The sequence below is a fragment of the Chenopodium album genome, chromosome 13 (assembly GCF_948465745.1).
Source record: "Chenopodium album chromosome 13, dcCheAlbu1.1, whole genome shotgun sequence".
NCBI classification, from domain to species: domain Eukaryota; kingdom Viridiplantae; phylum Streptophyta; class Magnoliopsida; order Caryophyllales; family Amaranthaceae; genus Chenopodium; species Chenopodium album.
In genome coordinates, this window is record NC_137846.1 from 54,285,379 (window position 1) to 54,357,467 (window position 72,089).

Sequence of the window (72,089 nt, forward strand, 5' to 3'; positions counted from 1 at the left end):
TTTTTTTTTTTCTAAGATAATTATTATTCATGTATTTGGGTTGCCATATTTTCAGATATTCTTGCCTTGTGATATCACGAGTTCAACAAGTTGAGTTTTTCTCTGTTATAAGCTCCATTTTTAATTTGGTAAGTCCTACTTTCTCGTTTCTCTTTGCTAGTTTATGTTTTCCTGTTATATTATCAGCTAGACCGTTTTCTATAAGCTCTTGTTTGTGGAGGTTTTTGTAAAGAGTTCATTAATATTGGCAAGGGGTTAGATCTATAAATAATTGATTCACCTATTTTGTGGGAACAGGATCCTTATGGCGTAGTTGTCGTCGCTGTAAAGATGCATAATGAATTAATGATGATGAATCTATCTTAGATATGGGCCATTGTCAAGGGTTTAATTATATCATACACATACATAAATATAACACACTAAAATTAAATGATTTTGACATTTTTTTCAAATCTGAGACAGGGTTATCATGATTGTTATCTGACTTCTGATCTTGTAATTTTGTAACTACACTTGGTTGCTATGATTTTAACCCATAGGAATGGAAAGAAGGGTTGAGAGCGTTGGGGAAGGTGGGTTAATATGACTTTAGGCTAGAAACGGAACTCGTTTAGAATTGCAATTCTTCCCTGGAAGGGACTACTTAAGCTTCTGGTGTTTTGCAGGTGATATATTGGTATATGATGGCCAGTAAAAACTTAAAGGAAGTTGCATTATCAGGATCTTTTGATTTTAGAAAAGAATCCCGTCTTCAGAAGGATGGTGCCAAGAAAAGGAGATTTCGCCGTGCAAGGAGTGCTCCTGTCAGGGAGTTTTCTGAAAAAGTAAGTAGTGATGCAGCTGATAATGCTTCTACAAAAACTCCAGAAAATCTATTGAAGAGTATTCACCCAAGCCTTAGAAAAGTAGCTGCGGCCTTGATTATATACCTGAGTGTTGGTGTTCTCTGCTTCTACCTGATCAGAAACCAGATCAGTGGTAAAAAGACAAATGCTGTACTTGATTCTCTTTACTTTTGTGTGATCACAATGACTGCGGCTGGATATGGGGACCTAGCTCCAAATACCGACCTTGCAAAGCTCTTTGCTGCTGCTTATGTCTTCGTAGGGCTGGCTTTGATTGGATTGATCCTTAGCAAGGCGGCAGATTACCTTGTTGAGAAGCAGGAGGCACTGCTTGTTAGAGCATTGAGTATGAGTCATGAATTTATTGGTCCTAGTGACATTATGAAGAAAATTAAAAGAAACAAAGCAAAGCATAAAGTTGTCTTGATTTTTGTATTTCTCTTGTTTCTCATGCTAAGTGGAACACTCTTTCTCAAGTTTGTTGAGAAGATGAGATTTTTTGAGGCATTTTATTGTGTGTGTGCTACTGTTTCTACCCTGGGATATGGATACCCAAGTTTCAGTTCAATGGGAGGTCGTGTTTTTGCAATCTTGTGGATTTTGATCGGAACTATATGTGTAGCACAGTTTTTCCTTTATCTTGCAGAGTTACATGCTGAAAGGAGACAGAATCATCTGGTTGAGCGTGTTCTTACCCGGTGCATGACTGATTTTGATATAGAGGTAGCTGATCTAGACGATGATGGAGTTATTGAGTATGTGAAATTTAAGATACTCCTATCCAATACCACATTTATATATTTCTTACTTCTTAGCTTTCAGCATATAATATTCCATCTATAATATTGTTTGTTCTGATTTTCGGATTGTTTTCATCTGCAGTGCTGCTGAGTTTGCTTTATATAAGCTGAAAGAGATGGGAAAAATTACACAGGAAGATATATCACTTGTAATGGTAGAATTTGAAGAACTTGATGTTGATCAGTCAGGGGCTATATCTACAGCTGATATAACATTAGCACAATCATCTCCGCAAGCAGCAAAATTGCCTTCTGAGAGGAAGACTCCTTAACATACTGAAGTCTGAAGATATTTTGCAAGTTTGATCTTTGAATATTCAATATCATACCAAATATGTACATTGTTGTCTGATCACTATTCTTTTAATACTTTGTATGGGTTCTAAATTCTTGAATCCTGCTATATTACCCTGAAACCGTATCTTCTGATACACTAATATACTTCTAACACACTCAAATATACAATATAGTATAGGTATGTGTACTAAAGTACATTTTTTGTCCAATTGTTTGGAATTAATTGTTACGTTGTTAAATTAGTTTGAACTAGTAGTATATAATGTATTATTTTAACTTTCGTTGAGCCGCCTTAACTTGAAATAGTTGAAAATGAACTTTAAGTCGACTTTACATGAAATTAAAGTTGAGGCAAATTTAAGTTTTAATTACTAATTATTGGCTTAAAAATTGTGGGCTTAAGTTGATTTAGAGTATAAATGTTACGAGATGAGCAACCTCGAGCTTGGCTTGGATGTGCAACACCCCAATGATCATGTCCATCAAAGATTCAAAGTCACATTTTCTAGGGTAAAAATTAGGAATTCCTCAAGCCTTTTTTTTTTTTTTTGATACACAAAAATTCCTCAAGTCTTACATAGACAAATGGTGAGCATATAATATATATGTTGCTTGCAATTGGGTCACATGTTATATCAAATCTTTCATATTCCCTTTTTTATGGATTTTGGATTGAATAAATGAATCAGAATTATGTAGAGGCAGAGCTAGAGGGGGACATGGTTTAAAAAAAAAATAGTTTAAATACATAATGTTGTGCAAATTGTTCAATATTAAATAAGATGGTGTAGTGGTTAATGTCTTCCTTGTAAATGCTGTGTTCACAGGTCCAAGCTCTAGTGGCTACATTCAATTTTTTTTTTTTTCTTTTTTTGAATAAGTGCAAAACGGTCATTACTTATAAAATTTAAACTTGTTATTTTATTATAACTTTCAATTTCTAATTTCTTGGTGAATGAGGTGAGTATGACTTCAAGAGACCAAAAGATCAATCATTGATATAAGCATTTTACTATTATTATATTTTAATGTATAAGATAATATTCCTTCCTTTTTAATTTTTCTTAATAATTACTCCATATGTTCATATATTTATTTGAATAATTGTAATTGTTGATTTGCATTTTATTATGATAAGTGCATTCAATTATTTAATGTTCAACTTCTTCAATAATTCTAAACCCATAAGCCAAGAAAGGGTAACATGATGCTGGTATTTTTTTACTAAGTAAATCCGTGTGTTTGGATTTTTTTTTTTTTTTTAAAGTTGTAACACTTAGGGCCTGTTCACATTTACTGAACTGAACTGATTGGAGCTGAACTGAACTGATTGGAACTGAACTGAACTGAGCTGAAATGAATATTTTATGAGAGAGGGAAATTAAGAGCTGAACTGAACTAATTGGAGCTGAACTGAACTGAACTGAAATTAAGTAAATGTGAACAGGCCCTTAAGCTATTTAAATATTTGTGTGTTACACCATTTTTCTTAAATCAAGTGATGTACATTTGTCCCCCTAGTGGGAAATTCCTGGCTCCGTCACTGGCATGTTGAGTCATATATTTTTTCTTAATAATTACTCCATATATTCATATATTTATTTGAATAATTGGAATTGTTGATTTGCATTTTATTATGATAAGTGCATTCAATTATTTAATGTTCAACTTCTTCAATAATTCTAAACCCATAAGCCAAGAAATGGTAACATGATGTTGGTATTTTTTTACTAAGTAAATCCGTGTTTTGGATTTTATTTATTTATTTATTTTTAAGTTGTAACACTTAGGGCATGTTCACATTTATTGAACTGAATTGAACTGAACTGATTGGAGCTGAACTGAACTGAACTGAGCTGAAATGAATATTTTATGAGAGAGGGAAATTAAGAGCTGAACTGAACTGATTGGAACTGAATTGAACTGAACTGATTGGAGCTGAACTGAATTGAAATTAAGTAAATGTGAACAGGCCCTTAAGCTATTTAAATATTTGTGTTACACCATTTTTCTTAAATCAAGTGATGTACATTTGTCCCCCTAGTGGGAAATTCCTGGCTCCGCCACTGGCTTGTTGAGTCATTAAGCTTTAGGGCATCTTCTACATAATGATGTTATTCATTTAATACCTCCTTAGTTTCTTTGTATTGTTTTTTTAGTTTTTGGGGCTTTGCCCCTCCTGTGCACAAAAAAGAAAAAAGAAAAAAAAGCTTATTAATCTTGCCACGTCATTTTAGCGGAGAATTTTTAATAGTTGTACACTTTTACTACCAATCAATTACATAATACTAAAAGCGAATCTGACATGACACTTGTCATGTTCTGATTAAAAATTTTCCCGCCACTTTTTTCTTTCCCTTTTTTTTTTCCCTTTTTGTACAAAATCTTCATTAATATCAATTTATATAACCTATAATATTTAATCTTCAATTTGGCAATTATATTTGAAATATATTCTATATGCATATTTTTTATAATTATTTATAATTGGTATTTTTCTATAATAAACAAACATATAAGGTAATATATTAAATTAGAATAATGTACTAATCCCGTACTTCGTATTATTCTACAATGTATTTTTTCTTTGAAAGTTTTTTTTTTTTTTTTTGCTCCAACCAGGATTAGACACTTTAGCTTTTACTATAAATTTTTTGATTTATTAATAATAATAACACTACAATTCAATAACTATAAACATAAATATAAAACAAAAATTAAAAAACCTTAGGGATTGTTTGGCATTGTTTTTTGTTTTCAGTTTTCAGTTTTTTTGAAAATAAAAAACCAAAAACAGGAAACAAGAAAAAGGTGTTTCCACTTTTCTGTTGTCAGTTTTCAAAATTATCATAATTTTAATAAATTTGACTAATTTTTATTCATTTTATGACTTATATTATATGATTGTAAAAAACAAAAAACCAAAAAACAGAAAACCACAATGATGCCAAACGAACCCTAATTATTAATTGTCATAAAAGTTAAGTCAATTAAATTTATATTAAACATTTTTCCAGTTATAGTATGCTATAAAATATTGTGCCCGTCAAAACATGCCAACAAAATTGGGAAATATGGGGTATATAATTACATTGCACGGGTTATAATTAACATAAATTTTATTCTCATATAAAACAGTATAACCATTAAATTTGAGTGTTTTTTTTTTAATGTTTAATAATCAATAACTTTTGATAACAATATAATATTAATTCAAGTTAATTTTTTTTTTTGAAAAGAAATTCAAGTATTTGTTTTAATTTTTTTTTTTTTGTATATATATATATATATATATATATATATATATATATATATATATATATATATATATATATATATATATATATATATATATATATATATATATATATATAAATATGTTTATGTTATATTAACATTGTAATTCATAATTTGATTAAGTAAAACCGTGCATTGCACGGGACCTTAAACTAGTTCATATCTAAAATAAAGGAAAATGATCCGTTACTCAATCTTTTAAGAAATCTATGGTTTACAGTTTTACATAGATATTTGTAAATAGTATACCATTTGCTTGTATAACAAACAATAATTTAGGTTGTTTCGGTTGAATTCTCTGTGTTTACAACAATAAAAAAGATATAAAATAAAATAAGTCACTAGCAATCTAGTGCTCTAGCATTTTCACCTCTGGTCCACACAAGTTGTAATCTAGCAAGTAATTTACACTTGATAAAGGTGGCAAATGAATTGTCCAAATTAGGTTTGAGTCAATTCAAGTCATCTCATATTTGAACAATGATCTAATTTGGGTCAAATTGTAGTCAAATAAGGTCAAATATATTTATTATGATTAATTAATAAATATTAGCCATATAACTATTCAAGCTAGATTATATAAAGTCAATTTTGATTTAGCTGAAAATTGTTTAGCGTAATCTATGGTACACATCATGTTATGGTGCTTTGACTAATTAATTAGTTCAATACAAATTTGATTATGCGAAATCAATGGCATACATGCACTTTATACCTCCACCTCATATTAAACGTTAATATAACACAAGATAATATGCCATCTAACTATGCAATCTAAGATACGTTAGATTTTCAACTAAGTTTTACTCCGTCCATGTTCACGAATATGAATATTCCAATTTGATGATAGTCCTTGCTTTTATTACCTACCAATTGTTTGAGGTCCACAATCTAGTGAATCTACCTTCTTTTCACTTTATGCTCTTGGCACCAAATGCCAATGAAAAGAACAGAGAAAACCCTCCCAAAAATAGAATGTTCATGTAACATTTCCACTTTAGTACTACCCACCAAGGGGTAATTTAGTCATTTCACTTCTCACCCCGTATCAGATTCGCCACATTTCTTGTCCATTTCTTTCCCATTCTCTCTCCTCTCAACTCATTTTCAGAGCTTTCTAGGGTTTTCTCTCTAAATAAATTGAGGAAATTAGGGATTTTCGCGCCAATTAATCCCTCATTTGTCGTCAAATTCGCTAATTAAAAGTAGAAATTTATATCAATTGATAAAGAAGTGCGTTGTGAATTGGGCTTAATCGCCCTTTAATTGCGCAAATCGATGATCGTCATTGTTCCATGGACCAATCTTCACTGCACCCCACTGCCCCTGTTGAAGAAGATGATGAGTGGGGTATGCCCCTTTTCTATATTTATGTTTTCCTGCTAATTTGAATTGATTTATTGTGTTTTTTACTTGTTTTTTTAGCAAATTGTTGAACTTGCTATGTATGGTTTTGCTTGTTACTGGTTTGATGATTATGTTATTTTTGAAGTTTATGAATTTCAAGGATTCATGTAAGGGTAATGATTTTTCCAATTTGGTTATTAATTACACCCTATGAAATGAATTTTTAGGTAGTTTTTAAATTTATAATTATTGACATGTACTTGTCACTAGAACTAGAGCAATGCTAAGTTGCCAACTTTTTGATTGATTATACTTCGAAAAAGAGGGCGATTGGGTGATTTAGATGGATTTCGAGGTTTGAAAATATTGGCTTATTAAGGCAGGCTTTCACTTATGCTTAGGTTAAGTAGTGGATAGGTTTTCTTTTGATGATTTTGAGTTCATTTTTGTGTTTTTACTAATACTAGAATTGGGTATTTTTTTGAACAATGGAAGAACTTGATATGATTCTTGTCGAGGTAGGGTCTAAGGAAGTCAATATATACGCAAGTACGCAACCATAGTCCGTAAAGAGTCAAGGATTATTGATATTGCTTTCACTGATTGTAGTTCGTGCTGTTTCTTATATTCTTATGTTTGATTGTCTTAATCAAATAAATTATGACATTGAACTGGTTAGATTGAATGTCCTATAGTCTATGGTCTCTTAGTCTTGATCTTTGACAATTTGACATTTTGACTGTATGTATTAGTTTATTGATTAATATAAGTTTTGTTGGATAGGAAAAGACTAATAGAGCAATCAAGTCTATGCATCCCTCTAAACTGTGAATTACTCCAACCAACATGTTAGATGTGTCTTTGACTAAATGAGATGTTGTAGACACCAATTCCTGAAGTAGTAGTTTGTAATGAGGGTTTTACATTTCTCAGATCGAACATAATTTTTTTGCTCTTCAGTATTAAAAGATGATGGGAAGACAGTAATGACATACTAGTTTCAGTTTTGTCTAGAATAACACAATATGTCATATTTGTAGGGTGGTTTCTCATCATGCATTGATTGCGTTCATTTTATAAGGATAACAACAGCTTTACATCATGGTTTCACCTTTCGTGTTACCTATTTCAAGATCTATGTATTTTGGTCAATGTAGAAGTGCGCTTTTACATAAAAAAAAGGAATCTCAGCTGGTGAACTATTTTGATGTGATGCTGATAGTCTCACAAGTGGAAACCTTGCTTGTTTGGTCGGCTTACATTTCCAGGTCCTGCAATTTGAGACTTGAAAATTGGAAACTGCTACTTGTATCCCACTAAGATAATGAGGATGAACTGTTTTACTTATTAGACTGACTCTTTTAACTGCACAGACATACATCCCCGTCACTTGCCATTATGCCTCATCATGTTGAAGCTGCTAGCGTGATATTATCCATTATTGATTGACCCTATGATTTGGCAACTTGTAAATGCGGTTTTTGTTACGAGTTTATATTGCAGATCTTATTCTTATTTTCTTGCGTTTAAAAATGATCCTTTTTCATTTTTGTCTATTTAAATACATTTACGTATTATGTGTAAACTAGTTGAGCTATTGCCTTTTGCTGTCAGCGGCATTGTTTTTACTTCGTGTTTTTTTTTTAATTCATTTTCATGCTGCCTCCAGACACTGATGGATTTGTAATTCCAAGCTTGGGAATAGAAAACCCTGACCAAATTGAATCAGATCCTCCGAAGGTAGATGTCTCCAAGTCTGCTCCTTTGAAGGTAAATGTTCAATTTTTTTTAATTCCTGTCCATATACACTGTAGCTTGGTAGGCTTTGATAGCTTGACAGATCAAACATACCGTTTCTGATCGATTGTAAAAACCCTTTTCTGGATGGTCAGGATAATAAGCTAGAAAAAATTTACTTGGGACCCCACGGAGCTCCACCTCAACAGAAGCAACAAGAGCAAAACCCCACCAATCGTAAGCAGCGTTTCAAACAGAAGCTCAAGGAAGCAGACAAGAAGATTGGCAGCACAGGGCGAGAGAATAGAGTCGAGAGCTTAAGAGAACTTGTTGGTGGCAGTGGTAAGATGAGTGGAAAGATGGCCAAAGGTTCGTCCAAGGATTGGCTTGACCCACACTGTGATGAGTCGCTGTTTGATGGAAGGAATCGTCAGTGAATGCTTTACAAGCTTGAGATTACTTTCATACTTTTACTGGTTTTATTTGTAGAACCTCTTTTTACATATCTGAGAGTTACAAGGAGCATAGGCATGGTGCACCTTGATTATGAACCTGTTTATAACATTTGTGTTGTTTCTTTTGGTTATCTGCATCTGTTTCTATTTATGCAATGGGTTTGGTTGCTTCTAAAACCGTTCTATTTTTGTAGTCCCTAATCCCGTAAACTATGTTGTGCAAGTCCAAAGCCTTCCTTCAAATTATACTGATTTGTAGTCTAGATTACTCATTCCCAGGCAAGCCTCCCTACCAGCAAACGGATGCTAAGTTGCAAAAAAAAAATTTGAGATAAAATAGAGTTTTTGTATTTCAGTACTACTCTTGAGTCTTGACAGCGAGTTTTTTGCCCATACTTTCATTCTAACTGAACTGGTTTCGTAGATCATGCTTGACATTTGAAATTCACAAAAACAAAATGGTAAATTGTTAACTGTTAAGGTATCTAATGTTTATTAAAAAGGTATTTTCTCAAAAAAAAAAATAAAATAAAATAAAAATATAAATGAATAAAAAAAAATAAAATAAATAAATAAATAAATAAAAAAGCCTTGTAAACTTGTAAAGTGGTGCATGTTGGTAGTTCCTCTGAATAGTTCTTGGCATGCACATTCTAATATCAATGGTTCAACAATTTTCATGAGTTTTCCAAATAGTAGAGATGCATTTAAATTATACGTTATATGCCTGTTCTTTTTTATTTGACTTGTTTCTTTTATCACACTTGTCAATGCAAAACTTTAACGATCAATAACTTTAATTCTCCATAAGTAAAAATTATAAAATTTATATATTATAATATTACTTATTGAGACGAATTGAAAATAATCCCACATAAATATGTTTTTCCATACATATTATTCACAAAAAATGGTCAAAGGAGGAGTGATGAATAATGTATAAGTCAGAGCGGGTCAAGTAAAAAAGAACGGAGAAAGTATGTTGATAAACAATACTCGTATAATAATAATCAAACAATTCATACAACATGTACTTCGTATATGCTCAATGATTAATTTGACTACCTCATACTAAAAAAAAAAAAAAAATGGTTGAGCTTAATTCCAGCATCTCTATCGGTCTAAACTTTCAGCAAACTGGATCTAGTATGTCATTTTCAATTTTCTCTGGGTGAGCTAAATTGCTGTCTACGTGTTTCTCTTCTCATGGAAGACCAAGAAATTCCAAACCAGTGGCAGATGGAGTCAAACCCAGCTGAGAGAGGTACTCGGCTTTGTAGAATCTACTCAGATGCCTCATCCCACTGTCGCACAGGATTGTAACAATGGTATGGCCAGGACCCAGCGCCTGAGCAACCCTAACAGCTCCAACACAATTCATGGCTGAAGAGCTACCTAAGAAAATCCCATCGTTCTTCAGGAGGAACCTGATGCAGTTTAAAAATTGGCTGATAAGCTTTGTTGAACCAAAAGGAAATCGGGAAACAAAAATAAGGGAAACGAAATAGTCAAATATGGAGAAAAAACTTCGGAATATAATCAAGAAAACAGTATCTTAGTGCATACATGGAGTTAAGTACAATATTTACTACTGGAGAACATATTCATGAAAGGGCAATATTTATAAAAGGGATCTAGGAGATGTTTTGCCAAAAGTTTTTTAAAGCTTAAGAAAAAAAGGGAAACATTTAGAAATGAGAGAAATGTGGCATGTTTCATCAAGTTTTCATGCAACTGCTGCTAACTTGCCAAGAGCCAACAGTTAAAAAAGTAAGGATCGATAACAAACATATGGTGTCAACAGCCTAGACATTAGAAAGATATGAAAGCATGGGCTTACCTAGACATCTCAACAGCCTCCTTGTCTGTGCCTCGGAAAGCGCCATCTAGCCTGGCCTTCATGAAATTATGAGTCAACCTATTTATTCCAATGCCCTCAGTTATAGTGTCAAAGGGGTTCTTTAGCCTCTTCCCTTCAGCCTCCTCCTTTGAATACATCACTCCCCTTGTTACTCTATTGAACAAGCCAGAACCAGGAGGGTCAATCAGGAAGCACTTGATATTATCGTTTTTCTCCTGTCAAGAAAGGAGGAATCATTTATTACTTTCCGACTTTCTGCAAATAAATGCATTACATATCAAAAGGCAGAACTCACCTTAAGGAAATGAGAAACACCTGCTAATGTGCCCCCAGTTCCAGCAGCCGCTACAAATGCATGCAGCTTTCCTTCAGTTTGCTCCCAAATTTCAGGCCCTGTGCCTTCACAATGGGCTCGAAAATTGGCCAAATTTTCAAACTGGTCAGCAAAGAAACCTCCAGTACAGTCCCTTGAAACTGTGTGATTTTTCTTCTGCTCTTCATATATTTCACCATTTGTTTGCTCTTGGTTTCTGTTAGGTGTTTGACTATTTTTACCATTTTTAGCTGCCTGCTCACTAGCTTCTGATGCCCGTCGTCTAGCTACATTTACAAAGTGGTCTTTGTGAGTGATTGACACTGGTCTGACCCGCTCAACTGTAGCACCAAGGGCTTCAATAATCTGAGACTGCTTGTTTTGGAGGCGGACAAGGGACAGTAAGAAACCAAAATAAAACTGCATAGAAAATTTAGAAGAAAAGAAGGTTCATGCTTTGGTGGAGTAGGCCAAAACATACCTTTTCTATAGCAACATCATCCGGAATCACAACATGACATTTACATCCGTAAGCAGGAGCAACTGTTGCGAGACTAATGGCAGTACTTCCAGCACTACCTTCAGTAACCACTCCACCAGGAGCTAGTTGACCAGATGCCAATGCCTGAGCATATGCCACATATTAGAGGAAACAGAAACATATGCAATCAATATGAACAAAAAATAAAAACCTTCCCTCGTATAGAGTACATCACATTAAAACCAAAGGGAGAACAGTTAGAACACTACATCTGAAGCAGGGTCAAAGACCAACAAAAAGGCAAGGCAGAAGCCTTGCATGTATACACAGCCACACAGGTATGTATACTCAACATTTAATGTGAATTTTGGATGACCTAGCCTACATGTGTTGTCTATGTCCATACCCGATTGAAATTATCGTGTATCCAGCAGAGTAATTAATGTGAAACGAAGCATCTAAATTACTACACACCTAAATTCCCTATATATATCTTTCTTGACTATGTCTAAGCACAAGAGGGTACCTTCAACTACTACCTCGCTAAGTTGCATGATACTCAAGAATAGTTGTGGCAATACAAGAGGGCTGTGTTATAAAATTATGTTGTATAAGCTACAGCATAATGTTCTAGAAGAATCCGAGTAAACTCTCTTTAGACACATCTACATACTGATAATCACTCATTCACTCCTCTTGGCTCATAAGGTGCCACAATATTAAACATTTAAACCTACAAACAAAGAAATTAACTGTAAAAAAAACAGGTAACCTGAGAGTGAGGGATAGCTCAAGTGGTTAGAGCTTCCTTCCCGATTCCAGGAGATCCGGGGATCGATTCTCATCACCCGCCCTTGTGGCTCTCCAAACACCAGGTAACCCTAGTATGAATAAATTGCAGCTAAGAGAGCTAGCTTTTTGAAGTCATTAATAAGGTGAAAACATGTGGATGGCTTAAAAAGAATATTTGTACAATGGCTAATCAAAGAAAGTCCTCTAAAATTTTCAACATAGTAGTATCACTTGGTCCTGAATTACTGTTACCTTAATTTAAAGCAGCCTTCAACATCTCCAATCCTAAACTAAGCCTCCCATACGGAACTAGAAATGCTTACAAATTTCTCATTCCTGAACTAAATCTCTAATTAACCCCATCAGGCATATTTCACATCACCTAGTCAACTGACAACATGAAGTGGGACATCCAGCCTTTTCTTTAATTATCAATGCATATGAACACATAACACTACCATCTTAAAACAGTTCAGAGCTCTATTTTCATCCTCCAAATCCTTATTTACTAAGTTCATTTCAATAAAATGTAATCACTCAGCAGTACTTCAAAATACCAGTATGAGTCCAGACGTTAATGACACTATTACCTCAATGCTTTTAAGTTTTAAGCAATCCTCCTGCTTCGAGCATGATAGAGGGGGGCCAAATATACTCAAATACTTACCCCAGCAATAGCAGAGTACAGTACGCATAGGTTATGAGATACTCAATTCCGCATGAAGCACAATCAATGACGCATAACAGCATAAAAACTCAGCTTAAAAGTACCTCTTCTATGATTTTAACAGCAATCCTGTCTTTGACACTTCCTCCTGGATTCAAGAACTCAGCTTTCCCAAGAATCTGCTCAAACAAAATTAATTAGGGCTTTGCTTTGCTAATAGTTATATACTAGTACAAAACATTCAGCTAGTATTGGAATGTGTTTAACAATAAGGTAAAACCCCAATAAAGAATCCTCAATTCTTGACAATTTATCATCAAAATTAGCAAATTAAGGACATGTTACCATAATTAACATTTAACAATCAATCATTCAAAACCCCAACAAAAAGAATCCTCATTTCTGGACAATTAGTGGCAATTCAATAAAAATAAAAATAAAAATAAAAATAGCAAAGTTACACACGATAGCAAAATTAACATCAAACAATCAATCAATCAACAACCCAACAGAAAAAATCCTCATTTCTGGACAATTAGTAGCAATTCAATCAAAAGAATTAGCAGTTTAAACACACATTAGCAAAATTTAACATTAAACAATACATCAATCAAAACCCCAACAACAAGAGTACTAATTTCTGGAAAATAACAATTCTATCAAATAAGCAAATTTAGCACACATTAGCAAAATTAACATTTAACAATCAATCAATCAGAACCCCAACAAAAAGAATCTTCATTTCCGGACAATTAGTAGCAATTCAATCGAAAAGCAGCACCTTAAACACATATAAGCAAATTTAACATTCAACAATCAATCCAATCCCCAACAAATAAGCAAATTTTTTTAATACCCAAGTCACAAAACTCCATAGAATAAAAAATCAAGCTAAGTACCTCGCAACCAGTGGCATCAGAAAGACTATTGATTCTAATCAAAGGGGTATTTCCAATTGCACCAACAATTCCATTTCCATACTTTTTAGTGCAACTGGGATTTTGAGGTTTTGATTTGGGATGCTTGAAAATCCGTTGTTGGTTGAAAAGGAAGTAAGAAAGGGTGGCTAAAGAGAGAGAAAGAACGGCTACACAACCAGCCATTGCCCCATTGGTGCAGCTTACCGGCGCCATGAGTGGCTTGATGGGTTGGACTGTATCTTCTCTTTCTAACCATTTTGGGTGCGGTTGATTTTGTGGGTTTTAAACCGCCTTAAGATTTGGAAATTCTAAGAATTAAACCGCCAACCAAAGTCAATTGGTATTACATACACCTTGGTGCACCTACAAATAGGTGCACCAAGCCCAAATAATAGCCCAGTAGCTATATTCACCTAAAAAACATGCCCAATACATACCAGCTCAATACTATTCAGATTTTTATTAAGAAAAAATTATTTCCTCCTCTCTCAACCCCCATATAAATTTTTTAATTTGTTTGAAAAATTATGTTTCATCTCATAATTTCAAAATCTTTTCTCATTTATTTATTTATTTTAATTTTCTCTCTCTAAAAAACTGTTTTACTGCCATGGATAAAAACAAATAACAGTTCTAAAAGGAGAACATTACTTAAATTTCTGTAAATTTGCTAATATAATTCAACAAATTTCAAAATTCATGAACATAATTGTCGTTTTAATTTTTTTTTCTTTCAATTTATTTTTTTGTAGAAAATCAAAACTATGTTCTCCTACTAATGAAGATGAAGAAGTGTACTTAATTTATTACTCAAAATCCCAATTTTATCTTAAATTTTCATTTTTGGAATTGAATACTAAATTAAACCCTAAATTTTTTTTAATAGTCCAATTAGTCAAATGTTCAACTCAGAACACCAAAAAAAGAAGAAGTTAGATGATATACCTAAAGGAAGTCCAATTGTTTGTCAAAAAATATTGGAAGAATTAGACAAAGAAATATCATAAAGTCCAATTAACAGGTATATTTATGTTCATATAGTTTCTGTTTGATGTTCATATACGTTGTGCTTTATGTCCATATATTATGTGCTTTATGAAGTAATAATTTGTTTAGAAATTCAATTAATTACGTTCGTATAATGTAATAATTTGTTTAGATATTATTTATTTGCTCACTTTGTTGTTTGTTTTTTAATTATCAGATCGACCAAGTACTGAACAACCACAAGAAACTTATGAACAACACACAATAACCACTGAACAACCCCCACAAACCACTTACTTGCCCTCACAAACCACTAATCAGCTCCCAGAAACATCTGATCTACCCCCATAAAATACTGATCAGCCCCAAAAAACACTAATCAGCCTGACAAAACATTGAATAGCCCCTACAGACATTTGAACTACCCCCCACAAAACACTTATCAGCCCCCAAAGATATCAGAACTACACCCACAAAATATTAAACAACCTTAATTAACTTCTGAAAAGCCCCTAGAAACCAATGAAAAGCCCTCTGAAATCATTGAAAAGCCACCAGAAAACACAGATAACCCACCAGAAATCCGCTGAAAAGCCCCAAGAAACAAGTGAAAAACACCTAGAAACCTTTGAATCCTCCACCAAAAACCTCCGAACCCCCTTCAAAAACCACTGAACCCCCCTTTAAAGACCACCTCTGAATGGCCTTTTAAAAAACCTAAAGGAAAAAATTCCTACAACAAGCAGAGTAATAAGAAGTAAAAGCTCCCAAGAAGCAGGTTAGATTGAAGAAGCACCAGAAGTTCAGGAATCAACAAACGTTCAAGAATGAACCCCTTACAAAAACTTCTGAACCCCCCTATAAAAACTTTTGAACCCCAACCACAAACCATTGAATACCCTATAAAAACTCCTAAACCCCAACCACGAACCATTAAACACCCTACAAAAACCTTTGAACCCCCTACAAAAACTTCTTAACCCCAACCACGAACCATTAAACACCCTACAAAAACCTCTGAACCACCTACAAAAACTTCTAAACCTCAACCACAAACCACTGAACACCCTACAAAAACATTTGAACCCTACAAAAACTTCTGAACCCCAACCACAAACCACTGAACACCCTACAAAAATTTCTAAACTCCCCTACAAAAACTTTTGAGCCCCAACTACAAACCACTAAACACCCTACAAAAACTTCTGAACCCGAACCACAAACCAATGAACACCCCACAAAAAATTCTAAACCCCCTACAAAAACTTCTGAACCCTAACCACAAACCACTAAACACCCTACAAAACTTCCGAACCCCAACCACAAACCACTTAACACCCTAAAAAACCTCTGAAACTAACCCCTACCAAATTATTACCCCAACCACAAACCACTGAACACCCTACATAAACTTCTGAACCCCAACCACAAACCACTAAAACACCCTTCCAAAACTTCTTGACCTGAAGACACTGCTCAGATGTTGCTCAGCCTTCATACTTTCCTTATAAACAACTTCACATGTTCTAACTGCAATAAACAAACATAGTTCATAATAATCATTATTGGAATTCAAAAATAAAACAACAAAGTTCAAATATTGGAAAAAAATGTTCATAATTACGTTTACAATTATTTTCTAAAAAGCATATATACATACTCAGAAAATTATGTAAAATGGAAGATTCATTATAGTAACCTAAATGTTCATAAAAATAGAAACAGTGTTCATAATATGATACTGCTAATAACAATTTTGATAATAAATACAATGGAAAGTGCGTTACTCAAATTATATGAAAAAAATATTCAAAAACATGGTATAAACAAATTATATTCATCAAATACAAATTAAAGTATCAATTCAACAATTAAATTATAAATGATACTGAAAATCATATAAAAAAAATTTAGCAATTAAAATCAAAAATCAAATTCAACACACTTTCAACAGCTTACATAACATTGAATATATGAATATCTTTCAAATAATCAATTTAAATCAGTTGTTCATAAAAAAAAAACATGCACATGTTCAAATATCTAACATAATAGGTTTATAATTACAAAACATAAAAAAGTTTTAAAAATTCATAAATCGAAAACATAATAAATTTTCATATGCAAAGAATCAAATGTTCAGATATATAGATTATAAAGTATAGAACACCAATTTTTTAAAAATGATTACAAAATACACAGATCTAAAAAAAGTTCATAAGAAATGTATCACATGTTCAAAATTATAATTAAGATGTTCATAAATCCAAAAATATTTGTCAGTAAAAATAAATCTTTATAGAAAACGTATCCTACGTTCAGATTTTTAACTTAAAATGTTCAAAAGACCAAAATGTAACAAAAAACAGATCTATTAATAATAGAATACACAAATGTCACTAACAAAAAAATTAAAATAATATGAAATCTACATATTTCGAAATTCAAACCTAGCCATAGTGATTTAGACAATGGAATTTCATTGGAAAATAATCTACTCCGTCGTCTTAAACACCTTCTCCTCGTCAAATCCGCCATTTTAAACTTCACTTCTCTGCAAAAACTCCATTAACAAAGCTTCAAATTGAAGGTTGAAGAAAACGAATTTTGAAATTATGGTGATCAACAATGGTGATGAAGAAATTAAATCAACAACAATAATGAATGAATTTAAGAAAAAGAAAAATAGAGGTGATAGAAATTAATTAGAAATTATGAATTGTAAGAGGAAAAGATGAAGGATCTCGATCTATGGTGATGAATGAATGAATTTAAGAGAGAGAAAAATAGAGGAGAGAGAAGATACACTAGTAGAAAAAACAAATTGGCAAGCGGTTCAAACCCCCCAATGGCAAGCGGTTTTGAACCGCTCCCTATTGGGGGGCTTGCCAATGGCCATTCAAATGGCAAGCGGTTCAGAACCGCTTGCCATTTGAAGAGAATGGGCAGCGGTTTTGGCGCCAAACCGCTGCCCATTTGGGCTATAAAAAATAATTTTTTTTTTCCTTTTTTTCACTGAAATTGATAAACAAACAATATATATATAAAAACAATAATATTTTTATTAATTAATTGATGTAAGTAGTACATTTTCATCAAAAACAAAAAAAAATAAAAATTAATACAAGTAATTACATTAATACAAGTTGTCTAAAAAAATTTATACGAGACAGCACTTGTTCTCCACCACCAGCATCACCGTTCACGTGCACCACCACCACCCTCACCGTTCACGCGCACCACGCACCGCGCACCAGCACCAGACCACGCACCAGCACCACCACTATCCACCAGATCCCATCCCTTTTCGCCACCACAATCGACGCAACCATCCAACCACCACCAACGCCACCACAATCGACGCAACCATCCCACCACCGCCACCACAATCGACGCCACCAGCCCACTACCGCCACCACAATCGACGCCACCTGTATCTGGAACAATTAAAGAAAAAAGCTCAAAAAATTTACTCATGCAATGATGCAAAGAGAACATAAAATTTGAAATTAAAACCCACAAAACCCATCAATACCACCACCAAACCCAATAAACTCCGTAATTAAACATTTAATATCAACTAAATTGAACAAATCTAGAAAAATTAAACCAATACCCAGAAAAATTAATGGAATAATACAAGTAATTAAATCAGAAATTTGAAAAAAAAAAAAAAAAAAACTAACTCTAAATTCTTACCTAAATTAAATTAGATCTGAAATTACACAACCTCATGAGTGTTGGTGTTGGTATTGCTCGAATTTGGTCGGATTTTTGCTTGAATTTGGTCGGATTTTCGCTAATTTTGGTCGGTTTTGCTTGAATTTTTTTTGCTTGGATTTTTACTCGACTATGCTCGGATTTGTGAGTTCGAAAAATCGGGGTTTTTTATGAGTTTTTTTGCTCGAAAAACTGGTGCTGCTTGAGAAGAGAGGAGAGAAGGAACGTGATAGATGGAGGAGAATGGAGAGAGGAAATCAGATGGAGGAGAATGGAGGAGGAGATGAGAGGAGAGAGAAGACGTGGGGAATGAGGTGAGGGAGGAGATAGAGGGACGTGAGAAATAAGGTGAGGAGAGGAGAGAGAAGGAGGCCGCGTGAGAAATAGGGTCTTTTAGCAAATGGCAAGCGGTTAATGGTTTGAACCGCTTGCCATTTACATTTTGGTAAGCGGTTCACCCAAAACCGCTTGCCATTTGTTTATATTAGTTTTTTTTTTTTTTGGGTGTTTTTGGAAGCGGAATTCAATAACCGCTTGCCATTTGGGGCTTCCCATTTAGTTTATTCTACTAGTGATAGAGGAGAGAGAAATCAGAAATTAAAAAAAGTGTGAGGGAGGAGAAGAGAGGAGAGAGAAAATACCGATATATAATAATGTTGGCAGTGATGATAAATTGTAAAAAAACGTGGCATCTTATTACTGGTGGTGCACACAGTTTAACATGCACCATGGTGCATGTTATAATTAACCAACCAAAGTTACAAATATTGGGTTTGGACTTGGGTTTGATTTTAGACCCAATTATAGATGGATCATGATATTGTAATTTTAAGGATTTTTTTACTGTTGCTACCTATCAAACACCTCAATTTCAATTTTGCTACCTATTAAAACTTTTATTTTATTTTACTACCTAACATATACACTTTTTTTAAGTTTTGCTACCTGTTAACGGAATCGGTTAGGATTCTGTTAAGGTTATTTATTTTATTTTTTTTTAAATAATAATAAATTAAAAAAAATAAAAACTAAAAAATAAAAAAAAACCTGCCACCCCTCCCCTCAACTGCCACCCCATCCCTCCCCCCTGCCGTCGGCCGGCGCCCAGACCTTCGGCCGTCGCCGGCGCGAACCCACCCCCCTCCCTTTCCCCCACCCTACGCAGCTCCCTATCCTTTCCCCGTTGTTTCGCTGCCACGACCCCCACCCGAACCAAATCCACCCCCCTTTTCCCTTCCCTCACCGGAATCCGCCCCTAGCCGCATTTCCCCCACCGAAATCGATAGCCCTCCCCTTCCCCTCATGTTTTCGGCCTTCCTTAACCCTAAACCACCACCCCAAAACCACCCAAGACGAAACCCTAAATTATGCAATTCGTTTAAAGTGGTTTTGGGGTGGTGGTTTTGGGTTAGGGAAGGCCGAAAACATGAGGGGAAGTGGAGGGCTATTGATTTCGGTGGGGGGAAACGCGGATAGGGGCGGTGGGGGAAGGGGAAAGGGGGGTGGATTTGGTTCGGGGTGGGGGTCGTGGTAGCGAAACGTTGGGGAAAGGGTATGGGGGCTGCGTATGGTGGGGAAAAGGGAAGGAAGGGGGGCTGCGTATGGGTGGGGGGAAGGGAGGGAGAGGGTGCGCGACGACGCCGACCGATTTTCTAGGCACCGACTGCCGGCAGGGGGGGAGGGAAGGGGTGGCAGGTTAGGGGAGGGGTGGGGGTGGCTGGTTTTCTTATTTTTTTTTTTTTTTTTTTTTTTTTTTTTTTTGGGTGGCTGACGGGGAGGCATTTAGGGTGGCTAAGGAGGGAGTGGTGGCCGGAAGGTGTTAATGAGGGTGGTTTCATCTCACTAACGGAATTATAAACGGATTCCGTTAACAGGTAGCGAAATTTAAAAAACGGGATTTGATAGGTAGTAAAATAAAATAAAAATTTTCATAGGTAACAAAAGTGAAATCGCGTTTTTAACAGGTAGCAAAAGTCAATTTTTCCTAATTTTAAACCAATTTAGATTATAACACCTTATTTCAAGTGAAATAATATAATCTACTCGTAAGTCGTAAGAGTTAATAATAGGCAGTAGCCAACATTATCCAATTTCATGAGAGATTAAGATAAGAGAAGAGCTCCTTCTCAATATGGGGATCAAATCCTCATTTCCTCCTCTCTTAGCAAGGCTATGAATAATAGCATGAAAAAATAAATAGATTGAACAATGAACAAATGGAGAAATTTTTTTAAAGGTGTTTAGTATTTTTGGTATTTCCTAACTACGGAGTAATTCTTGGGCATAATTTTATAATTAATGGTCAATTTTTTTTTATTTTTTTATATTACAACATTGTTCATTATTTTGATATTACAACATTGTTTGTTACACTTTTACATTAATAAAATTGACAAGCTAATTATTAAATAACTACAAATAAGTAGTTTATTATAATCACTCACCTTAATTAACATCACAAAAGCAGTAATATAGACAAGATTTGATCTAAATATTCGCACTAAGTACAATTATAATAACCTCCCGCCTCATGCCATCATAGATTCATAGACAAAAGGCAAAAGAAAATTTTAGAATATAGGTTAGCAAAGGATGGTAAAAAAGACAATCAATTATTAAATGGGCATTGACTCCTAAAGACTCCTAATAAGATGACTTGGTCAAGGCAATGCAAATGCCAAACATTAACTTAGATTTCACCAACCAAAAGATCCAACTTTTCAACAATGATGGTTGGCTCAAATTAAACTTCAAGCAATTAGAGAATCTAATTCGAGGGATGGAGAAAAAGTTATTCTTAAATTATTGAGATTTCTTTAATTCACAATCCAAGTTATTCCTTAGGTAGATTCTTAAATGTCACTTATAAAATGTTACAAAAAGAGAGAATTGAATCTCAAAACATACAAAAATTAAAACACTTTTTAAGTTTATTTTATTTTTATTTTATTTTTTTATTTTTTTTAACTTCATGCAAGAAAAAGCTATGACTTTTATGCAATTATGCTAACTAATGTAACTTTTGAGAGGAATTGGAACTAATATGTAACTTATACAAGTATATATTATCTAAACAATTATCTAAATTCTACTAAAGGGTAATAAAATAATTGATAATGCATGTTTTCCACAATAAAAATCATCTCCTTTATAAATGATGTCCTTGATAGGGGTATGGACATATAGTATGATTTCTTAATTAATTTTTGACCTGTGTGTTTTGACAAAATAAATTTAAATAATATAGAATTAAATAAAAAATATATTTTAATAATTAGATATATTAAAACTCACTAATTTAGACAAAAAATATTTAAATCAGATAAATAAATTAAAGAGAACACAATGAAAATATAATCAACAAGCTATTATATTTGCTTTTTTCTGATAATAATTCGTACTTCAAATATAAGAAGGTTATTTATTAACACCGACCTTGTGTTTTCTGGCCATGGTGGGGATCATTTGCAAAAGCTTTCGGTTGATAAACTGATTGATTTGATGCACATTACCAAAATAAGTACATCCAACATTATTGCTCATTTAATTAATTTGCTTGCCCATAAATTATAACAATAACATCTTTTTGCTCCACTAGCTATAATTTACATATATATGAATATAAATTTAAGTAGAAAAGCAAAGGGCCAATGAAAATTAGATTAAGTGGACCAACAACAATCTAATTATCTGGTTTGTTAAATGTTTTTCACTCTTGTAATAAGTCTTATATAAGATGGGCTAATATTAATTTAAGTCAATTAATTTAAGAATAACAACTTCAATAATTCTTATGTTACATTAATTCCTTTAAGGGTAACTTTATTTTAATTTGTAATGAGTTCGATTATATTTTAATGTGTAATTTTTAATAATTATATGTTGAAATATGATTAATCTTTTCCACCCACTTAGTCTTCCCCTCGGTTCTATACATTATAAGTGTTTTTTTATGGTAAAATTTATGTTAGACATGTTAGAGATATGACAATTTTTGTGATATACATTATACAGGGTAATTTTATATATTTTGAGCAACCTTAACTCATCTTATAATAACACTAGTTTTGTGTCCGTAAGATGCCCGGGTTGTTTATTAAATTTTAAGATAAATTTTTAATATATATGTCAAATTTTAAAATATATCATTGATATAAAATTAGTTAGCAATTGATGTGCTTTTGTGACAATTTGTTATCCAGTAGGCATGTAATGACTAATAATAATATTGGTGAAAAACTGAAAAATGTTCAATTAAATACATTTTTTTAAAAAAAAAATTAGCAAAAAATAAATTAAATAAAAAAAGTTCAAAGCCCGTTGGGTTGACCCGAACCCAAAACTCTAGGCAAGGGTTGAATATTTTTTGGCTTGTAACCTAAATCGACCCGATCCGAGAAAACTCATGACCCAACCCTGATTGATAGGTATACATAGTAATAAAATTATATTAGATTGTAAAGTATATTATTGTAAACTACTTCTTTTGCTCCAAAAGATATTATTATAAAATAAATTTGTATTTTTTTCTTAACAAAATTATAATTCAATATGTACATATGAATATTGGTATTTTATTAAAAATAAAACTATAAACTAACAATTTCATCCTAAAATTCTATCCAAATTTGATTGAAAATTGATTTCTAATTTTTTTTTTTTAATCCTATGAAGTCTATCTAATTATATCCAACGTGACGCGATACTTGGCGAAAAGTTGGAACACCAAGTGTCGTTGTTTCGTGACCTGACTAAAAGTTTAACTTTGTATATTAGTTATATGATAATAATGAAAGTCCGCCTTAGCTTAATCAAGAATTTGTGTTTCTATTTTCATCGTATTTAATAGTAACTTTTTTTTTTTGAAGCAGTGCTTAATAGTAACTTAAATGTGTGTCTTTATTTTGTATTGTACTTTTTAAGGGATGGAGGCAATAAAGCAAAGTCGTGATAATTGATAAATGCCACTATGGCAGTTTGTAAAGTATTGAATATTGATAATAATGAAGTGTACTTAGACAAAGATTTATGCTAATAATAATGCAAATCACTCTTTAATTGAGAATTTAGCTAGACATCAAGGTCAATTATCACGTCATAATAGATCCAATTTTCTCAAAAAGTAACAAAAACATTGGTAAAGTACTTGGAACAAACAACCGACACTGCAGTCCTGTAGACAAAATACATGTGTATGCAAAAGTTTCCTGCTTTTAATCTTGTTGAATTTACTTATCTACCACCAAATGGTAAAAGAAATGGGTATATTCTTCGTTGATTTAATCGTGTTTTTGATTGAATTTGGTTCATATTGTTGACTAGAGTCAGTAGATTGAAATGAAATCAATCATAGTACTTTTGACACTAAATCTAGGTGTACCTATCTATGATCCACTAGCTAAATAGGAAACTATGGTTAGCTTAGTTCCATTGATAGGTGGTACATTAAATCAAAGTAGGATTGGAAATTTGGAATAATCTAGTTTCTCTATTACGTGCAAAATGGGTCATTTTAACCCCTTTTTGAGTAGTGATAGATAAGATATATATCTATATGTATCGACCTGCGTCCTTGTTTAAACTAAAAAACATTGAAACAAAATTAGGGCTCACTAGTATAGTACGTGAGGTCGTGACTTATGCCGGCCTTTTGTGTCAGGTAGCGTTCTTGATTATGTTAGTTTGTCCGACACAAAATTATTGCAAATCATGGCTAATTTGCTATCTTGACTTAAACCTGTCATAGTTAAATTAATTGATCGATAAAGTATAAACTAATTAATTTAATCATGCTATCATACCCTTGTACCTTTTGTGGCGAAACAATACCTTTATATTACATGTATATATTTTTTGTAAACGTAAATCCAATTTAAATTTGAATTTGGAATTGGCTATGAAAGAATTGTTAGATAAATTTGGATTATTGATGAATGAATAAGATTGTCAATTTGGTATAGGTCATTTCCTATATATCAAAAAAGACTAACTCATCTGTATTTATTATTAAAATTTAAAGGGATAACATGATCAAATTGACAAACTAAACATTCAATATTAAATTTTAAAATAACTATAATTAAAATAAAAGTAATGACTAATGATTCATGCTATCGTCCGGGCTAAAAACTAGTTCAAAATCAATTACAAATTATCATATTCGGTTAACTTTCTATTAATTTATTGATCTGTTTTATTTTCCTATGTTATGGCACAAATAATTATTTAGATTGCTTTCTTTTTATTTTCCAATCAACTTTACTTTGTGTTTGAAATACATAATCCAAAACCAAACTATTAAAGCAACTTAACAAAAGTTAGACTAAAATCAAAATGGGCTCAACCGATAGGCTAATTTTCATTGATTTTTCATTATAATGAAACTATATATCAAAAACAAAATGATGAGTTACTCAATCATGACCTAAACCAAATGATTTCGAACCAAACATGATTCAAGCCACTCACTTACCAGTTACCATCTTATTGTAGATAAACTTAACTAACCCGACCCGAAACAAATTATCAGCCTAATTTACTAGGGACAGCTAAAAGGAGCAAAGGTGGAAAACAAACAAAGCATCAACACTATAGCACCATAAAAAGCCACTTGGAAAAAAACAGGATCAAATTACACAGAGCATAAGTCTAATCTCAAGAAACCCCAAATAAACAAAAACTAAAAAATTTACAGCCCCCAATATTTTTCTCAGAGAATCTCTGCATAGCTCAGTTCATCTCTTTCCTCTTTCTCTCTCCTCTTTTTCCTCTCATTCATTCATTCATATTCTCTCTCTAAATACCCAGAAAACCCTTCATCTGGGTTTTTTCTCTTTCATTCAAACCCCCCCCCCCCCCCCCAAAAAAAAAAAAAACCCAAATAAACTAGAAAAAATGGAGATCCCAGAACAGCTGATGAAGTTCAAATTCCATTTAATTGCTGGGATTTTATTATCTGGTTCAATTGTTACTATAATAAGTGTTGCTCCTAGATTTGTTGATCTTTTGGCTTATTTTTGGCCACTTTTAGCTTCAACGGCTCTATTTTTGGCGGTGGTTGTTGTGTTCAGCCGTGTATCGCCGCCGTCTGCCGACGCTCCCGGCGAGAAAGCCGCCGAGGGTCTCCTGGATTACGTCGCCGGACAACCGGAAGCATTTGTTGATACTTCAACCTTTAATGAGTGAGCAACAGTGACAAAATATAATGTAAAACTTTTTTATTTTTACTTCGTAATTTTTAATTTGTAGAGTAATAATTAATTCCTACTCCCCATATTTTCTCTCTTTTTTTTTTTTTTTTCCTTTTTAATTTCATTTCCTCTTATCTTTTAGTTTTCTTTGTGATTTGTTAGAGTTTTTTTATAAAGATGAAATGTAAATTTTTAGGGGAGAATAAAAAATTGAAATAAAATTATAATAATGTTAATGTTTCCCATTTTTTTTTTTTGGGATTTTAATGGGGGTATTGGAAATAACTCTAAAGAAAAATGGAGATCCCATCTCTTTGTTAGATTTTACATGTGTGAAATGTTTTGATTAGAAAATTGACAAGTAATACTCGCTTTGCCTCAGAATCAATAGTCAATTAAGTCGCGTTGATAGTGTAATTTGAAGTATTGAATGAGCTAGTAACGTGACAACTAAATCTCGAAAGAAATAAGATCTTAGTTTAATAATTTTATGCACATTGACATTTTATAATGTATGTACTTTAGCATTATAAAGTTGAAGATATTAATGGGAAATAAATGGTTAATCAGAGTAGTATGAATTTGTTGGTTTGTTTGGCAAGCTTTCATTTTCACTATCAATAAATCTATCATAACTTACAAGAACAGAGGCCTGGTTTCTTATCCTATGCCGCGGTGCTAAGTGCGCATTATAGTGAAGAGAAATAGAAGCAAAAATGGTAAAATTGGCATATAAATGGTCTTAATTTAGGTACCATGGTTACTTTGCTAGATTCATAAGCATTATATATTTGTATTTGCATGATAATACACAAATTCGACTTAATCCATGTTACAATTTGATTAGTGTATCTATTGTACCATTTGTAATTTTGGACAAGGTTAGTTAGCAGTAGGATTGAGATTAGTTGGCTAATATAATCCTCAGACATATTGTTGATCATATAACAAGCATTTATTTGATCTACCTCCATTAACCTATGCTCGATGAATCATGATGGGAATTCATAGTACAATGCTCGATAAGTAATGATGGGGTTAGTACGCGACATGGTTAGTTTGTTAGCTATGCAAGAATATGCCACCAAATATAGATTTATTTCATCGCACTATAAACCATCAGTTAAGAAAATTGTATATATGTACTCGATAGTCACCACTTTAAACCACCAAACTAAAGGTTTTTCAAATGCATGCAAACTTGCATAAATCATCAAGGTATATCCTTTCTCTTTGCATGATTGCAAACTTGCATAAATAGATGTCTCCGACAAAGATATCTAACTTGTATTTTCTCTTTTTAAAGTCACCCCTTGTTTAGTTGTGAATTAAAATATAAAATTGGAAAAAAAAAAATGTCTACCCTAACTTTAACGAGACTCTAATTGAGAAATATCCATTGTTTAATTGTGATTGTTTGAAGCCACCCCTAGTCATAATGATGTAACTAAGTATCTTTTGCCCCCGGCTAGAGGTGTCTTCTTCGGTCGGGTCGAGTCTATTTCGATAAAAGTTGATGAGTCATGTTAAATTAGTGTGTTCATATAAGTTGAGGTCTGAATTGAGTTTTTTCGAGTTTGTTGGAATCGGGTCGGTCGGATCAGTTTTTGACTCCCCAACTTACTCACATCGAGGTGACACGTAGTTTGAACATTGGTGTAGTTTTAACTCCTATAGGTAGTACTCTATTAATCGTGTATTGTGTACTTTGAAAAATATGGTTTAGTATAAGGTAGAGTGTAGTATAAAAAAAAATATTTAGTCAAGTCCAAAAAACAGAGCCTTATTTAATTTGCTGAATCAAACAATCGATAGCGATTATTTTCCTTCTAAAAATACAGAGTAAATTAAAGGTTGTGGTGGTATACCGTGAAGAGCTCCTCATTTAATGTGGTCTAACTCTAGTAACTCCGGTCCAAACACAGCCACTCCGTATACATGATAAGATTGATAACAACTTTCTGCTAATAAAAAGCCATGTATAACTCATTAGTAGTACGGAGTATATCATACATTCAACCTGAAAGTACAGCAATAAGCAATTGGATTGATGAGATATTTACCAGACAAAAGGAAACGCAAGCTAGCTATTACATATATTACACTCGAATTTTAGTTCCTTCTTGTTCGTGCTCTTCTTCCTCTTCTACGTACCATATTGCTCGTCCCGAAAAAGTCAAGCAAGGCCAACTCCATTCTGTCAGCCAATTTGATAAACCAAAGGGGTTTTCCCACAGAAAACATGTAATATCCCCAAGCCATCCCAACAACGATGCCACAGCAAAAGCCCATCACAACAGTTTCCCACTCTTTCAATATGCTCCCATGATCTTCAGAATCATCTTCGTTGTTGTTCACAAATGGCGTGCTATTTCCTCCACACTCGGGCAATGGCTCCCCACACAATGCAAGATTCCCCTTGTAGGAATCGGATGAGAATGTATCGAAGTTGTTCCCCTGAGGTATAGGCCCTTCCAACTGGTTTTCTGAAACATTGAAGACTTCAAGGAAGGTTAAGCTAACCAATTCATGAGGAATGCGCCCACTTAGCATGTTGGAGGAGAGGTCCAAACTGTCAAGCGAGGACAACAATCCAATGGATGGAGGAATGTGCCCTGTAAGGCGGTTGTGTGAAAGATTAAGGCCTTGAATTGCGATCAATTGTCCTACATACTCGGGGATTTCTCCTTCAAATGCATTGTTTGATAGATCAAAAAAAGAGAGCGTTTCAATGATCTTCTCATATGGTAATTGCACACCTTTGAATGTCAACATAATGGAGTAGTAAGGCCACAACATTGGTACATCTGATTCCATATATTGCGGAAAACCACGGTGATCGATAGTTCTGGCCATGGCTTGAAAATTATTTATGTAAGTTGTGGGTATCTTACCACTGAAGTTGTTACAAGAAAGGTCGAGAATTTGTAACGTAGGATATGGATCATGTTCACTTACATTATTGATGTGACCGTACAAGTTGTTAGAACTCAAGTCAAGTACTTTAATTCCTGGAAGAGTATGCAACCAATGAGGAAATTCATCCTTAAAGTTGTTTCCGCTAAGATTGATAGCATGTAAATTTGTGCATTGCACCAAAGATCGAGGTATTTGTCCTTGCATCCTATTACTACTTAAGTCTAGATATTGTAAACTATCACACTTGGAAAAGTTTGTAGGAAGAGTTCCATGAATGTTATTGAATCCCAAATTCAACAGATTAAGGTCAGTACTTAAGTTTCCTAGACAATGTGGGAAATCTCCACTCAAACTGTTGTTAGATAATTCAAGAGCTCGTAGAGATGTCAATTTGCAAATTGATGAATCTATTGGACCCGTAAAATTGTTATTTGCGGCTGAAAAAAATGCGGTATGAGGAGATGAAATGATTGGGAGATATCCTGTCAGATTATTGTTAGAGATGTCAACTACACCCAAATCACCCCAAGGGAGGTTTTCAAGAACTCCGGTTAAAGAGTTGTATGAAAGATCCAATATACCAATCGACGATTCCCTAACTAGCTGTTGTAACCACTTAGGGAATTCCCCATGAATACTAGTGTTGGATAACTCTAAAATAGACAGTGTATTAGATAAAAATGAGGTAATTGATGAGTCTTCAGTTAAGGTCACGGAAAGGCCGCTGTTGGACAAAAAAAGAGAATGAAGCTTTGGAAGGTTAGAAAAAACTTGATAAAGGCTTACACTACCATTGAAGTTATTGGAAAAGAGGGAAATAATTTCCAATGACTTCAAGCTAAACAACCAAGCAGCAGGAACTTCTCCAACAAGCATATTGCTAGCTAAATCAAGATGAGTTAATCTCGAGATCTCACTTGTGCTCATTGTAGATGGAAGACTGCCGTTTAGTTCATTACCACCAAGGAATATGGTTTCCAATGACTTCAAGCTAAACAACCAAGCCGGAACTTCTCCAACAAGCATATTGGCTTCTAAATAAAGAGAAGTTAAACTTGAGAGCTTACTTATGTTCATTGTAGGCGGAAGACTGCCAGTTAGTTCATTACCACTAAGGTCTAATACTTCATAAGTGGTATTCCACACCCAACTTGGAATAGTCCCACGTAGATTGGTATCCTGTAAATATAATGATTTCAAATGTTGTAATCGACTAAAAAAAGAGGGTATGTTAGATGAAAAATTGGTAGAGGTAAGATCCAAGTATTCCAAGGGGCTACTCCAATTGTACAATGACGGGAACTGAAAGTTTATAGCATCATTGAGTCCGAGGTTGAGTAACTTTAGGCGTGGTAGGTGAAGAACACTAGTAGGGAACTCCCCTCGTAAATTGCATCCTTCAAGATCAAGATATGAAAGTGAAGACAAGTTAGTGATGATTTGAAGAATTTGTGACTCTATTGTATTCCATGATAAATCAAGGGATGTCAATTTAGTGAGTTGAGATATTTCAAGAGGTACCCTACCAACAAAATTAGACCGAGAAAGATCTAGGTGTTTAAGAAAATGAAACTGACCAAATTTGTGCGAAATATTGGATGAAGAAAAATCATTCGAGGACAAATCAAGGCTCCGAAGCTGGCTTAGTTGGAAGAGACTGCTATTCGAATGGATTATTCCGACAATACGATTGTTGTGAAGGTCAAGTGCAATGACATGATGAGTAAGAGGATGACAAGTAATTCCACCCCATTCACAACAATCGGAACCTTGTTTCCATGTAGGAATGTCGGTAGAGGCTTGTGTAAAGCTGAAGGATTCTTTGAAGTGAAGCAGTGCATAGTACTCGTCTTCACGACAATAGTTCAAAGATGATGTATTATGGAGAGAAGATGATGAGCAAGTCACAAAAACAAGATTGAAAGCAAGGCATAGACATAGTAATGAAAAACATAGTACTATGGACGGGCTAAACATGGCTTTGTTGCTTAAATTACAAGACAACCAATTAAGTGTTTGAGAAACTAACGCTGTGTACTTGATTCTAAATTGGTTGTACTTGTACATGCCAAATTTATACAGAAATTGTAGAAATTGGAAATAATTAATGTGAAATGCTTCGTTCACTCACAATTAATGTTTTGTTCTAAAGTCTTTGGTGGTGGCTAAAGTGTCTCTTCAATCAACAATAATTAAACTCATTAAGTTAGGATCGAGCCACTTTTGTTGATAATGGATAAGTCATAAGTCTAGGAGAAATTCTACCCTTTTTATTAGATATATGAAAAATCTAGCTAGTACTTGTCAAATTCTCATATATATATTTTCTCAATATATATATATATATATATATATATATATATATATATATATATATATATATATATATATATATATATTGCGCTTGATATTGTAAAATTTTGATCGACTATTGGTTATTTTTTAAATTATAAAAAGTTCGTAAATTCTAGAAGAGTGGGATCATGGAGAGGTTAAACGAAATAAAGAGATACCGAAAATGATTTGGTTGAAAGGAGTTAGGAAGGATATGAAGCATATGAATTTGCATGAAAATGAGGTTTTTAATCGTAAGAGATGGAGGAGGAAGATTTTTATGGATGATTATACGGAATAATCACTTTTGGTTCATGTAGCCGACCCCACTTTGATTGATTGATAAAATTCGTTAATTCTAAAAATACATATTAAGAAAAATTCGTTGTATGTGTAATATTTTTTTCCTTAGTCATAAATCACAAATAATAGTTGAAATAAAATATTCCTAAGTGATTACTGTACTTATTGAATATCGACCATAAGCTTTATTATCAAGATTCCTACTCGTACTAATGTTGCTCAAACGTTAAAGGACTAAAAGGATAGTAAAATTTGTCGTCATTTAATGTTTCATACTTTCATCTACTATCAGCCACACAAATAGCTTTAACGATGACTTGAGAGTCTACAAAACAATGACGTGAATGACTTTAAGAGCACACCCAGTGGATAACCACATTTTTTTTTAGGTTAAAAGGTGGCTTAATTAACGTTTAAAAAGTTTACAAAAGGTTGCCCACCTCCCTGGGTAGGGCACAAAATTACATCCTGAGGGTTTTCCCCCCTTGAGCTATTAGGACTGTCTTTTTCTAGATAGTTAATACAAAAGTCTGGGGGTACATTTTTGATACATAATTGATTAGGTACAGTCAAAGATCCCCTCGCATCTTTTGCCAGGATGTCAGCCACCTTATTCTTCCCTCTTTCTCCATAGAAAAGCTCGACCTCAGTGAGTCCCTGCAGCTGCAGCCTGCATTCATTAGTTTTAGGAGTTAGAGTAGATGGTGAGTTGCTGGTAAGATCATGAACAAGTAACTTGCAATCAGTCTCTACGTAGCAAGGTTTCCATTCTCTGTCTGTAATCCAGTCAAGTGCAAGTTTAATGGCCATTAATTCTGCGAAAATAATAAAAAATTGAGGGGAGAGAAAATTTTGTGGAAAAATTGTAGTAATCACCTGGTTATCAACATTGGGTTATACATTAAATTAATCTACTTTTTGCTTTTACTATTTATCTTTGGTGGCTCGTCGGAAAAAAAAAATTATCTTTGGTGGAGTTGGGTTAAATTAGGAGAGAGAAAGATAGAGATTGTGTGGTAAGATTGGGTAAAAGTAGGAGAGAGAAAATGTATAACTAAAAAGTTATGGTCAACTATTGAAATATATTGGTTATTAAATAAATGGGTATAAAAGTGGTTATAGGTGAGGAGAAAGATAGAGAATTCAATAAAATATTTAATAATCAAAAAAATGTGGTTAACCATTGTGTTTGCACTGAAAGTTTGAATAATCAATTTATTTATGAGTGATGTCCATTATTATACAAAGTAGTAACATCATAATGATCGGATTGTCGGGTCACTTAATTATAGACATTCATCAAGTTATTGGCCCTTATAATCACATAATTAATAACAAAATTAAGCATAATGTAATCTAATAACAAAATTATAATTGCCTTACATATTCTTACAAGAAAATTCATTTGATGAAGATTATTAAATTTACGTATATCCATTGAAATCATAAAGAGAGGACATATAAGTGGTAAAAGGCTAGGGGTACACTAAGTGTACAAGATTCCTTTTGTACACCACCAATAAAAAAACGCCAACTCATCAATGTAATAATGGAAACTAAAAAAAGAAGAGGGAAAGGAAAATAAAGAAGAGGGAAAGATGAGAGCCAAAATTTTCAGCCTAGGCGCCATTGTGAGGAAGGTGAGCGGCAAAATTTTCAGTGGGCGGCAACAATTATGGATAATACACCATTAATTTCCCAATTAAGCATCAAAATTTCCCATCTTCTCCCCCAAAATTTCATCTTTTCCCCCAAAATTCCTTGGCGAAGAACACATCCAATTTGAATAAGGGAAGAATTGTGAAGAAATTATTCAAGTGTGGATATTAATTTCGTCAATCAGTTACAAATATTCGCAGGTAATCTTGTTAGTTGCTGAATTATTTCGTTTAAAATTCCTAGTTTGATGATTTTGATAATTTAGGGTTTTCATTGTTTGATTTTGAAGTAGATGATTTTTGGGTAAAAATTAGGTTTTTAAAAAGATTGAATTGAAAGGGTAAATCGTTTAGATTAATAGATTGATTTGTATGTTGTCTTTGGTTTTGTTTCTTGTGAGATGTTATTTAATAGAAGGAGTTTTCTGGGTTCCATTGTAATGGAAGCAATTGTTAAATGGAATCGAGGTTTATTTGCTGTCAATAATTTTATAGTATCTGTTTTTTATACGTAGGATCATTTTGTCAATATTAAATTAAAATATAATTTTATAGTATCTTTTTTTATTTTGTTGAATCTGAAATAAATAACAGTAGTGTGTTTGACATTGTGGCAGTGAAATGGAATGCAAAAACATGTCCCCTCGTTTGAACATTAATCTTAATGAAGTGATAAACGATGTGATTAGCTCAATCGAAGATGCAGATCGAATCAAACGATGTAACAGAAGAAGAAGCAACAGTGCATGCCATTCGATTATTAATGAAGAAGCTGAGGTTACTAACATTAGTAATGAAGAGATTAAGGTTGAGGTTAATAACAATATAAATGAACATGATTCTCATTATCGGTAAAACGGAAAAGAACAATTCAGTCGTACTCCGGCTGTGGGTATGTATTTTGCAAGCGGTGAAGAATTTACAAGGTTTTGCCATATGTATGTCTTTGAGAAAATGTTTGTATTTGTATGAATTAGATATGAATTAGTAAGCCAATATTTAAATTGATCCTGTTAATACCATTTTGATGATGTTTAAATTCGGAAAGATGTTGTTTTATGGAATTTGATGCTCAGAAATGCGGAAATGTTTTGGGTTTGTAGTAGGAGTTTTATAATTTCAGATTTAAAGAAACTAGACCTCGAACTGTTTTATTGACGATTCGTAACATTAGTATTTAAAAGTACTAATTTATATTAGGATGTTACTATTTATGGGTAATAGGTGAATGAAATATAAAATGCAAACAAAAATAATAATAATTGGTATATTGAATTTAAATTAATCATGATTCGAATTGTTTTATTGATAATTAGTATCATTGGTATTTAAAAGTCTAATTTAAAATGGGAAACATTAGTATTTATGGCTATTATGAAAATGAAAACTAAAAATAAAACCCAAAAAAAAATGGAGTAGTTTGGATTCGAACACGGATCACTTATACATAACAGGAAAGCATTCACCAACTACACCAAGGGGTATCAGCACATATATTATCGTATTATTTATTTATTTGTACTATTTAATTATATTTATGTCAAATATATTGGATGATTCTATTAAAGACAATATGATTCCTTAAATGGTAATAATACGCTTATTAATATATTATGATGATTATTGTATGTTGTTGTTTGGTTTAATAATGTGTTTCAACAAAAAAAAAAAAATAAATAAATATATTAATCAAAGTGAGATATTTTAATAGGCGGTCAAATTTAAAACTATTTCAATTGCACACCGTCATTCGCTAAGGGTTTGTTCTCTTCGCCTTATAAAAATAATTTTTAGGTCTAATAAGTTCAGATTAGTTCAGATAAGTTATAATAATGTCCAATAAGTTAAATAAGGTCTAATAAGTTACATTAGGTTAAATAAGGTCTAATAAATTTCAATAAGTTCTAATCAAGTCTAATAATAAGGTCTAATAATAAGTAGGAGTGTCCATTCGGTTTTTGGTTTGAATTTAGCCCAAATCCAATCCGATCCGAAATAATTTTAATTTTCAATTATAAAATCCAACCCAGTCTGAATTCCTCACCAAATCCACTCTAATTCAAACCGATTTAAAATTCGGTTATTTGGATTCGATATGAGAGTGCAAATTAAAATACGTTTCAAATATTTTGGGCCTAATGCGAAAATAAAAATTAAAATACAATAATAAAAAATTAATTCTTAAAAGTATAGTTGTACACGATTAATAAAAGTATTGAAAACGTAAGTAGGTTACATGATAAATAGTAATAATTATAATAATAGCTTAGCATGATTATATTAACAATACTTATTCATAAACTAACGATTTCATATTTAATTTATTTCGGTTTTTTTGGATTCAAACAAGGTCAATCCAATCCAATTCGAACGTCCGAATTTTCAAAAAAAATCAATCCAATCCAATTCGATTTAAAGTTCAAATCCGATCCGAATTAATAATTCAGTTTTGATTTGATTAAATTTCGAATTTTAATCCGAATGATGGATACTTGTACTTATAAGGTCCAATAAGGAACAATAAGTTCAAATAAGTTCAAATTAGTTTAGTAAGGTCTGATAAGTTCAATAAGGTATAATAAGTTTGATAAGGTATTACAAAGTTCCAATAAGTTTCATGACTTTGAAATACGGTGTAAGTTTTGATTTTACAAATACAAATATGATTCCTTTAAAATTAATATTAATTATTTTTGAGTTTTTAAATACAAAAATGATACTTAAAATGAAAATTTATAAAAAAAAAAATAAAAGATCAAAACGTGTTTCTTTATACCTCCATAAAAATTCGAACATAAGACAACTAGTTTTAGGTCATTCAAGGGGTTTGTTTATTGCTAGACTAAGGGGTATCAACACATACATTGGATGAAAACAAATTAATTTTTATAGTATATCTATTAGACTAAATTTCCTGGCTTATGCCCATAAATAATTGATTAGACACATTATACAAATAATTTACGTGCAAAACATTTAAATTAAAAAGAGTTTTTTGATTTTTTTTTTTCACTTTGAAATATGGTGTATGTTTTGACTTTATATATACAAATATGATTTCCTTAATATTATATTAATAACAATTAGTTATGATTTTTTAAATACAAAAATGATTCTTAAAATGAAAATTTATAAAAAATAAAAAGCAACATGTGTTTCTTTTGTACCTCCACAAGATTCGAACACAAGATGACTATCCATCATAACTCAAGGGGTTTGTTTATTAGACCATTGAAAAATATTTTTTTTAGAAAAAAAATAGTTATTAAAGATTAGTTATACATCTAAAAGTATATCTTTGTTCCCTTCAAAGAAATAAAAAAAATTATGTTTTGTTAACAACAAGGTGTTCTTCATCTTTGTACTTCAACTTAGGATAATATACAAGCCTCTCACCATGCCAGATTATACACCTTATGGAATTTGAACATGTCATTCTGATCTTTAAAATGCATGTACTAAAAATGGATCTAAGAAAGAGAAAAAAAAAATGTGTAAAAGGGAAAAATAGGGCAAAGTGGATTGGGAGGTGATGGCGGGTGGATGTCTGGTCCACATATTCCACAACACATGCCATTAGTTTTATTAATTCATTTCAAACTATAGTGTGTACTAGCATTTTAAACATGTTGTACGGAGATCTCATAGTGACACGTTTATCAATCAAGATTTTATTAAAAGAAGAATGATTCTTTAAAATAAAAAATGTTTTTAGGGGACATAAAATAATTAAAAATTAAATAAAAGATATACGTAAAACATTGTTTCATTCCCTAACTTTTATGTTATTCTGATATTTTAAAATTAGATATGATTCTGTAAAGTTAAAAATAATTAAAACCAGAAAAAAAAATACAATTTATGCCATCACAGTGTTCGAACAGTGGTTTGATGTATGCACAAGCAGCTTTCAAAGTTAACCATTGGACTAAGGGGTATCAGCACGTTCATTTTATTGGAAAAAAACTTATATTACATTGTTTGTAAAATCATCCCACCAAATCGTTCTCTTGGAGTCGAATCAAATTCCGAATAGTGCTGTTTTGGGTGAATTGTAAAACATAATCTTTAACCAATTTTGCACCTAATAATTCTAAATCTGATTTTGTTTTTCACACCTTCCCCAAACTTTCAATCAAATTAGTTTATTCTTCAAATATATAATCACTACAATTCATTTTAAAGATTGTAAGCCACATCGCAACGGGCCGGAATGTACATGAACATTAAAATGGAAGTCTACATGTACTACAGGCTGCTGTGTGCCTTGTGGATGTTCGCAAAAAGGCTCATGTACTAAAGGCTGTTGCTGTTTGTAATGTTCACAGCGTTCGCAATTTTACCGACTACATATCGCACCGCCAGTACATTTGTATACTGTTTCACGGTGAAATTTGTTTCACGGTGAAATTAGTTTCACGATGAAATTAGTTTCACGCCATTTGAAACAAATTAGTTTCAAGCTGAAATTCAGAAACTCATTTTTGTATATTGTTCTTCAAAAGTTATTTGTACCCAGATACATTAGAGGGGAAACTATAGGAGAGAGAAAAAAATTTAGGAGAGAGAAAAAAATTTAGGAGAGAAAAAAAAAATGGGAAAAAAAATCTGATTTTTTTTTTGGGACTATATACTACATTAATTTGGGTAGGTGAAATAATAGAAAAATTTGAAATTCAAAAGTTGAAAATTTAAATTACAAGTTTGAATTTCAAATGAAAATGAAGTTGGCCCACATAAAAGGAATATTCCAATGCAACCAATAGGAAAATTGTGTACAAGATTCCTTTTGTACACCATGTGTACCTTAAATTGCTCCCATATAAGTGAAAGGCACAACTTGAGAGTTGAGGCCAAAGCATGTCATTCCCAAAAAAATTTCTTTTTTTTTTTTTAATTGATAGCCACATAAGTAAAGTATGTAAATGGGATTTAATATCATGTTTTGAGTATCACCCTGACTTTAACCCACTAAACTAATTGGTCATCTACATATCTCATCCCAAATTAATACAAAATGATGTAATATTATGAAGTATTTACCAATGAGGTATTGATCTAATAATTAAAATTGGACAGATGTATATGATACGTCACAGGTTCAAACCTCGCACCCTTATTACTCCGTAGTAAATTGTAATTTGTATTATTGATTGTGTCTCAAAAATAAAAACAATGTATTTGAGTTTTATTGTCATTTGAGTTTCCTTTTTATTAGTCTACCGGGCTTAAGCCCACTAGTTAAAATTGTCTAGTCTCTTTCAACAAAAGTCTAGTTAACTAGTCATACAAGTCTAAAAGTCTCATCAATGACTCTTAAGATCGTTAACTTCTAGCTGTGCAATACAACCAAAAATGCAGTATTGGACGGGCTAACATTGTTTCTTGTACACTTAATTTGTTAACCTTGCTCCTCTCTTTAAATAGTACATATTCCTCTAATTCCATAGCTATAACCCACACCTACTTTAGTCTAAAAACCACCAAGTTTCTACAAATAACAATTTTTTTAGTAGTCATGCAATATCCTTTAGGAATTGTTGTCCCTTTACTCTGCCTGATCCTCAATTTGGTAGTCACTTCTAGTTATCCCACTTGTCGTAGCGATGAGAGTTTGGCCTTGCTTGGCTTATCAAATTCTTTGTCAATTGATCCTTTCACCTCTATTGGGTGCACATCCAGTAGTGCAAAAACAATGTCATGGAATAATAACATCGATTGTTGTCAATGGGATGGGATCACTTGTGATCCATTAACCAGTCATGTTATTGGCTTTGACCTTAGTTGCTCCCAACTTAGTGGAAGCATAGAGTCGAATAGCACCCTCTTCCAACTTCATCATCTCATAAGCCTTTCATTAGACCATAATAATTTTTAGAGTTCTTCCATTCCTCCTAAAATTGGAGATTTCTCGCACTTATCCTTCCTTGATCTCTCTGAATCAAATTTCCAAGGCAGGGTGCCTCACGAGATATCCAAACTCCGAAAGCTCGAATTACTTGAGTGGATATGTGCAGCTAGAAGTGTTGACTGATCTCCACAAACTCCAGTTACTCAGCAAATGTTGCTACTACTGATGAGTAATTGTTGTTAATACAACTAATGCCACGCTGGATTAGTTTGTTACAGGTTGTTAGAGGTTGTTAGAGTTTGTTATAAGCTCTATGCTGACATGTAATAAGTTTGTTACTAAGAAACTTCTAGCAGTAGTATATAAGTTGTTCCTGTATTCATCTTCATTATTCAATCATAATGAAAGTTGTTCTCTCTTCTCTCTAAAATCTCTCTCAATTTTCTCTGTTCCGAAAATGGCAGAATTCAATATGGTATCAGAGCACCTGGATTTCCAGTAGTTGAATTATGTTGATTTTTTATTATAGATTTTTCTTCCGCAAATTCTAATCTCTGATTTTGTTTGAGGTATGAACTTGAATTTCTACTTCAAATTTTGTTGTTCTTAGATCAAATTTCTACGGTTTTATCTTGAGAGTTTGATCATCTTCTTCCAGTTTATTTCTGGTTTATTCTGTTCAATTTCCAGTTTATTTCTGGAATTCTTTGATCTATTTTTTATCATTATCATATTTTTGTTGAGTGCCTATAATCTGTTTGATTAATTGCAAATCAAGATGCCTGAGAATTCTTTGCAACCAACTCAAGATCCTACCAGTCCATATTACATACATCCTTCAGAAAATACTAATCAATCTTTGATTTCTGAGAAGTTTTCTGGTGATGGTTATGGTGAATGGAAGCGAAGTATGATGATTTCTCTTTCTGCCAAAAATAAGCTTGGATTTGTTGATGGAAGCCTGGTTAAGCCAGCTCCAAATGATCCTGTGTTTGCAGCATGGAAGAGATGTGATGCTATTATCACATCTTACATTCTTAGATCACTGGATAATTCAATTGCAAGAAGTGTTCTGTATCTGACATCTTCTAGAGAAATCTGGGAGGATCTAGAGGATAGATATTCACAGACTTCAGGTCCTCAATTGTACACATTGCAGCAAAAGCTTGCTGATATTTCTCAAGGTGTTGATACTTCTATAGCTGAGTTTTTTACTCAAATTAAAGCTGTCTGGGATCAGATTAGTGAGATGAATCCTTTGCCTATTTGTTCCTGCAATGGTTGTACATGTGGTTTAACACAAAAGTTCTTGAAGCAGCATCAAGAAGAACGACTTGTTCAACTATTGATGAAGCTGAATAATAAGTATGCTAATACAAGGTCAAACATCCTAATGATGCAGCCTCTGCCTTCTATTTCTCTTGCTTACAGATTACTTATTCAGGAGGAGAAGCAAAGAGAGATGAGTTCACTTGCTGATGAGACAAGCAAGGTTATGGCATTTACAGCAAATTCTCATAAGTATCAATCATATCCTAAATATCATCAGCAGAATGCAGGAAATTCTCACAAATTTGTTGTTCACAACAAAAAAAACCTGGTACTCCATTATTCTATGACTATTGCAAGTTTCCTGGTCACACAGTGAATAAATGCTTCAAGATTGTTGGTTATCCACCTAATCATCTAAGTAAGTTCAAAGGAAAAAGGATTGCAGCACTTGTTCAAGGGGATAATGAGTCTCAGGCAGCTGACACTGATGAAACTCAGGTGACTCATATTTCACAAGAACACTACAACAATTTTCTGAGATATATGCAGACTCAGGAATCTGATGCAAGCTCTGGAGGTTCACTTGCTCAGACTGAGTCAGGAGCTTATGTTGCAGGTACATGCCTTATTACTTGTTCAAATTCTAGTTGGATTATAGACAGTGGAGCTACAGATCATATTTGTTCTAATATTGATTTGTTCACTGAGCTTAGACATTTTGATAAATTTCCCAATACTATAACTATTGCTGATGGAAAGAAGGTAGTAGTTGATCATATTGGCACTGTTAAGTTTGAAAATGGAATTCAGCTTGATAATGTGCTTCATGTTCCTGGTTTCAAGTTCAACTTGATTTCAACTCACAAGTTGTGTAAAGACTTGAATTGTGAGGTTACTTTTACTCATGATAAGTGTTTAATTCAGGATCCAATTTCGAAACAATGCTTGGTTCTTGGTAACTTGAATTCTGGATTGTATGCTGTTGATGAGGTTAATAAAGGGAAGGAACAGGACAATTTTAGTGCTGCTGCTGTTTCTCTTCAGTCTTGCTCAGAAGAAGCCAAGTTATGGCATCTTAGACTAGGACATCTACCATTTAATAAGTTGCATCTAGTCAAAAATAATTTTGTTTACACAACTGGTAGTGACATTGTATGCCAGGTTTGTCATAAAGCTAAGCAAACTAGATTACCTTTTTCTTCTAGTTGTTCTAGCAGTACAAAATGTTTTGAGCTATTACATGTAGATACATGGGGTCCATATAGAGTTAAACTCATGATGGTTTTAGCTATTTTCTCACTGTGGTAGATGATTTCTCAAGACATACTTGGACTTTCTTAATGAAGAATAAAACTGAAGTTGTTTCTGTTCTATGTAATCTTGTTACTTTGATAGAAACTCAATTTAGTTCTAAAGTTTTGTGCATTAGAACTGATAATGCTAAGGAACTCTGTGAGGGAGATATTTTGAGTTTGTATCATGGAAAAGGGATTGTGCATCAAAAGTCCTGTGCTGAAACACCACAGCAAAATGGTGTACTGGAGAGAAAGCACAGACATTTATTGGAGACAGCTAGAGGGCTCTATTTTCAGTCTAGGGTACCTGTAAAATTTTGGGGAGACTGTTTGTTATGTGCAACTCACTTAATAAACAGGATGCCTCTGAGTAGTGTTAATTTCTGTTCACCATATGAAAAGATGCATGGAAGAAAACCTCATATGGAGCATTTAAGGGTTTTTGGTTGCCTGTGCTTTGTTTCTACACTGAAGAATGACAGAGCAAAATTTGACTCCAGAGCATCACCTTGCATTTTTCTGGGATATCCACCTGATCAGAAGGCCTATAGAGTCATGAATTTGGAAACTAAAAGGATTATAGTCACTAGAGATATTGTTTTCTATGAGAAACACTTACCTTTTCAGTTTGATCCTACACTCTCTAGACCAAAATCTCAGATTTTCTTACCTATAAACACACCTACAGATTTTGAATCACCCTATGATATACCAGAACCCTTCTCCTTTCACACTGATGACATTACAGAATTAAACTCAGATCCGACCCCAAACATATCTCCTCACCCAAACACAGATTCTATCCCAAACACAGCATCTACTACAGCCACTGTTCCTGTATTAGATGTTAATCTAGTAAGACAGTCAACCAGACCAAGGAAATGGCCTTCTCACTTTGATAATTTTGTCTGTATAGCAGACTCAGTATCAGAACACTGGTGCAACATTGTGAAATTTGATGTTCTGCCTCCAGACACCAAGGTTTTGATTAATACTGTCTCTCAAGTTAATGAACCAGTCAGTTATTTTGAAGCTTCACAAGATTCTGGTTGGGTTCAAGCAATGTAGAAGGAAATTGATGCCTTAACTGCTAATAATACATGGGAGCTGGTTCCTTTGCCTAAAGGGAAGAAACCCATAGGGTGTAAATGGGTATTCAAGGTCAATTTAAAAGCAGATGGCACTGTAAAAAGGTTAAAGGCTAGACTGGTAGCTAAAGGTTTCACTCAGAAATATGGGATAGATTATTTGGAAACTTTCTCTCCTGTAGTCAAAATGGCTACTATAAGGTGTATTCTGTCTTTGGCAGCAAGTCAGTCTTGGAAAATACATCAATTGGACATTAACAATGCATTTTTGCATGGTGAACTCCATGAAGAAGTGTACATGAAGGTTCCTGAGGGAATGCAGAATCATGGTAATTTGGTGTGCAAGCTAAAGAAGTCTTTATATGGGCTTAAACAGGCATCCAGGCAGTGGTTTGCCAAACTAACTGCAGAATTGATTAATATGGGATATACACAGTCCAAAATGATTACTCTTTGTTCTTAAAACAGTCAGAAACTTCTTTCGCTTTGGCAGCAGTCTATGTTGATGATATCATAGTAACAGGCTCAGATTCTGCAGAAATTGAGTTCTTTAAATCTCATTTGCATTCTAAATTCAGTATAAAGGATTTGGGATTGCTGAATTTCTTTTTAGGGATTGAGATTACTCATCTTCCTACTGGGATTCTCATGACACAAAAGAAGTTCACTAGAGAGCTCTTGCAAGGATGTCAAATGGACATTTCCAGGGTGGCTTTGACTCCTCTTCCTACTTATCTCAAGTTGCAAGCAGATGTTGGTGAATTTTATCATGATCCTGAGCTGTATAGAAGTCTGGTGGGTAAGTTGAATTTTTTGTCTCATACAAGGCCTGACATTTCTTTCTCAGTTCAGACACTCAGTCAGTTTCTCAGTCAGCCTAGAACTCACCATGCTACAGCATTAAATCATGTCCTGAGATATGTTGCTCATACTCAAGGACAGGGTATTTTACTCAGAGAAACAGATAAGCTTACTCTACAAGCTTATTCAGATTCTGATTGGGCAGCCTGTCCCAATACAAGGAAGTCTATAACTGGTTACATTCTTCTGTTAGGAAACTCACCTGTTTCCTGGAAGTCTAAAAAGCAGGGCACAACTTCTAAAAGTTCAAGTGAAGCTGAGTACAGAGCCATGGCTGGGGCAGCATCTGAAGTAGCCTGGCTTGTCAGGTTATTGCAAGAGATGGGAATACAGGATTTACAGCCTGTTACTCTCAAGTGTGATAATCAAAGTGCCATACATATAGGGAGAAACCCTCTATTTCATGAAAGAACAAAACATATAGAGATTGATTGCCATTTACTCGAGATAAGGTTTTGGAAGGATTATTGGAGCTCACTTATGTTGCTAGTGGTGAACAATTAGCTGATATTTTGACCAAGGCTTTGCCAGAGAAGCTGCATACTAAGCTCAAGTCCAAGCTAGTGCTGTCTGCAGATGACATACATCATAGCTTGAGGGGGGATGTTGCTACTACTGCTGAGTAATTGCTGTTAATACAACTAATGCCACGCTGGATTAGTTTGTTACAGGTTGTTAGAGGTTGTTAGAGTTTGTTATAAGCTCTATGCTGACATGTAATAAGTTTGTTACTAAGAAACTTCTAGCAGTAGTATATAAGCTGTTCCTGTATTCATCTTCATTATTCAATCATAATGAAAGATGTTCTCTCTTCTCTCTAAAATCTCTCTCTATTTTCTCTGTTCTGAAAATGGCAGAATTCAATAAATATATTACGTAGTAAATCACTATTTATCATGACTCGTGAGTGACAACTCTTAAGACATTCGTTATTCGTACGTAGCAAGGTCCTTCTAAAATATTTAGCTGTAAAGATCGATATGTGATAAAATCGTAAATAATTCAAAATTGTGAGGTTAGTTAATATTATCCCTAAAACTTGTATAATTTCCAAGTTAACAAGAATAACAGCATAAGGCTAGAGCTTAACTTTCATTGTAACATAAAATTTGTTTATAATACTTTCATAAGAAAAACCCACAAAAAGAAAACGTAACAATAGATTATAAACGAAGGGAGGACATAATCAAAGTCAAGTTTCCACATAAGTCTTCGTCGATCGATACTTTAGACTTTCTAGCATAAGCTAAGTGATTGCTTACTTGCTCTACTTATCAAATATAGACCGTTAATTTTTTAAAAAATATACCTAATACTTAAATATCAAATCAAGTTTTTAAAAGTCTTGATAAATGAACGTGTTGAAAAAATTATACAATAAGCTAGCTATTCCATATAACATATCTAAAAAATAAAATAAAAATATAAAAAAAAAAATCATAACATCAAATGAACGTGTTGAAAAAATTAATCTGTATGTAGGCTTATAGTTTATACTATGTTGAGAGTTAACCCAAAGTCCATATGATGTTTACAAGACAACAAGTGCTTGAGAAACTAATAACGCTGTGTACTTGATTCTAAATTGTTTGTAATTGTACATGCCAAATTTATACAGAAATTGTAGAAACTAGAAATAATGTGAAATGCTTCACTCACAATTAATGTTTTCTTCTAAAGTCTTTGGTGGTGGTTAAAGTGTCTCTTGAATCAACAATAATTAAACTCATTAAGTTAGGATCGACCCACTTTTGTTGATAATGGATAAGTCATAACTCTAGGAGAAATTCTACTCTTTTATTGGATATATGAAAAATCTAGCTAGTGCTTGTCAGCAAAAGGTCAAGCCCACTAGTTAAAATCTAGCTAGTACAATAATTAAATTCTTTCTATTAGTCTACCGTACTTAAGCCCACTAGTTAAAATCGTCTAGTATTCTTTCAGCAAAAGTCTAGTTAACTAGTCATACAATGATACAATGCAAGTCCTTTGACAAAAAAAAAAAAGAAAAAGGTCATACAAGTCTACTAGTCTCATTAGTGCGTGACTTTATATCGTCAACTTCTATATGTGCAATTGTACCAATAATGCAGTATTGGACGGGCTAACATAGTTTCTTGTACACTTAATTTGTTAACCTTATTCCTCTCTTTAAATAGTCCATAGCTATAAGTCCTATAACCCATTCTTACTTTAGTCTAAAAACAAATAACAATTTTTTATAGTAGCCATGCAATACCTCTCTACTCTACTCTGCCTGATCCTCAATCTTCTAGTCACTTCTAGTAATCCCACTTATCGTAGCAATGAGTGTTCTGCCTTGCTTGGCTTCTCAAGTTCTCTGTCAATTGATCCATTTGCCTCTGAGTTTTGCACATTCAGTAGAGCAAAAACAATGTCATGGAATAATAGCATAGATTGTTGTCAATGGGACGGGATCACTTGTGATCCATTAACCAGTCATGTTATTGGTCTTGACCTTAGCTGCTCCCAACTTACTGGAAGCATCGAGTCGAATAGCAGCCTCTTCCAGCTTCATAATCTCAAAAGCCTTTCATTAGACCATAATAATTTTTTTAGTTCTTCCATTCCTCCTAAAATTGGAGATTTCTCGCACTTATCCTTCCTTGATCTCTCTGAATCAAATTTCCAAGGCAGGGTACCTCACGATATATCCAAACTACGAAAACTTGAATCACTTGACCTTTCAACAGGTCACTATTCTCTTGATATGCCTGATGCCAATAATATCATTGAAAACTTAACATCCTTGTCATATCTTGGTCTTAGTTCTGTCTCAATCAATTCAAATTTTCCTGCATCTTTGGTAAACTTATCTTCCTTGATGTATTTAGACCTGTCTGGATGTGATTTGCAGGGGAAATTTTCTACTGACATTCTTGATTTTCCATACTTGCAAACACTTTCTTTAAACGGAAACACAGACCTTGTCACAGAACTACGTAGTTGGAGCAGCCCTTTGCTATTCCTAGACCTTTCCTTTACAAACTTCTCCGGGCAATTGCCATACTCCATTAACCAAACTAGCCCAAGTGACTTAAGTCTAATGGGCAGTGGTGTTCACGGTCCTATGCCACCATGGGTTTGGAATGTCACTAATCAAATCCAGCTCTCAGATAATTTTCTTTACTGGTGGTCTGCCTTCATCGCTAAACATTCATACGCTCTCTCATCTTTCCAGCCTCTACCTTGAAGACAACATGCTTGTCGGAACCGTACCATCTTGGCCTTTCCAGCTCCCTTCATTAATAAACTTGTGTCTCCAAATCAACCACTTTAGTGGTTCATTGAGTGATGTTTCTGGTAATGGTAGCAATTCCTTGAAACTACTTTCTTTAAGTGACAACAAGATTACTGGACAAATTCCCAAATCGTTTTTTAATCTCTCATATCTCACAGACATTGACTTTTCTTACAACAACTTAAGCGGTAAGCTCCAGCTTAGTATGTTTTCTATGTTTACAGATCTAAATACTCTTGGTTTATCTTTCAATAGTTTATCGGTGTCTACTAAACTCAACTCCTCCTCGATGTTGTCCAAATTATCATATTTGGGACTCTCTTCCTGCAATATTAGTGAATTTCCTTACTTGGGAGACCAAGAAAGGCTTAAGGTGTTACTTCTTGAAGATAACAACATCAGAGGCGAGCTTCCCAAATGGATGGTTAACATTAGTCAGGCTCAACCTGATGCGTCTTTAAACTTATACCTTTCTAATAATTCACTAAAATATGGTCTAGAGTATCTCCCTTGGAAAAAATTGTCCTATGTCGACCTTTCATCCAACAAGTTACAAGAGCCTCTTCCGGTTTTGCCAACAAACCCAGGACTTATAGCATTAGAAGTGTCGAATAACAGACTAAATGGCACCATTAGTCCATCCTTTTGTAATTTGACTGGAATCATCATCCTTGATTTATCGAACAACACTCTGAGTGGAGAAATCCCTCATTGTTTAGTAAATAATAGCACTCAGCTCACTGCATTAAATCTTCAAGCGAATAGACTAAATGGCACCATACCTGCAAATTTCTCAAAGTGTGATTTATTGCAGTATCTAGATTTAAGTGACAATCAATTGGAAGGGGTGGTGCCAAAGTCTCTGTCACAATGTAAAAGCCTTAAGGTTCTATATCTCGGGAATAACAAGTTTGAGGGTACGTTTCCATCCTGGCTAGACAGCCTTCAGATGTTGCAAGTTCTCAATCTACGCTACAATAACTTCCATGGACCTCTAATGACTTTGACTAAGCCTAATCATCCATTTCCAGAGCTGCAAATTCTCGACGTCTCCAATAACAACTTTTCTGGAAAGTTGCCAACAAGATACATACAAAATTTTAAAGCCATGATGGAGATGAATGGGTCAGCTCCTGGTAGTCCACAATACATTGGATACGATAACCTCCATTACTCGTATTCCATCAGCCTACGTTAACATTCAATGGGAATGCACAGAATTATGTAAAGATCATCACCACAATGGCGACTTTTGATATGTCGAAAAATAGCTTCGAGGGAGAGATTCCAGATTCCATAGGGCACTTGGTGTCATTGCGAGGCCTTAATCTTTCAAATAACCGCCTTACTGGGCACATCCCTCCATCCATCGGGATGTTGTCCTTGCTGGATTGCTTGGACCTTTCGTCCAACATGCTCACTGGTCGTATCCCACAAGAACTTGTTAGTTTAACATTTCTTGGGGTCTTCAATGTTTCGCAGAACCTACTGGAGGGGCTTATACCTCAAGGGAAGAACTTTGATACGTTCTCAGCTGATTCATACAAGAAGAATCCTGGATTGTGTGGACAACCATTACCCAAGTGTGGAGGAGATCCGCCGTTCGTGAACAACACCGGAGATGACCAAGATGATTCTAGAGATTTTTGGGGCATACTGCCAGAGTGGGAAATCGTACTGATGGGCTTTAGCAGTGGTGTAGTAGTTGGCTTGGCTTGGGGATATTATATGTTGTCAGTGGGAAAACCCTTTTGGTTTATCAGATTAACTGACAAAATGGAATTGGCTTTGCTTGAATTTCGGGACAAGCGATTTGGTAGAGCAGGAAGAAGAGCGAGAGCAAGAGCAAGAACAAGAAGGAACTAAAATTCAAGTGACATGTATGACTTTCCTCCCTCCAGTTGCTGAAATTTGTTGAAGCAGCAAACATTTAAGAAAATCAAGTATGTATACATTAGATTTAGATGGAATGTATTATCATGTAGTAATAATGCTAGTTTAGTACATATAATAGTAATTTAATTTTACTACATTCTGATTTATACAGTGTTATGAAATTCCAGACTATAGTATGCCAGTATGGTTAGTATCTGAAAGTTTGCAGCAAAGAATTTTTTACAAGCCTTCATCACTTTATCAGTTCAGGCTAGTTAATTGAATTAATTTTGTGCACAATGTTTTCAGAAATACAAGAGTTCAATAAACTAAAAAAGAGTAACCTTTGAATTACTGAATCCTGCTGCCTGGTGTGTCGAGCAGTTTCAGTTCAGCTGCTGTCATTAAGCTAAGCTTCTGGTTGTATAAGACTTGTATTCCAGGGGATGCTCGTCCTGTTCATGATTGATTACATCATAAATAAATCACAAGTTGCAAGGATGCAGAGACATAATTACAGTAAAGCATATAACTTGTGTTTTATACATCAGTAGTGTAAATTCAGCAGTACCTGGAATTTACAGTCACAAATATCTTTTAGAAATAAATTCTGTAACGGTATGAATGAGTGGTACGTAGTAAAAACAGTGAATGGTTGTCACTCTTGTCAGCAAGCAAATGTCTATTTCCGCGTAAATATTGAAAAAGTGAGAATAGCTGGATAATATAGAAATTTTAAAACCAAAATTATACGATGTGGGGAATAACATGTCCTCAAAAAATTTAAAAAAACGGCCAACTACTCTTTGAATTTAGTATTGAAATTTGAAAACGAAATATTATGATGTGTAGAAATACATTTATTTAAGATAATAAAAGCTAACTACTCTTTGACTTTATAGATAAAAAAAAAATTGCAATTTAAACTGAGACTCCATTGCATTTGATATTATGCCTTACCAAACCTGAAGCCATGTTTCCTATGCTTAAATGGTGTCTCTGCTTAATATTATGTTTTTATTTGAATGCTAGAGTTGCGTATTCATCATCTTACCATAGATCTTTATCATCCGAGCATTGTCATGATGAAGAAAGAGTTGCACTGCTTGGCTTTAAAACATCCTTCACCCTCGAGTCTGAATTCAATAACTGTCCAAATGCCAAATCAAAGACATCATCATGGAATAAAGATGGCAACTGTTGTGAATGGGAAGGTGTCATATGCCATCCACAAACGCACCATGTAGTCGGGCTTGATCTTAGTTGCAGCAAACTTAGTGGAAGCATTGACTCTAATAGTAGCCTCTTCCTCCTCAATCATCTCAAAAGCCTTAATCTAGCCTTTAATGATTTCAACGAGTCCAGTATAACACCTCAATTTGGCAGGTTTCCACTGTTGGAACACCTTAACCTTTCCAGATCCCGTTTTGCTGGGAAAATTCCTGCTCAGATCGCCCATCTTGCTCGACTGAATTCTCTTGATCTTACCGATAATTCTGTTGATCTAGAACTGCCAACATTTAAGAAAATTATTGACAACCTGACGGATCTAAGGGATCTCCATCTCAGCAATGTGAACATCAATTCAGCATTGCCACAGTCAATTGTGAACCTCACATCCTTAAGATCACTTAAGCTACATGAAACCAATCTGCAAGGAGAATTGCCAATTAAAATTTTCAACTTACCTCATCTGAGAGTACTTGATATTGGTAATAATTGGCCTCTTCAGTCGACTAGCTTAGAGACATACAATTGGAGCAGCCCTTTTGAAGTCATGGATCTTTCTGAAGTCACTTTCAGGGGAAAATTACCCTCCTCCCTTGGCCAATCTCATCATCTGAGGGAACTATCTTTCTCTGGCTGCTTCTTTGATGGGGAAATTCCGAAATGGGTGTGGAACACCACAGAAAAGATCGACTTACAGAATAATCATTTCAGAGGTAACCTCCCTTCTTCAATCAATACAAGCAAATTATCAAGTCTTTACTATCTTAGTCTAGATTTCAATTTCCTCGAGGGAAGAATACCACCATGGATGTTCACTCTACCCTCCCTGAAAAGTTTAAGCCTCGTCACTAATCAATTCACTAGTCTGCCTAGTGAAGTTGTTTTTAATAACAGTAACGAGTCACAGCTACAAGAATTGGAATTGGAGGGTAACAAATTAGAAGGATCATTCCCACAATGGATTCCACAATTTGTAAACCTCGAGCATTTCGATATCTCATCCAATAACTTGAGTGGAGTGGTGCAGCTAGATATGTTGACTGGTCTCCACAAACTCCAGTTACTCAGCTTAACAGATAACAAACTCTCAGTGAATTCAAGTATCACTGTCACAAACAATAGTTCAACCACTGCCTGGCCTGACCTAACTTTCCTAGGTCTCTCCTCTTGCAACACAGGTGAGTTTCCTGGTTTCCTAAAAGACCAGCTAAAACTTGAATCCTTATACTTGTCCAGAAACAACATTCATGGCGACGTACCCAAGTGGCTTCAAAACTTAGCAGAGATATCAAATATGGATCTTTCACATAACTCGCTTTCTGGAGGTTTAGAACATCTTCCTTGGGAGAGCTTACAGGACATTGACCTCTCCTTTAACACTCTAAAAGGACCACTTCCACTTCCAAAAGCATCTTCCACCATTATTTCATTTTCTGCTTCAGATAATAGTTTCATAGGCCCCATTGATGAATCAATTTGTAACCTGATATACCTTAATCTCCTGGATGTATCAAACAACAGATTGGAAGGAGAAATTCCTCGTTGTTTGGGAAACTTTAGCAATTCACTTGTTATATTGAATATGGGGTCGAACAGCTTCCATGGTACTCTACCTGCATACTGGGGAACATGTGATGGTGAGTATACATTGAAATATCTAGACTTTAGTGACAATCAATTGCAAGGGTTGCTACCACAAGATATGGCACGCTGTACAAGCCTAGAATTTCTTAGTGTTGCAAACAACAAATTTAATGATACATTTCCCTCATGGTTGGATACTCTCCCAAACCTGAAAGTACTTGACTTACATTCTAATAGTTTCCATGGCCATATCAAAGGCTCAAAGGTAGCACATCCATTTTCCCTGGTCCAGATTCTCGACCTCTCCAGTAATAAATTCAGCGGAAGATTGCCAGCAACATACATAAAAAATTTCAACGCAATGATGAATACCAGTGAGCCCTCTGGGGTTTTACAGTATATGGGAGGTATCAGTTACAAGTACTCAATTGTGCTAGCATTCAAAGGTTTGCAGACTAAGTATGAGAAGATCATCACTACCCTTGTGGCTTTTGATCTTTCATCCAATGCATTTGAAGGAGAAATTCCCGATTGTATTGGTCAGTTGGTCTTGATTCGGGGCCTTAACCTCTCACACAACAGGCTCACAGGGCCAATCCCTCCAACAATCAGCAATTTGAAGTTGCTCGACTCCTTGGACCTTTCTTTCAACATGCTCATTGGGGAAATTCCTCAGGAATTGGTGAGTTTGACATTTATGGGAGTCTTCAATGTATCAATGAACAACCTAGTGGGTCCCATACCTCATGGAAACAATTTTGACACATTTCCAGCAGAATCATACATGGGTAATCCTGGATTATGTGGATTACCATTGCCAGATTGTGGAGAAGATAACAGGCCGAGGTTAGATCCTTCAGTTACCGAAACAAATGATGATGATGATATTGAAGATGGAGGCATGTTGTCAGAATGGAAAATCATCCTGATTGGATATGGTTTTGGTACGGTGGTGGGGATGGCTTGGGGATACTATATGTTATCAGTTGGAAAACCCTTTTGGCTAGCTAAATTAGCTCATAGGATGGAGCTGGCAACTATTCAATTTTCTGGGAAGCTATTTGGAAGACGAGCAAGAAGAGCAAGGAATTGAAGAGAATGATGAACTGATATATAAAGAGGTATGACTATTCATAATCATGAGTTTCCAATCAAGTAAATTTACTTTCTAATGCAAGCAGAAGTATCATCATAATTTCAAACTATTTGTTGATTTAAGATTTTTAAAAGTAATGAAAATTTGATCATTTGCCATTACTGCAGGCTACAATACCTTGCCAACTGGAGAACGAGAGAAGCTATCCCAGGATGCATATGCTCGTATAATCATCGCTGCAAAAGATCCTGTAATAGATTAGCTTAAACTATTGTATTTTCATATTATATACAAAGTACTCCATATAAAGTAAAGAAAAATAAAAGTCAGAGGGACCTTCTAGCCAGGGATTAACCAAACTTAAAGCTGAGCATGACCTTGTGTAACATTTAAAGCTTGTATAGCTGTATGGTATAGGGTATACTATTACTTATGAAGGAAGAAATACCATAAAAACGAGATATCGAAGGAAGAAATACCATGAAGGAAAGCTAATCCATACAAGAATCAAGTACTAATATATCTAAAGCTTTTCCTGATTAGAGATGGGATAGCCATATAGGGTATACTATTACTTAGCAAAGATACTTTTAGAAGATATTAAAAGGATACACTAGTCTTTAATATATGCATTTCGGCTGTCAAAATTTGTTCAAGAATAACTAAATGCATGAACAAATTTAGTAATCATGCAAATGCAGAAGGGGTTTCTTCTTTTTCAGAAAAAAGGTTTAACTACCAAGAGCATTAGTCACATGAATATTGTTTTAACTTTGTAGCTCCAAATCAATTTTGAGAGAAGAAAAAATAGAGCACGTTGAAGTTTATGAAACCATATTATGGTAATCTAGGCTTCAACACAGTGAGCTCGTGTGCAATTTACCTTTGGAAAGCCTATCTATGGTTAATCTTTGTAGTGCTGCACAGGTACGTTGAGTGTGGCAGTAGCCAATTCTTCCTCTAGACCTCTACCATCACAAATGCTTAACTTTGCTTCTGAGGACTATTTTTCTCACATAATTCTTCTAAGTTCAGTCAATAATATCTATCTAATACGAAACCATCTTATTACAACTCTTACAAGCAACTTTGAAACTAGTTTAATAAGAACAAACTTTCTACCTAACATAAATTCCCTAATTCTTGGCTTGCCTTTGGGTCAAGGCAAGGCAAAACAACGCAAGCCAAGGCAACAAAACCAAGTAATGCATCTTCAAACATGAAAACAAAGGGTGGGTCATGGCATCAGTGATATGGTTTAGGGCACCAAATAGGTCTTCCGAGACCCTAAGAGAACCACGTGAAGCGCCTCGATGCATAATCTTATCGGGTCCAAAAATATTTTCTAGAGGCCAAAATTCCAGGTATATAATACACGAAATTAGACCATTTTCAAAGATTTTGACATTTGCTACAGCTGCTCCAACAACCAACTTGGCATCCCGCAGCCTATTAAAGAGCTCTCAGGAATCCTTCATTAGATTGTCAATTATATCCAAATTCATTACTTACTATTCCTTCATTAGGTTATCAATCTTGTTCAAAGCTAATTTTTTTTTTTAAAAAAAAAAAAAAAGTTTAATAAGAACAATTTTTTTATTAGGATAGCCTAACTCTCTGAACTAAATTCCCTCAGCTTTCGGTTGTAAAAGAAGTAAGCCAGCTAAATCCCAACACCTTGCAATATTTTATTGGTTGGAAACTTTCTCATTTCACTTAATAGTTTATACAATGCACCATCATTTGAACATATCTAACAGACAAACCAGTTACAAGTCTTTTGAATTCTAGTGATCTGTGTGTAACAAACAATCTCTTGAACAGATTAATGAACTTAAGAGCAGCAAGTCTACCTACATGATTATTCATTTCCCCCTTGATAAATTAGTCTATAGTTTTAAACCAGTTTATATGGTTTTCTGACAGTAAAAACAATGACATAACTAGATAACGAGATCTAGACTCTGATCAATATCAACCTAAGGCACAATGTCACTCAATTTAACATCAACTTGAGTGAGAACCAATTGCAAGGAATGATACTACAACAGCACAACCTATGGTAAAATCATAAGTTCTCAATCTAAAAGTGAACGCTAAATGATACCGTACATGTTTAACATCAATTAGATATGCTCTTCCAAACCTAAAAATGTTAGTTCAGACTCAAACTACTTCTTTAACCATGGAAAACTCCAAATTCGAGTTCTTGAATTCTCGAAAATCAATATCAGCAGCAAATTTCCAACAAGAAGTACATTAAAACCCTGATCAACAAGGTCTAACCAATAAGTAACCACACAAAATCATAACTAGTCACATTAAAACTCTTACGAAATCGTCAAAACCTATCTATTCAAGCTCCCACCATTCCACAAAAACTAATCAAATTACAATCCTTACAAAATCAACGAAATCCACCTATTATAGTTCTTACCAATTCACATAAACTAGCTACACTAAAATGAGTAAAATCCTAACAAAATCGTCGGAATTAATTTTGCAACCGGCTGATGAGAATTATACCTCCAAGCAATCATCTCAACACATTGATTTTTTTTTTTTTTTTTTTTTTGGTACTTCAATAATTAATTAAGAAAATCTCTATAACCTAAATATCCCATATAATATCGGCAATGTTCAAGCAAAAAAATTCGTACATTAATAACAAATTTATACCTTTTGCAAATTGCAACATTTTCAATGGATTAATATATTAATTAAATCAATTGCAATTAAAAAAAAAAAAAAAAAAAAAAAAAAAAAAAAAAAACATAATGTTAAAAACTGCGGATTATTTTATATACTTGTTAAATTGAACAAAAATATGAGAAAGATACGAAATTGAATTATGAGAGATATATTCATATATACAGTATAATTCAACAACAAAAAGCAATTAAAAATTGAAGGTAAGAGATAATAAACCTTTTTCATTTTCATGAAGAGGAGAAAACAGGCAAATTTTGAACACAGGTCTGCACTCTGCAGTCTGCTGCTGATGTGGAGAAGAGTTAAAAGAAGGAGTAATTAACTTGTTCATCGTTTTTTTTTTTTTTTTTTTTTTTCCAAATCGTCTTTTGTTTAGTTCATCTTAATTTTGCTTATGTCATTTGATCCTATATGAAGGGACTAGGAGAGTAATGTGATTTGATATGATATTAATTCGTGTTTTGCACTAATTGTCTAAGGTAGGGGGTGTTAATCACTTAATCGAGTTGAGCAACTCGACTCGGTAAAAACTCAACTCGAGATATTAATGAGTATGAGTTGAGCAAGCTCTAACTTAGGGCTGTTTATCAGTCCAAGACCAGACAGATAAAGCTAGGACCGAACCCGAACCGGACCTAAAGAATCGGTCCAAAACACGGACCGGACCACTTTGGACCGATTTAAGAATTTTTTAAAAAAGAATACTAAATTTTTAATAAAGTTATGGAAAACACGAAAAAAGTAAAGGAAAAACTATATTTTTGCGTCTTTTTTTGTATGTTTAGTACAAAAAAAAACTTATAGAGTTAAAGTTTTCTAAGCTTATTAAGGATAATTTTAACTATTATTTAAGATTTCACACATATTTTTAATAAAAAAATCGGTCCGGTACAAGATCGGTTTTATAGGGTTTTGGTCCGGAGCGGACCGGAGACCGGAAAAATGAATTTCAAGACCCGAAGACCGGCGGGGTGGTCCGGTCCATTTTTTCAGTCCGGACCAATTTATGAACACCCCTACTCTAACTTGACTCAATAAGCAAGCTCGTGAGCAACTCGATAATATTTTTATTAATATATAATTTACAAACAAAGTAACCATGTTTAAACAAATTTGACACTTAATAAGAGTTAATTAATATAATCATAAAAGAAGAGTAAATCTTCAATAATAAATAAATAAAAAGAAAATTGTATAAAGTGAACAAAAAAGAAAAAGGTCTATAATTGTAGAAGGGCCAAAATTGTAATGAGTAAATCGTGAGCTACTCGACTTGACTCTAAATTTTAACGAGCACAAGTCGAGTAGGTGTTATTGGCTCGAAACTTTAGCAAGCACAAGTTGAGCACATGTAAAAAGTTTTTTAGTCGAGTCGAGCACCCCTCAACTCGTGATTGACTCGCTCGATAAGCACCCCTAGTCTAGCTAAGGAATTGTGTAAACTAGAGCAAAATATATCATACGTGAAAGAAAACAACACAAAGTGAAATATTGGTACGAGTAGTTATTGAAGTCCCTTGAAAATAATTTAAGAAAAATATTGATGAGATGGGTAGTCATCATTTTTTTTTTTTAATATATATAGAATTTAAGTATTGGAGAATTGAAGGATTGTGGTGAAGTGTTGCAAAATTGACTCTACAATAGATTACTTTGATTAGTTTATGTAACTTATATTAATAAAATATACATGTGAGATTTTTTTTATAAAAAATGTCTAAATGTATATTTTCATAATATTACAAAGTAATTTTTTATACACAAACTATTGCGTCAATCCAGTCTGACCAAATGTTTCGTCAGTCCAGCGGGTTTTTGCTTTATACCAATGATCGCTCCCATCCACGGCTTGTTATTGGCAGTGGTATCGTCGACGGCGAGAAACTCGTTGATTGTTGATTATATTTGTTCATGATTATGCTTGAATTGGCTTGATGATTGCTTGAGATTCTCGGATATTTCGAAAAATGCCCAAAAAATCGATTTTTGGCTTTCTTGGGTGATGTATAATTGTTGAAATTGATTGTCCTATATGGTTGTATGTTGAATTGTGAGCGTTTTGATAACAAATGCATGTATTTTGGTTGAAAAATGAGCATGTTATGTTATAATCACGAGCTTAGTACGAGATCTTCAATTATGGTTCCTCCATTATTGACCTTTTAATTATCTTTATAAAATAAATTATATTGCTTAGATTATATCATCTATAATAAGTTGGATAATATCCTCTATATCAGGATGTGATATTATGTATATCAGCCAACAAAAGCAACATATCAGCTAACAAATGAAGCATATCAGCCAACAAAAGGAACATATCAGCCAACAAAAGATAAATATCAGCTAACAGATTGAACATATTAGCCAACAAATGAAGCATATCAGCCAACAAAAGGATGAAATCAGTCAACAAAAGCAACAAGTAAGACAACATATTGTACATATCCTCTATCAAATAAAATATATCATCCAACAAACTTTATGTATCCTCTATTAAGTAACACTATCCTCCAACAAGTTGTACATATCCCCCATCAAATACTATATATCCTCCATCAAATACTACATATCTTTTAATAAAATGTACATATTCTTGATATATCTATTTTATATAGTGTTTTACCCCCGTCCCTTGGTCATAATTGGTAGTGTTTTTGGCTCTTTAGAGCCATTTTTATTACTAATTGGTGTTTTATAGTGTTTTCGTAGTTTTGGTTGAGTTTTGTAGGGAATTGCACATTTGGAGCATTTTCCCGGGATTTTATGAAGCGACTACGAGCATTGGAGGAGCACGACCATTCTACCGAGGCATTTGGATCAAGTAGTAAAGCCCCAAGGAGGAAATTTAGTTTGGGCCGAAGTAATAGCCCAAACGAGAAGACCAAGTTGCCCAAGTGTCTTCGCCCGGCCCAAGGTGTTCGCTCAAAGGCGCGCCCGACCCGGCAGGGCGGAAGAACATAAGTCGCCCGATCTCACACCCGGTCGGGCGCGAGAGGAGCCTTGATGAAGAAAAAGGCTGACCCGACTGGGCGCGTGTTTCTGGAGGATAATTAGGCTCGATTTAGTTCGTTTAAGTTTAGGATTTTTGAGTTTAATATAAATACGTTTTTGTTAAGCAAGTTTAGTACCTCTTCTCTTAGCTTTTCTCTCTCTACTTAGTTTTCATATTAGTATTCTCTCATTGTTTCTCTCTCTCTACAACACTATTACTTTGTTCTTAATTCAATCCATTATTTCCGTTAACTTTGGTAACGATTTCTTCTCTATTATTTTCAGTAATTTAATTTCTTTATTTCATCATGTCTTGTTTAATTGCTTTGATTAGTTTAGATTTAATTATGTGTGAGTAGTTTTCTTTCTAGGGTTTATGGGGATCCATAAATAATATAAAGGGGTAAATTATTATTGTTGGTTGTCAATGTTTGATTAATTTCCTATTGATTGATTTAATGTTATGCAATTAGATTAGGCTTGGTTTAATTGTATGAATTTTGCAATATTGATTCGAGATTCGAGAGATGAGAATTGATGTTTAGGCTTAGTTTCAATAGGCAGATTAATTTATAAATGGTTAAGTCGAGATTCGAGAGATGAGATTTAATACCGGTAAATTAACTGTGTGATTGTAATACGTAGCGAAAGCCCTTTATGATCTGATTAATTGATGCATTAATGATTGATTATTATGTTTTACCCTGGAATATTATTTATTGGTGAACCTATACCCTAGGATTTTATTAATTGATTTCTCCTAACTTTCATCTCCCTTAGTTTATTTCATCATATCTATAATTTAGTTACTCTATAATTTAGATTATATTAATTAATTAGGAATAGGAAGACTTGTTTCCCTGTGGTTCAACCCTTCTTCCCTATCTGCATAGTTAGAGGAACTTAGGAATTATTTTTGACTAGGTGATACGACTTTATCCTGTCAATTCTCTATAAACTAAGACATATTCTCCACCAAATACTAGCTACATCATATCCTCTAACAAATTGTATGTATCTTCTATCAAAGATAAATTGTACATATTCTATATCAAATACTACATATCCTATAACAAATAATAATATATATCCTACAACAAACTGTACGTATCCTCTATCAAATAATACATATCCACCAACAAGTTGCACATATCCTCTATCAAATAATACCTATCCTATATCAAATATTGCATATCATATATACTTGACGCACGAATTGTTTGGTGCGGCTTGCCACACTCAATACCTTCTCTTTTTTATAAGATTAGTTTTTTTTAGTATTTTTTTATAAAAGTATTTTTATACTAATAGAATTGTCTAAATATAAGGCCCTGTTCTTTTAAGCTTCTGAGTAGAGGAGGGCAGAGTAGAGTAGATTTCAGTAGAGCAGAGCAGAGCATGACTTCCACACACTGTAGAGCCAGAGCAGATTTCAGCAAAGCATGGTAGGACATAGCAGAGTAGAGCAGTGCAAAGTAGAGCAGGTAGCTCAAAAGAATAGGGTCTAACTCCTCGTATCAAAGAAGGGTTTCTTTCCTTTCGGCAAATGGCCGACGATATAGTCTCAAAGTGCTCGTCACTTTGACTGGAAGACAACGAGGGTAGTCTAGTAGACCTGGCAGCATGGAGGAATTTGTATCATAGAACAAAATTGAGCTACTCTTGGTTGGTAATCAATGGGTCTTACAATGTTGTTGCCTTAACATGTATGATGGAGCTAGAGAGTGTGAGTACCTTCACACAATATGATTATCATAACAATTAATGTGTATGCTTTCAACCTTTCTTTTTTTTAATAACAGCAGAAAAAACAAAAACAACTAAATAGAAATAGAGAAAGAAATAGAGAAGACTGGCAAATATATACAAGTAGTACAATGTGTCAAGTTTAATCTTATCCTTATCCACCTTCAAAATGTTGCATCTTTTAAGCAAAAAACTAGTTGTCGCTTTTCTCGAATAGTCCCATGCACATCTATTGAAACGAATCCTTCTTGTCATAAAAAAAGAGACCAGTGTTGCAGAGTCTCAAAAGTTGTTAGAAATTACAATGCAAACGCCATTTAAGAGGTGAGACACGGGCCATGGCTTACGCATGGAAAGTAGAATCACCTAGGCCAAAATTACTAGAGGTAATCAACATTGGCCCAACCCAAATATAGGGCTAATATGTCTATTTTATATAGTATTTTACCCCCGTCCCTTGGTCATAATTGGTAGTGTTTTTGGCTCTTTAGAGCCATTTTTATTACTAATTTGTGTTTTCTAGTGTTTTCGTAGTTTTGGTTGAGTTTTGTAGGGAATTGCACTTTTGGAGCATTTTCCCGGGATTTTATGGAGCGACTATGAGCATTGGAGGAGCACGACCACTTTTCGTAGCCCAAGGCCGGTTAGAGTCATCAAACCGGTGATTAAGGGCTCGACATATGAGATACTAAGGCATTTGGACCGAGTATTCAAGACCTGAAGAGGAAATCCGGATTGGGCCGAAGAATCGGAGCCCAATCGAAGTCCAAGAAATAGCCTAAGTGGCCTTGCCCAGCCAAAGATGGTCTCGCCCGAAGGCGCACCCGACCGAGCGGGGCGGAAGAAGAAGTCCTTCGCCCGAGCTTGCGCCCGACCAGGGGCGAGAGAAGACCTCTGATGGAAAAAGGCGGGCCCGATCGGGCGCGTATATCGAAGAGCTTGTTTCCGACGATTTTTACTTAGTTTCTAATTAGGACTTTAAGAGCTTAGTATAAATACGTTTTGGGTTGTTTTTATACGATTACTCTCTATTATTCTCTCTAAACCTCTTTTACCTTTTCTCCTAGATTTTCTCTCTCTACTTAGTTTAATTCCTCTCTTATTTTCTCTTTCTATAACTTTACTCTTTGTTCTTAATTCAATTCATTATTTCCGTTAACTTTGGTAACGATTTCTTCTCTATTAATTTCAGTAATTTTATTTCTTTATTTCATCATGACTTGTTTAATTGCTTTGATTAGTTTAGATTTAATTATGCATGAGTAGTTTTCTTTCTAGGGTTTATGGGGATCCATAAATAATATGAAGGGGTAATTTATTGTTATTGATTGTCAATGCTTAATTAATTTCCTATTGATTGATTTAATGCTATGCAACTAGATTTGCGCAGGTCTTTTATGTATGAGTTTAGCAATATTGATTCGAGAGATGAGAATTGATATTTAGGCTTAGTTTCAATAGACATGTTAATTTATAAATGGTTAAGTCGAGATTCGAGAGATGAGATTTAATACCGGTAGATTAATTATGTGATTGTAATACGTAACGAAAGCCCTTTATGATTTGGTTAATTGATGCATTGATGATTAATTATTATGTTTTACCCTGGAGTATTATTTATTGGTAAACCTATGCCCTAGGTCTTTTATTCATTGATTTTCTTTATTCTTATTTCTCCCTACTTTTACTCTCCTTAGTTTAGCTTCCTTTCACCATAATATTATTTTGTTACTTAATAATTTAGATTGCTTTAATAAATTAGGAATAGAAAGACCAGTTTCTCTGTGGATTCGACCCTACTTCCCTATCTGCATTAGTTAGAGGATTTAGGAATTACTTTTGATTGGGTGATATGACTTTAGCCTGTCAAGGGCAGGTTTAGGCAAGCCTAAAAACACATTTTTAGTTAAAAGTCTAAATCCGGCCCAAAAAAAGCCCGCTTTGGCCTAACAAACCCGCTACTTTTTGCGGGTTTGAGCACGAAATATCATGTTAAGGCCAGATCCGATTTTTTTATCACCTCTAAAAATTACCACCCACTTCCACATTGTCTGTTTGTTGGAAACTTGATTGTCTAACCAATCTCATATTTTCATGTCTGCTTGTGCAATAGGGATAGGATTTGGAAGGGAAGTTTGTGGTGTTGGGGAAACCATTTTTTGGTGTTGAAGGAGATCATATGAAATTAGCAACCGAAGCAAATAACAAAGGGATAAAACATTCGACCTTTTGAGTTAGGGTTTGTAAGCTCTTGTTTAACTGCAAATCGATAAAATTACACGAAGTATTTTGGGTGTTTGGGTAGTCCATAATTTGTGCACCAACTTTTCACATTTCCCTTTCATCTTCACTTATATAATACTTTTTGTTTTTTAAACCGAAACTTTTCTCTTGTATACGTATTAAAAATTGCAAAGCTTTGACTAATATTATAATTTATCAATTATAAGTATATATAACAATTTGATATTAATAAACTATTCATGGAGATGATTCTAAGCTACACAAGTACCCACAAGAGTACGCTCTATATTTATTTCTAATTACAAATCACAAACATTTGTCAAATACAGTAGATTAGTTAAATTGTTGCTAAAAAAAGTAGGTTAGGTAAATTAGCTAAAAGTCAAAATATTTTACTAAAAAAAAAAAAACAAAGGAAGTAGAGATAAATCAATGAAAATTCATGTTCAAAATTTATAGAGTTTGACGCCTCTTAAAAATATTAAAATAATTTGCTAGTATCTTTTGAAATAATAATCTTAAGAATAAATGTGTTAATTACTACACTTTAAAATATAAATTTTTGTTAATTACAACCCTTAATTAAAATTGTTTAATTTATACGATTATTACCTCAAACCATTTTTCAATGAATTAGCTTAATGATGGCATCAATTACAAGCCTAAATATAATTTATGTCATTTCAATCCCATTTTTAGTGACATATTAATCAATTAGTCGTACGGATCGAAACATGTAATTTATGACATCACATATCAATTGAAATGAAATTTATGTCATTTAAATATGAGTTTAATCACTTATTAAAGGTTCTCATATACTAGTCGTCTAGTCTTAATGTCAAAACAGTAAGACTAGCAAAAGGCCATAATTGGTCAAATTTACTGGAAAATGGTGAGAGGTATCAAACTTACAAATTAGTTACATTTATAGGTAAATAATTAACAACTTTTATTTTTAGGGGTGATAGTTGACAAGATACACTTTTTTAGGGTAGTAATTGACTAGCTTTCCAAAATATTATTATGAGTAATTTTTTAGGAATGAAAGAAGTACAGTTTGACTAATACACACTTTAAAGTGCCGTTTAATTGACTTTATTATAAATAAGATATAAATGAAATGGTCATAGTTTAAAAATAAAAGAAAAAATAGTGAAAAAATAGTCTTCTCAATTATACAAGTGAAAAGGAAAACTTTTGTGTCCACTTACTTAAGAATACAACAACACCCTTTATATCTTAATGTTGCACTATTGGAAATAAATGGATGGCATTGGATGAAAAGATAAATAATGGTTATTATAGTTGTAATAAAAGTATAAAACTAATAATTGGCAAATCAATCAAAATTGGAAAGTTAAAATTTGGAATTGATTGTTCAAATAATTTTTATATACAAATCATATAAACATGGAATTATGACAATAATGATAATACACTTAGGGAATTAAAATCATAAAATTTAATTGATTGATTACAATAACAAGTGAAATGGAAACTATCATTGATAAATCAATCACAATTGAAAATATACAATTTGGCATTAATTATTCAAATAATTGGCATCAATTAAGAATTTATTGATTAAGGAATATGACAATTGAAATAGAAAATAATCATAGGCAAATCTATCACAGTTGGAAAGATAAAATTTGATATTAAATTTTCAGATTAGGAATTATAAATCATGAAATTATGATAGTAATGAAAATGTATAGGGAATTACAATAAATATTAAATGATTGATTATAATAACAAGTGAATTGGAAACTTACTTGATAAATCAATCACAATTGGAAATAAACAATTTGGCATTAATTATTCAAATAATTGGCATCAATTGAGAATTTATGAATTAAGGAATATGACAATAGTATAATGAGAATGCAATTAGGGACCTACATTCAAAGAACTATATAATTACAATTAAAAAAGAAAATAATTATAGGCAAATCTATCATAGTTGGAAAGATAAAATTTGGCATTAAATTTTCAAATAATTGTCATCAAATAAGGAATTCTAATTTATGGAATATGAAATAATGAAAATGTAATCAGGATTTAGAATTTATGAATTAAGGAATATGACAATAGTATAATGAGAATGCAATTAGGGACCTACATTCAAAGAACTATATAATTACAATTGAAAGAGAAAATAATTATAGGCAAATCTATCATAGCTGGAAAGATAAAATTTGGCATTAAATTTTCAAATAATTGTCCTCAAATAAGGAATTATAGTTTATGGAATATGAAATAATGAAAATGCTATCAGGATTTACAATTAAAGCATTAAATGATTGATTCATTACAATTAAAATAGAAAAAATCATTAGCAAATCAATCATAAATGGAAAGATAAAATTTGACACTAACTCTTCAAAATAATTGTCATCAATTAAGGAATTCTAAATCATGGATAAGGGCAATAAGGAAAATGCAATTAGGGAATTACAATTAAGGAATTAATTCAAGTGTATATATTAAATAAAATTATAATATCTCAATTTTACCCTTATTTATCCTTGCAAGTCGCAAGTGCACAAGTATCAATCAAGACATATATATGTGTATGTTGATGTTAGAATTAGGAACTCATATGTTATTGAATTGAAAAAGTATATTCCAATTTGGCCCTATTCACTTCACATTAAGAAAAAAAAAAAAATCAGCAAAAGTAATTTTAGTTCAGTAAAAACAAGTTGTGTTCAATAAAACTAAATTCATTTTATTAAAGGTAATTTCAGTTGATAAAAATAATTTCAGTACAGTAAAAATCAGTAACTATAAAGAAGAAATATAATTGAGAATCAGTAAAAATAATTTTAGTTCGGCAAAAATAATTTCAGTTCAGTAAAAATAATTTAAATTTAGCAAAAATAATTTTAGTTCAGTAAAAATAATTTCATTTTAGCAAAAATAAGGTGAAGTGAATAGGGCCTTAATGAAATAATTTATTAATTTTTTTTACTTGCCTATTGATATTATTGTAAAAGATTATATGTTGGTAATCTTCGGAAAATTGAATTGACTGCTACAAAGTAATTATATTATTATATGTTTTTTTCAATATTTTTGTTTCTCCGTGTATCCAAATGATGTGTTTGACATTACAGAAAAAATACAATAAATCATGCACACATTCATGCACACATTGCATGCATATAAGATTTTTAATTTTATTTTATTATTAAAAAAAACCTCAAAAAGATAATTAAAAGAACAATAATAGCAACGCCTACGACAACAAATAATGAGTAAATAATGTTAATTATATTGATGAACTAAACTGAATAAAGCCGGATAAATAAGTACTTGTAGGAAGTAGTTTATTTTTCAATTATTTGATCTTCCATATTTCCATATAAGCAATAAGGTGAGAAGATATATATAATCAACGCCGCTTCCTTTTAAACTGCAAATATATCTAGATCCGAACATCGATCTTCGCCATTTCACTAAGCATTAATAAAGAAATAAACTCTTTTAAGAGAACCCACTTCATTACCTCGCTAAAGTAAACCGTTATCCAAACAATTTAATTATGAGTCAAATCTAATATTTGTTTCTTGTTGTTATCAGTATAAAGATAAATTTCTTTCCAAATAACGGCATAAACGACCTCTATTATTACAAAAAAGTTACTAACTCGTTATAACGAAATAGAAGTTAGAGATTCTCGAAAAAGAAAGGTGGCAAGAATAAGAATTCGATCTATCATTTTAGGTCATTCAAAACATTAAAACCCAACTAAAATCCGGTTTTAAAATCCGAGAAAGATAAATACTACTTGCGATAAAATAAATCCGAATGTTCCAATTTATTTATACCCCCATTATATAAAGAGGAGTTCCAAAGGATGAAGATGCCAAGTGTTGACTAAGCAAAGAAAATAAAAATTGTCCCTTTTTATTTTTCACTTCCCTCTTTTTTTTTCTCTCTCTCTTAAATTCACGTTATTTGTTGTAAGAGGAGAGAGAAACACAAAAATAGGTGAGAGAAAGAGAGTGGAGTGAGAGAGTCGTCGAACTAGTTTGTTTCGAAGCTCTGATTCACTACTTTTTACATCAAAATTCACTGTAAGTTGTCAATTTTCTTGTAGTTTTCATTCGATTTGTTGATTTTCAGTTGTTTTTTGTCAGATTTTGTGTTTTTTGTTGTAATTATGATTGTAAAATGTCGCGTTTTGTCAGCCTAGGGTTTTGGTGATGAGTGTGAATTTGATTGGTTTTTGCGTTTGATTTGGGTTGAATTTCGTGCATTGAGCTTGTTAGGGTTAATTTTGCTGTGATTTTGGTTGTGTTTGGGGTTGATTTGAGTTGTTTGTGGATCTGTCCTTGTTGGTTTGGTGGAGAAAGTGGTGAATTGGTGTCTTTGTGGTGTAATTTTTGGAATTTGTGTGTGTTTATGATCTGATTATGTGTTATGCAGGTTTTATGATGTGCAAGATTTGATTTTTGTTGAAAATTCTTGGTTTTCAGGGTTTAGGAAGTTGTTGAGGGTGAAATTCGTTTGTTTTCTGCTGAAAGAAAGAAGCTTTAGTTTAGTTGACTGTGGGATTTGATAATGGGGGAGGAGGATGCGAAGTCGGAAGTCATGGAGACTGTTATGAATGGGACCAAGTCTCCGGTGAAGGAGGCTGGAACTGTGGTGGAGGAAAAAGAAAACGGAGTCAAAGATATGGAAGAAGATAAGAAAGACGAGAATGACGGTAAAGCTGAGGAGAAAGCAGGTGACGAGGGGAAGGGGGAAGAGAAGGTGGATGAAGGCAAAGAGCCTGAAGAAGAGGAGGCCAAAGTAGAGGAAGGCAAAGAGCCCAAGGGAGAGAAGAAAGCTGAAGAAGAGGAGGGTAAAGAAGAACCTAAAACTGAGGCTAAGGAAGAAAAGAGCTCTAATGAAATTGAGAAGGACGTTGAAATGACTGAGAAAAATGAGGATTTGGAAGAGAAAGATGAGGTTGCTGGAAAGAAAGTTAAGGGTTCAGAAGAGAAGATGGATGAGGAGAAAGAGAATGACGGCGAAAAGGTAGAGGGTAAAGAAGAGACAATGGAGAGTGGAGAGGAAAAGGATCATGAAGAAAATGATAAAGAAGAGGTGAAAGGTAGTGAAAAGGAAGAAGAAGATGAGAAAATTAAGGGAGATGAAGAGGAAAAGGGGAACAAGGAGGAGAAATCCTCAAAGAAGCGTAGCCGGGGAAAGGGTGCTGAGGATAAGGGTGCAGATAAGAAAAAGAAAGTAGTCCAAAAGGAGTTGGAGCCTAGAACTCCAACTATCGATCGCCCAGTACGTGAACGAAAATCTGTAGAAAGGTTGGTTGCAACAATCGAGAAAGATAACTCTAGGGAATTTCACATCGAGAAGGTGCTGTTTGCATAATTCCCTATCCCTTCTGGTAGTTTTTTAAACTCTATATTTCCTGGAATTTAGTTCTCATTTTTGCTTGATATTGCAGGGTCGCGGCACCCCACTGAAAGAAATTCCTAACGGTATGTAGCTCCTTACCCTACCCATTTTGATCAGATTTACTTGAAAGCTTTTTATTACATATGCATTATCGCTTAACATAGGCTGGTTGTGCATTTTATATTTTTAATTTTTTAAATCGTCTTATTCTTGTGTGAAAAAATAAAATCTAATAGTAATAATACTTCTTTTGAAGAGAGAAGTTCTTAATTATTTTTTTTAATAAAAAGTACTCGTACTCAATAACTGTGTTGTGTGGATTTGGTTGCTGACCAATAGTTAATTTCCCTTTTGGTTTTAGCTTTGAACTTTATCTCTTTGAATGGTTCAATGGTTCTGTTGTGTAATTTTCATTTATTTAAAGCATGATTTGAACATTCATCTTACCATTTAAGGACTATGAATGGATTGCAGTGATTTGTATTTTCATTTATTATCTTGTCTTTTTGGCTTTCTGGCTCAAAATGCTGGGACTATGGCATTTAATCACTTGGACTTATTATATGTGTTTACAGGTATTATTGAATTTGTTTGAATGATCATTTGTAAGATGATGATGCATGAATTAGTTAAACTGTGGCTATAAATGATTCAGCCAGCTAGCAGTTTCTAGTTTTTCCTGTTTGTGGCATAGAGAAAGAAGTATTGTCACTTTTACTGAGGAAAGTAGGTAGTAAGAGTTTTGATCTGTTAGTATTGCAGATGGAACTGTGTATTTGGCTGGAACAAAACTTATGCATGGTGGGATAAATTATTATCTTTTGCAGCAGATTGCTGTGTGATTGTATAAGTGTATCTCTTTGCAACAATTTTTGTGATTGTAAATTGTATTAGTATACGTACATTGCTGTTCTGCATCTTGCTATGGACTTGGTTCACAAATTCTAATCTAGAGCAACCTCCAGGCTGGAAAACCCCATGCTACTGTCAGGCCTCAACTTGAACCTGGAGATGTGAGGTGACTGGTCGGAGAGTCTTGCTTATTGTTGTTAGCTTTTTTTGCTGCATTAGTATCTGTCTTGTTATGAAGACTTTTTTGTGTAACATTGAACCTCCCCTGTCATGTCCGCCTTTTTTTTTGGTAAAATCTAATATTAATAATGTTCTCATGTTAACTTGTGTAAAAAAGCTTCATGTCAAAGTGTTGATAAACTCTTTTCATTATGTAATATCATTTGAGTTTGTTGTTGATGTAAATGGTATATAAATTCTTACAACACGAAAAATCTTATTCTTGCTAAGCACGCTATGCTTAGATGTGGGCATTCTTTCAAATGAAGTGATTTTCTGCTTGATGAACTCACTCAACCAACTAACGATTCCCTTAATAAGAGATACGATCATAGAGAAATATCCTATCAATGAGAGATTTGTTTACTGATTTGTAACTTTGTGAGTTCATTTATGATTCTCTCGTGGGAGTGCTTAGATGGATGGAGTTCATTTATCGTTCTCTATTGTTGAAATGAATAGTTGGATGAGCGAAACAAGATGTGAGGTTACCGGTTCAATCTAGCTTGGAATCATGGACCCCTCCACCTGATAATTTTATTTTATTAGTTTTTTTTGTATTAATTTTTTTCCATTTGATGCAAGAAACAGTAAAATAATGTTTCTGAACCTTCCACAGGGTAGCAAAACATGCTCAAGTAGTAGTCCTCTCTCAAACTTCATATATAAAATCTGTTAATGTGGGTTGCCTAGTTTCATGTATGATGTGCTTCTTAACATTAGGGATTTTCATCTTATTTGAAGCAAGTGTTTCTTTGATGGATTATCTCAAAGTAAAAATGTAGAATCTATCTGTAGGGTTCTCTGGCTTTATAATCATGTCCACTGCTCTTTTGAGTAAATAAAATTCTTGCTAATGTATGGTGTTTGGTTCAAAAGTATAATTTCCCCCTTTCTTCTGATGTTCCTTTTGCATTGCAGTTGCATACAAGCTATCCAGGAAAAAGAGTGATGAAACCTTTAAGATGCTACATATGATTCTGTTTGGAAGAAGAGGGAAGGTGTGTATTTGCAGCTCTTTACTGGCAAAATCTCTTTTTGTTGTGGCACAATTATTTGCTCCATCTTTGTTGTGGAATTCATTTGGATTCAAAATTCCTTATTAGTAATTGATTTATAGATGTTTGTCTTATTGACTTATTCAATAGATAGTGTACATGCTTTGGGAGGTAATGATAATTAGCTAAGAGTATGTTCCCTCTGTAACATATTGATTGTCACTTCTGCTGTTTGAGATTGAACTTTGATTGTGAAATTTTCTCAGAATATTAAGATATAATAACACGAAACCAAATCTTTATTTCCAAAAGGCTAGGTAAATTCATAATAAGAGAAACTTGCAGTCAAATTATAGGTGTAAAGTGCAAGCAATTGTTAATGTAAAACATGACATGCTTGAATGAATGTAATGCTAAATTGCTAATAGTAGCTTTTATTCAACTTCCAACATATTTTGAAATCTGTAGCTGGAAGGTCAAGAATTCTGTCAACATCATATATTTCATCGTTTACTTGTATATTACAAAAGAAATATGGTTTGATAAAGTATCATTACTTACTTGCATAGCAATAATGATTTGAACTTTGAAGTCATTAAACCGGGTACATGCAAAGAAAATAATAAGATGACGGCGGACTGTTTTTTTGCTATCTTTATGTTAAACCTTTGCAGTAGGTTCATCTTGCCAAACACTGACAATCTATAAGACTGAAGCTCTAAACATTGTATAAATTTCCTAGACCTGCATTAAATAACTGTCAATTTGGTTTTGATTGACCCTTTACACTCTTGAAGTCTTGATAGTAGTACAGTCTATTTTGTTGATTAGCAATATGGATTTGTCATATCAAATTAGAATTTTCCTGGAGATGTGAAAACTCATGCACTCTGATTTGGAATATTCGGATTTTAAGAATTGATCTTCTATGTAAACCGAGTGTTTAGGGTTTCACTCTGATTTGGAATATTCGGATTTTAAGAATTGATCTTCTATGTAAACCGAGTGTTTAGGGTTTCACTCTGAAATGATCATGTTTTCGGTTTTTAGAATTAAATTTTTTCATACTTCTACTTGCATACATCAAATGATAAATTTTATATTTTAGCTGCATATCTAATTATTATTAGTGTGGTGAACATTCTTTCCTCCCTGAATCACATGATCTTTAAATCTTCCATTCTTTCTTTTAAAAATAATCTTGTTTTTGGATGGGTTGGTGACTTGGTGCTGGTTTTGGAGATGAGATCTATCTGTTTGGTAAAGGTGTGAACCAAGATTCTATACTATAAATGTAAGGATTAACAGCAAGATGACAAATATAGACGCATTTATAAAGGGGAGGATGTATTGTCTACTAATTAACGAGTTACTTTAATTTATTTAATGATGTACTCTAAGGGAGCTGTGGATTAACTTAATGATGCGCTTCAATAAAATGTATTGTTCACCTTAATAAAATGTTTCATTGGAAGATTGATTGGGGATTGGACTTTATTCTAATTAGCTTTTTTTTCTCTTGCAGGCAGGTGAATTTAAACGCAATGTATCGCGGTTTTCAGGTTTTGTCTGGCATGCTAATGAGGTAATTCACAAAATTTTTTTGCGCAGGGCCCTGCATGTGTGAACATACTTTTTCATTATTTAAATCAGTTTTGAAGAACTAGATGTCCAAGCTTCTGTGTCTTAATTTTTCTGCGTGTTTTTGTTGGTGATTTATAAGTTTTATCTGCAGCACATTGTTCAGTTCTTCTGTAATAGTGACCTATATTCTGATATATAAAAGAGCTGCCCCTTTTTGTTACCAATTAGCCTTGTGTGGCTTGTTTGCTTGCTGATTTATGTGTTGCATGAAAAAACATAATGTTTAAGATTAAAATGGATTGGATGTCTGATAGTCAGACATTGTGGGCAAGAAATAATTTTAGTATCATAGGCATCATCTAGAAAGAGTAGTCTAGTTTATGGAAATCTGGGAAATCCATGAGCTGCTTAAGTCTGCAGTCTAAGTGATCTGTCATTAATAATTATGGGAATTAAAGAGCACTTTATCAGGGAAAAGACAGGTGTCACAGAAGGTTGTGTGTGTGCCCCTTGACCTTGTTCAACAAAATTAATTGAAGCAGGGTTGTATGATGTCTTTAATGTTCTTGTTACTGCTGCTCCTGACTTTGAATTTAATTAAGGAAAGGCACACCTAAGTTTCTTAGCACTCCTTTGTCTATTACTGCTGCTTAAAGTTAATTTACTTGTGGAGGGAAAGTTTGTCTTAAGTTTATTAATCTAATTGCAGGAGAAGCAGAGGCTGAAAGTCAAGGAAAAGTTTGACAAGATTGTCAAAGAGAAATTGCTGGACTTCTGTGATGTGCTTGACATACCAGTTACTAAAGCCACCATCAGAAAGGTATGTCAATTAAGTTTCTTTGTATTATCATTGCCATGCCACTTGCCCTTTAACTTAGGCGCATTTATAACTAGATCGTAAGTTTCTGACAGTCATCTGTGGTTAATGAGAAGTTAAATGGGTTTCCTTGATATTACCTACCTTTCTCCTTTAAAAAAAAACCTTTTAAAC

The 72,089-nt window shown here is 33.5% G+C and overlaps 6 protein-coding genes across 7 annotated transcripts in view; 4 read left to right on the top strand and 2 right to left on the bottom strand.

Moving 5' to 3' along the window:
- Nucleotides 1-673: 673 nt before the first annotated feature.
- On the top strand, nt 674-1,986 carry LOC145576972 (two-pore potassium channel 1-like). Its single transcript, XM_081634677.1, has 2 exons — nt 674-1,603; nt 1,731-1,986. The coding sequence occupies exons 1-2, from the start codon at nt 684-686 to the stop codon at nt 1,918-1,920; spliced, it is 1,110 nt and encodes a 369-aa protein (XP_081490803.1). The 5' UTR covers nt 674-683; the 3' UTR covers nt 1,921-1,986.
- Nucleotides 1,987-6,267: 4,281 nt separating this feature from the next.
- Nucleotides 6,268-8,912, top strand: LOC145575007 (uncharacterized). Its single transcript, XM_081632919.1, has 3 exons — nt 6,268-6,592; nt 8,259-8,359; nt 8,482-8,912. The coding sequence occupies exons 1-3, from the start codon at nt 6,538-6,540 to the stop codon at nt 8,761-8,763; spliced, it is 438 nt and encodes a 145-aa protein (XP_081489045.1). The 5' UTR covers nt 6,268-6,537; the 3' UTR covers nt 8,764-8,912.
- Nucleotides 8,913-9,764: 852 nt separating this feature from the next.
- LOC145575006 (cysteine synthase 2-like) lies at nt 9,765-14,060 on the bottom strand. The gene is made up of 6 exons (XM_081632918.1): nt 13,795-14,060; nt 13,000-13,074; nt 11,437-11,580; nt 10,938-11,327; nt 10,622-10,857; nt 9,765-10,208 (listed from the first exon to the last, which is right to left on the bottom strand). The coding sequence occupies exons 1-6, from the start codon at nt 14,026-14,028 to the stop codon at nt 9,986-9,988; spliced, it is 1,302 nt and encodes a 433-aa protein (XP_081489044.1). The 5' UTR covers nt 14,029-14,060; the 3' UTR covers nt 9,765-9,985.
- Nucleotides 14,061-27,824: 13,764 nt separating this feature from the next.
- Nucleotides 27,825-30,608, bottom strand: LOC145575804 (receptor-like protein 7). Its single transcript, XM_081633603.1, has one exon. The coding sequence runs from the start codon at nt 30,606-30,608 to the stop codon at nt 27,825-27,827; it is 2,784 nt and encodes a 927-aa protein (XP_081489729.1).
- Nucleotides 30,609-49,403: 18,795 nt separating this feature from the next.
- On the top strand, nt 49,404-52,927 carry LOC145575805 (receptor-like protein 6). Its single transcript, XM_081633604.1, has 2 exons — nt 49,404-52,365; nt 52,508-52,927. The coding sequence occupies exon 1, from the start codon at nt 49,404-49,406 to the stop codon at nt 52,335-52,337; it is 2,934 nt and encodes a 977-aa protein (XP_081489730.1). The 3' UTR covers nt 52,338-52,365; nt 52,508-52,927.
- A 12,998-nt stretch (nt 52,928-65,925) lies between these two features.
- Nucleotides 65,926-72,089, top strand: part of LOC145575008 (DEK domain-containing chromatin-associated protein 1-like) — a 9,169-nt gene continuing 3,005 nt past the window's right edge. The window contains exons 1-6 of one of the 2 annotated variants that reach the window (XM_081632921.1): nt 65,926-66,121; nt 66,474-67,403; nt 67,495-67,528; nt 69,438-69,517; nt 71,040-71,099; nt 71,808-71,918. In XM_081632921.1, the coding sequence (XP_081489047.1) occupies nt 66,609-67,403; nt 67,495-67,528; nt 69,438-69,517; nt 71,040-71,099; nt 71,808-71,918 (1,080 nt within the window). In that variant the 5' untranslated portion in view covers nt 65,926-66,121; nt 66,474-66,608. The remainder of the gene's footprint in view (nt 66,122-66,473; nt 67,404-67,494; nt 67,529-69,437; nt 69,518-71,039; nt 71,100-71,807; nt 71,919-72,089) is intronic. The other variant, XM_081632920.1, reaches the window with a different exon arrangement.

What these genes read in the sequence shown, in the direction of transcription:
- LOC145576972 (XM_081634677.1), top strand. Translation starts at nt 684, where the DNA reads ATGATGGCCAGTAAAAACTTAAAGGAAGTTGCATTATCAGGATCTTTT. An exon ending in GACGATGATGGAGTTATTGA is followed by an intron (nt 1,604 to 1,730) that starts GTATGTGAAATT and finishes TTTCATCTGCAG; the next exon opens with TGCTGCTGAGTTTGCTTTAT.
- LOC145575007 (XM_081632919.1), top strand. Translation starts at nt 6,538, where the DNA reads ATGGACCAATCTTCACTGCACCCCACTGCCCCTGTTGAAGAAGATGAT. An exon ending in TGAAGAAGATGATGAGTGGG is followed by an intron (nt 6,593 to 8,258) that starts GTATGCCCCTTT and finishes TGCTGCCTCCAG; the next exon opens with ACACTGATGGATTTGTAATT. An exon ending in CCAAGTCTGCTCCTTTGAAG is followed by an intron (nt 8,360 to 8,481) that starts GTAAATGTTCAA and finishes CTGGATGGTCAG; the next exon opens with GATAATAAGCTAGAAAAAAT.
- LOC145575804 (XM_081633603.1), bottom strand. Translation starts at nt 30,608, where the DNA reads ATGTTTAGCCCGTCCATAGTACTATGTTTTTCATTACTATGTCTATGC.
- LOC145575805 (XM_081633604.1), top strand. Translation starts at nt 49,404, where the DNA reads ATGTTTCCTATGCTTAAATGGTGTCTCTGCTTAATATTATGTTTTTAT.
- LOC145575006 (XM_081632918.1), bottom strand. Translation starts at nt 14,028, where the DNA reads ATGGCGCCGGTAAGCTGCACCAATGGGGCAATGGCTGGTTGTGTAGCC. An exon ending in ATGATGTTGCTATAGAAAAG is followed by an intron (nt 11,328 to 11,436) that starts GTATGTTTTGGC and finishes CAAAACAAGCAG; the next exon opens with TCTCAGATTATTGAAGCCCT. An exon ending in GAGGCTGTTGAGATGTCTAG is followed by an intron (nt 10,209 to 10,621) that starts GTAAGCCCATGC and finishes AAACTGCATCAG; the next exon opens with GTTCCTCCTGAAGAACGATG.